Genomic DNA, 72,089 nt, shown 5'->3' on the forward strand with positions numbered 1-72,089 from the left:
AATAAAGTCTAAATAAAACATGATTCTTTTTGTTTCAATAACCTTTTGTTAGTTTATACAATTTTAGGGTTTTAGTGATTTAGGTTTTTTTAGCTTCTGTAACTTTTATTTCATTATTTTTTATCCATTTTATCTCATTCTAATTAGTTTTTAACACCTATGCACGTGAAAATTGACTCTAGAATGTGAGCTTGTACTAGTGAACAGAGGAAAAAATGACAAAAATCTGTCATAAGACTCTTGAGCCGAACGGCTCTTCATGCATAGCTGATCGGCTAATCAAGCTGGAAACTTCATTTTTTTTGTATTTTTGGCGTATTTCGATGTATTATTGGCCTCTGTATAGTTTTAGGTCTTTCAGTTTTGCAATCGTAGTAGTAGGCAGGTTGTAATAGTTAGGGTATTTCTTTCTGCTCTGTTTTCTTTATTTTTGTTTATTATGTTAACCCAATACATGATTAAGTGATTGATTAATAAAAATAGGCCACACGAACTTAGGGCTAAAAACTCATCCAACATGAATTTGATAGTCTAATAGGCTAATCCACTTTAATTGAGCCTAAACCCTAAAAATCCAACTAGACTAGCGGACTTTGGCATGTTTAGTTAGGGTTTGAACTTAGTTAGGGTTGAGATCACAATAATGGGCCTTTTCATAACAAGTAGTCCAACAGGCTTAAAGGCTGGAATCCAAAGAGCATAACATGTAATTGGATTAGAATGGGTGGGTCTTATACATAATTAGTTAGTAAGTTAAATGAATAACTTAAATATGGGCTAGGCTTGGATAAAATAGGCTAGACATAGGGGCATTGTATGTTGTTTTTGGTATGCATGTGTAAAAAATACTTGCATTTATAGGGAATATTTTGTTAAACAATAAATTTAAAGACTAATATACACAAATAAGGAAGTTGGCTTTCGGATCCATCTTTGGACATTAGGGCATGAGCTTCTTTATGGAATTTGAGAAACGTCACTAATCAGTAAAAGTGGCCCGGTGATTATTTGGGTGGCGACTCCCATCTCAGCGCTAATCTCGATGACTAGTTAGCATGTTCTCGATTAGGTTAAAAAACTTTACAGTGTTGTAGTCGCTAAAGACACTTGGGTGCGCGCCTGAAACCTCCGCCCACACTGGCGACTCTACTAGGGATAAGAGAAGCTAATTCTAGTGTATATTTTTCTTTAAATTTATTATTTAATAGATTGTTCTCGCATTACTACAGTTTCACACACTATACACATTGGTTCCTATAACCTTGATGGCATCGGCTAGCGGTTCTTTAGTTCTACTCGATCTTAGAATTACGACACTAGCTACCATCACTCACAAGTAATGAGTGAATGTCCTTCGATGCATGGACCCTTGAATGAGGAGACAAGCCAAGGAAGAATACTTTTTGCTTGTGGGAGCCTTTTATCCTTACCCAAGAGTCAGATCATGGTAATGACCATAGCAATCACCCTTAGGTACCTTGTTACTTGCTATATGAGATGTTTTTCCTTGTAAGTGTTTCGAGCCCAAATATTGAAAGGCCTTGCCTAAATTTGGAACCAACTCCCAGACCCAAAATATGCAGGTTTTTATGCTTACACTAGGAAACATCACCTTGTTTGATTTAAATCTGCTTTAAGAGATTATGGCATGCGCCTCGGGCCTACTATCCCCTATTGATAGAAAGTCCAAGCTAAAAATTCTAGGAAATAAAGACTCACCACGAACCGTGTACAGGAGTAATAAGGTTGGAAGGATGAATTATAAACTATTGTGTATGTGCTAACCTTTTTTCTTTTTTCCTTATGCATAGTATATGCATCATGCATCGCGTGCGTCATACTAACCTTTTCTTTTTTAACCATATAGACTCTCCTGTGGGTTGAAAGAGGCAAGATAGTGGGAGGTTGAAAAGAGTGCCTATTTCCTTGAGAATTAGAGCTGTGTTAGAGCATTTAGAAAGACTAAAACGCCAAGAAGAGATGGCCAAGGCTTAAAGATGTTGATTTGGATGGGCTTGATGACGAAGGCAATAAGAAAGAATCAAGAAAGGATCCATTTTTCACAAGGTTCAATTACAAGGTCAAGAGAAGCTTCAAAAGTCCTTAAATGCCTATATGCAAGAGTAGGCTAACAATAGAAGTCCAATAGAATTCGACCTAAATGAAATTCATAAAGAATGAACTTTGTTTAATGTTCTTAAAATCTAAGTTTATGAAGGCTAAATGGACTTTGTTTAATGTTCTTCAAAATCAAGTTTACGATGGCTTTGTTTAACTCTAATATCCTATTTGGTTAGATGTTAGAGCTTCTTATGCTTGTAAGGAAACTCATATTAGATCATATTAGTTAAGTAAGAGTTCTATTCTTCTTAGGACTTTGGATATATCTTTAAAACATGTCAAATTCATATGCCTTTTTCAAATTATGATTAAATAAAGTTTTTACTTTCTTTCAAGCCAAAATTGCTTGTATCTTGTATTCTTGTTTGAATGCAAAACTTACTTATCAAGGAGTTGATCTATCCTTGTGTCGTACTTGGGATTGGGGTTTAAGGGACTTAGGTTTTCTTAGGTTTTAATTCTTGATCATCTTACAATTTGATTAGAGAATCCTAGGGTTTGATTTCAAGTTATTCTTTGGGTTTTCAAGTTAGTGATTCACGAGTTTATAAAGATTAGAGTTTGTGGGTTCTATTCTTGGAGGTTCTTAAACATTTGGTATCAGAGCTTTTAGCTCTTGAATTAGATAACTTATCCTTCTTTAATGTTATTTTATTGTGTTCTTTAGGTTTCCAAATGATTTAATTCGTTTCTTGATAACAATCTTGACTATTCTTGTTTAGTTTGTTCTGAGATTCGAAAAGAAAATAATGAAAATAGAAAAAAGAAAGAAAAGAAAGAAAAAGAAAGACATAAAGAAAGTAAAAAAAAAATCAAATCTTGAAAGAATTCGATCTCTAAGTGTGATTCTTGAAGAATCTTGATTTTGATAAGGTTATTGACTTTGTCTTGAATTCAGTTGGTGTTTTAATGAAACCCTATTGCTAATTTCATATTTCATGATGATATTAGAATTGTTATGAGTCATAACATTGTATAATGACCAATATAAATTGGAGAGAGAAAGGAGTAAGGCTGAAAGTAGCAAAATTGAGGGAGAAAAATCAAGGAGTGTTAAAAATACAAAAGAGAGTGAGGTTCGGCCTAGAGAGAAAAATAAGAGAAAGGGAGAGTTTTTTTGCTAGCAAAAGTAAGGTAAGACATGCATTTCACTCAAGTAAGTTGTCTAGAGTTACTTATAAAGATATTTACTTGAACACTACTGAAATTGGTCTTTCCTTACCTAATGCATTTGCTAACCTTTTGTAGGAATTTGCTGATATCTTTCCCAAGGAGATGCTAAGTGGTTTACCACCTCAAAGAGGGATTAAGCATCAAATAGACCTCACTCCAGAGGATGTCATACCAAATAGACTAGCCTATAGAAGTAATCTAGAGGAGACAAAGGAGCTTCAAAGGTAAGTTGATGAATTGATGTCTAAAAAGCTTAAGTCCTTGTTCTGTTCCGATCATTTTGGTTCCAAAGAAGGATAACACTTGGAGAATTTGTATTGACTGTCGTGCAATTAATAAAATAACGGTAAAGTATCATCATCCTATCCTTAGGTTAGAAGATATGCTTGATGAGATGCTTGATGAGTTGCATGGTGCATGTTACTTTACTAAGATTGATTTGCGTTCAGGATATTATCAAATTCGCATGAAAGTTGGGGATGAGTGCAAAATAGCATTTAAGACTAAGTATGGTCTTTATGAGTGGCTTGTAATACCATTTGGGCTTAGTAATGCACCTAGCACATTCATGAGGTTGATGAACCATGTATTGTGTGAATTTTTTGGCAAATTTGTAGTTGTATATTTTGATGATATTCTAATATATTCTAAGTCTTTTGATGATCATATTATGCATGTGTGTAGGGTCTTTGATGTTCTTAGGAAAGAAAAATTGTTTGGTAATCTAAAGAAGTGTAGTTTTTGCATGGATAGAGTCATATTTTTAGGTTTTGTTATTAGTTCTAAAGATATAGAGGTTGATGAGGAAAAGGTGAAAGCAATTAAGGAATGGCCGACACCTATCAACATTAGTCAAGTTAGGAGTTTTCATGGTCTTGTTAATTTTTATAGAAGGTTCATTAGGGACTTTAGTAGTATTGTCATACCTTTGAATGAGATTGTCAAGAAGAATTTTGGGTTTAATTGGGGTGATGCATAAGAAAATGCTTTTAATTTGCTTAAAGATAGATTGTGTAATGCTCATTTACTGATTTTACCTAACTTTGACAAAATCTTTGAGATTGAATGTGATACTAGTGGCATTAGTGTTGGGGGTATTTTGATGCAAGAACAAAGGCCAATTTTTTATTTTAGTGAAAAGCTAAATGAGGCAGCACTTCGGTACCCAACATATGGCAAAGAACTCTATGCTTTGGTTCATGCTTTGCAAACATTACAACACTAAATTTGGCCTAAGGAGTTTGTCATACATACAGATCATGAGAGTTTGAAGCATCTCAAAAGGCAAGAAAAATTGAACCGAAGACATGCAAAGTGGATGGAGTTCATTGAGACATTCCCATATGTGATCAAGTATAAGAAAGGTAAGGAGAATGTGGTTGCTGATGCATTATCTCGAAGGTATTCCTTACCTAATACTCTTAATTCTAAGTTGTTGGGTTTTGAATTTATTAAAGAGTTGTATTTCAATTATAGCAACTTTGGTATGATCAGATCTCTTTTATATTTAACCGCCTCTAGACCTGATATTATGTATAGTGTTTGTTTATGTGCTAGATTTCAATCTTGTCCTAAAGAGTCTCACTTGAATGCCGTCAAAAGAATTTTAAAATATTTGGATGGTACTATGCATCTAGGTCTTTAGTATCCTAGAGAAACATCTTTTGACATTATAGGTTATTAGGATGCCAATTTTACGGGAAGTCTCTTAGATAGAAAGAACACTTTCAAAACTTGTCACTTATTAGGTGAATGTTTAATGTCGTGGTTTAGCAAGAAACAAGTTTCAGTGGCTCTCTCCACCGTAGAAGCCGAGTATGTGGCGGTGAATTATTGTTGCACATAAATTCTTTAGATGAAGCAACAATTAAGAGATTATGGGAGAGAGGTTGATCAAGTTCCTATAAGGTGTGACAACATTAGTGCAATAAATCTCTCTAAGAATCTCATTCAACACTCTAGGAGTAAATATATAGACATTAGGCATCATTTTTTAAGAGATCATGTGCAAAACGACAATGTCATTTTAAATTTTTTTGATACAACCAACCAATTGGCCAACATCTTTATAAAACCCTTTAATGAGGAGAGATTGTGTTATATCAAAAGAGAATTAAGAATGATTGATAGAAGCACTTTAGGTTAGTCTTTTTGAGAAATTTCTATTCATGATGTGCTTTAGAAATTACTTATGAGAAACAATCTCTTTTGCATCTCTATTTTGAATTTTGAGTATTAAAATTTTATTTTGCATATGAAGTGCTCTCTTATTCACTATGCATTTTAATACTCTCAAAGAAAAAGCACGATCAACTCCAATTTTGTATGAAATTTTTCTTAATTAATTAATTTTGCCCTTGTGTTTTGAAAAGCATGCTCGCGCTTTACAGGTCCTCATGAAGCTAAAAACTGACCTTTAAAGCGTGCTCGCATTTCCAAAGTGTGACCGAAGTTTCTAAAAAATATAGCCGTTGTGAATGATTTTTCAAAAGCAGGATCGCGCTTCTCCTTGTTTTCTACAAAAATTAGTCGTTAGAGAAGTTTCTCAAATTACCTTTAAAGTCAAATTTAGCCATTTCTAGACGTTTTCTATTCATTTTTATGGCTATATAAGACATATTCTTTAAGGCTTCATTATTTTTGCACATATTAGCATTCAAATCTTTAAAATCTTTTTCTTTCTCCTCTTCAAATTCTTCAAAAACCTTCTTCCTATCCCTCAATATCAATCATGGGATTAAGAAAAGCTATTGGGAGAGGTTCTTCTTCCTCTGAATCTATTATAAAGAGAATGAAAGGTGTTAATGATGAAGCTATGATCAAGTTCATGACCATAAAAAGGAAGGAGACTCAAGCTAACCGATCTTTCGATGAGGAAGTACTTATTAAGTTTGGCATTTCTGAAGAGGTACATTCTCTCCTAGAAAATGTAGGCTTAGAAGAATTCTTCCTACCCCAATTCTTAGAGTTAGGATATGAAAATCTTTCTAAGGAATTTCTCTCTACTCTAGTGATCAATAAAAAGGGGATGGGGATGAGTCTTATGGGATAGAATTTAGACTATTTGGGGAAAAAAAGACCTCTTCTAGACCCCAACTCTCATCCATCTTTGGATTGCAAGAGAGAGGTCATCTATCCATTATTGAAAATTTTGTTGAAATGCCTCTCTCTCCTTCACAGTTTTGGAGGCAAATATCCACAAAAGACACTCACTCAAAAAATTCTCTATCAAAAGACCTAAAGTCTTTAACTCATTGGATATGTATAGAATGATCACTACCAACATCCATGCAAGAGACAATGGAGTGGAAAAAGTGCCTCAAAAAGATCTTCTCTTCCTCTATGCAATGATCAATGGTAAGTGAATTCTCACTTCAAAATTCTTTCTTGATCATCTTCTTCATCTTTGCAACACTCACAAAGGTGCCATTCTTGTCTCTTCTCACATCACTAAGATTGCCAAGTACTTTCAGGTCCTTTCACCTCTCAATAAAACCTTCTTTACCACTCATATTTCACTTATCTTTTTAGGTCTAGCCTTGCTTAAGCATGCAAAAGTCACAAGACTTAGGCCTAAATGGAAAGTTAATGGAGAGTTCTTCCTTCTAATTGGGGAATATATTGATGATATGAAGAAGAGAAAAAAGGATCATAGAGTGCCAAGTGAGCCCATTCCCTCCACTTTTCATGGTCAATCATCTCTCTCCTTAAAAAGAAGTTCTCAAGCAAATAGAAAGGACTTGGAACTATCTTCATTACTTGCATGCAGATTTTGTGAAAATTTAAAAAATCCACAAAATCTATCATAGCCATGTTGAGGATTAGAAAGAAGAAGAAGAAGAAAATCTTCAAATTCCCCCTCCTCCAGCTAATACAAGTGGAGAAGTCAAAGGAAATGAGCTTATGGTTATTGAAGAAGAAGAAGAAGAAGAAGAAGAAGAAGAAGAAGAAGACGAAGAGGATTGATCTCATTTTTACTTTTTTCTATTCTTTTCATTTTGTCTTTTCAAAATTGTGTTATCTCATGCATTGGTATATCATGTTGATTATACAAGCAATTTAATCATTGTTGCCCTAGTTTCTCTTATTGTCAATTATCTCTGTATGTTCTTTTAGTTACTCTTTTTAATTTTGCCAAAGGGGGAGAGGTATAATTGTCTAAGAAAATTAGTTAAAAGAGTATAAAAATTAAGGAGGAGAAAAGCAATGCCATTTTGAGGGAGAGCAAACTCAGATTTATTTGTTATATAACCAATTGCACTTATACATGACCAATTTTGTATCTTTAATCAATTTGGTTGTCAAAATCAAAAAGGGGAAGATTATTAACCTAGAAGTCAATTGATCTCTATTTTGATCTTAACAACCAAATTAAATATTGCTAACATCATGTTTAAGTGTCTATATGGCAGTATTTTAAAAGATCTCAAATTAGCCAAAGCTTCCTTGAAGTTTTAAAAAAGTCTTGTAAAAAGACCCAAAAAGTGTGAGACTGCTTCCAGAATGTGGGAGCACTTTTCATATGACCAAAATCATACAAGTCATTGAAAAGTCCATCTAACATCTTACCAATAACAAAACGACACATTGCAATCAAAGAGTCAAAGCATTAAGAACTGCGAGGGCGCTCAATCTTGGAGCTTAAGACAAAAAATGGTAGTTGATACCGTGATGAGAAGTGCAAGGACACTTTTGAGCGCATACAAGATAGGTGCGAGGGCAGTTTTTGCAATTAATGCAATGTCAGTGATCGTTGAGATATCAACCAACAAATCAGAGCCACGTGTCTAGAGCAGTTGGAGCCCCAACGTCTCTTTTTAAAAAGCACGAAGGCGCTTGAATTTACATTTAATGAGTCTTAGACTAATTACATGTCTTTAAAAGGTAGGTATGAGTATAAATACCCCTGATAAAGACTTAAGAAGGGTGTGTGTGATTGTGTCTTGCCCAAACTCTTGCAAATTCATTTCTCAACTTTCTACACTTAATTTCTTTCTTTGTAAAGTGTATTAAGTTGAATCTCATTGTTCAACTAAAACTCTAAAGGCTTAGTTGAATCTCATTGTTCAACTAAAACCTATGCATGTTACATGAATTTTGAATTATTTCAAATGGATGTAAAAAGTGCATTTTTAAATGGTTTCATTGAGGATGAAGTTTATACTAAGCAACCTCCTAATGTTGAAAGTCACAAATTTCGTAATCATGTTTTCAAAATTACTAAAGCCTAATTCAGTTTGAAACAAGCTCTTAGAGCTTAGTATGAAAGGCTTAGTTCTTTTTAATTGAAAATGGATTTTCAAAAGGAAAGATTGACACTACATTATTTGTAAAAAAGCACAAGCATGATACTCTAATTGTTGAAAGTTATGTTGATAACATTATATTTGGAGCTACTAATGAATTGCTTTGTAAGGATTTTGCTAAGTGTATCACTAGAAAATTTGATATGAGCATGATGGGAGAGCTCAAGTTCTTTCTTAGTCTCCAAATCAAGGAAAACAAGTATGGAATATTCATCAACTAATCCAAGTACACAAAAGAACTCTTAAAGAAATTTGAGATGGATGATTGTAGAGTAGCAAAGACTCACATAAATGTCACAATAAAATTGGACAAAGATGAGAAGGGTAAATGTGTAAATGAAAAGCTCTATAGAGGTATGATTAGTTCTATCTTATATTTAACTACCTCTAAACCCAAAATTATGTGTAATATTTGTCTATATGCTATATTTCAATCTTGTCCTAAAGAGTCTCACTTGAATGTTGTCAAAAGAATTTTAAAATATTTGCATGGAACCTTGCATTTAGGACTTTAGTATCCTAGAGAATCATCTTTTGATATAATAGGCTATTTGAATGCCGACTATGCAGGAAGTCTTTTAGATAGAAAGAGTACTTCTGGAACTTATCATTTCTTAGGTGAATGTTTAGTATCTTGGTTTAGCAAAAAACAACTTTCGGTTGCTCTCTCCATTGTGAAAGTCGAATATGTGGCAAGATGTTGTTGCACTCAAATCCTTTGGATGAAGCAACGATTAAGAGTTTATGGGAGAGAGATTGATCACATTCCTATAAAGTGTAGCAACACAAGTACTATGAATCTCTCTAAGAACCTTATTCAAAACTCTAGGAGTAAGCATATAGATATTAGGCATCATTTTTTAAGAAATCATATGCAAAATGGTGATATTGTCTTAGAATTTGTTGATACAACTAACCAACGTGTCGATATTTTCACCAAACCTCATAATAAGGAGAGATTAAGTTACATTAAAAGAGAATTAGGAATGATTGATGGAAGTACTCTAGGTTAATCCTTTTGTATAAGTTTTATAATTCCTTAATTCTTGAAATATTTGGTGAATTCTTGATGTGATATTCTTGTGAGAATATAGTTTGTTTATATCTCTATTTTGTGAAAGTTGAGTACTAAAATTTTATTTGGCATATAAGATTTATTTTAACTCATTATACATTTTGATACTCTCAAAGAAAAAAGAATATGACCAAGCATAACATTGCATAAATTTCAAATTTCTATTTTCTTAAAGAACACGCTCACGATTTAGAAGGGCGTTCGTGCTTTATGGGTCTCCATGAAACTAGAAAATTACCTATAAAGTGCCCTTGCAATTCTAAAGCACAACCTTGGTTTAGCAAAATTATAATTGTTGTGGCTACTTTTTCAATTGCATGATCGTGCTTGACAAGCGTGCTCGTGCTCCTCCTCGATTTCTGTAAAAAAAAAACTAGTCGTTACAGTATTTTTTTTAAATATTTTTAATGCATATCTAGCTTGTTTTACCGTTTTTACCTCCCCTAAGGCTATTAAAGTCCACTTGATGGACATTCATCACTTTTCAAAAGATTTCTAAATTCAAAACTTCAAAATACTCCTCCTCTCCACTTTCATCTTCAATAATCTTCTTCAACTTCTTCCATTTACAACCATGAGATTAAGACAATCCGCTGGGATAGGTCGTTCTTCTTCTCAAACTATTCAAGGAAGGATAAAGGGCATTGATGATGAGGTAAGGATAAATTTTATGACATAGAGAGGAAAGAGGTTCAAGCCAATCGCTTTTTTGATGAAGAATCTCTTACCAAACTTGGAGTGTCTCAAAAGGTACATACTTTATTGGATAATGTAGGTTTAAGAGACTTCTTTCTACCCCCAATCTTTAGACATAGGGTATAAGAACCTCACCAAAGAATTTCTCTCCTCTTTGATGATTAATAAAAAGGGTGATGGGGTAGAATTTAGGTTGTTTCGAGAGAAAAAGAACTTTTCTATAACCTAATTCTCCTCCATTTTTTGATTTCAAGAGAGAGGCTCTATGAGAATAATAGAAATTTTTATTGAAATGCTTCCCAATTTTGAAGATAAATTTCCACCAAATGCTGACTCTCTAAAGACCTCAAGTCTCTCTCACATTGGGTAGTGCATAGGTTGATTGCCTCCAACATCCATGTAAGGAATAATGGGATGGAGAAAGTATCTCAAAAGGATCTTCTCTTTCTTTATGCCATGATTCACAGTAAGAGGATCCTAACCTCAAAATTCTTTCTTGACCATCTCTTTCACCTTGAGAATACTCAAAAAGGGGTTATTCTTGTGTCCTCCCACATCACAAAAATAGCAAAACACCTTCAACTCCTTACCTTTATTAACAAAACCTATCTCATTCCTCTAATAGCCCCCATCTCCATAGGTCTACCTTTCTTTAAGCATACTAAGGTAATTCGTCTTGGGCCTAAGTGGGAAATGGATGGTGAGTTCTTCTTACTTGTTAGAGAATATGTAGATGATAGGAAGAAGAGAAAAAAGGATCATTGAATCCTAAGTGAGCCTACCTTTTCTACTTTTGAAGCCCAACCCTCTCTCTCTTTTGAAGACAAGGTTCTCAAAAGAATGAAGAGGACTTGAAACTATCTCCATTATTTGCATGCATACTTAATAAAAATTCAAAAAATCCACAAGATCCCTCATTGTCGTATTGAAGATTGGGAAGAAGAGGCACTAGTTCCCCTACTCATGCTAGTTCAAGTAGTAAAGGCAAAGGAAAGGAGCTTATGGTTCAAGAGGAAGAAGAGGATGAAGAAGAAGAAGATTAACCATCCCTTCTTTTTTAAACATATCTTTTTCATGCATTAGCTTTTACTTGATCGCACATTTTAGTTGTATTTTTTATTTTATTAATGCAATTCTCGCTCCCTTATTTGTCCCCTTATATTTATGCTCTCTATTGTATCTTATTATCTATCTTTTTACTTCTGCCAAAGGGGGAGAGTGTGACACACTTGATTATTTAAAAAATAAAATAAGGACAATAATTAAGTGAGACAAATAAAGATAAAAAGGAATATCACATTATGGGGGAGCAATTTAGTCTAAGTAAATATGACTTTCCTTGCTATCTTGATATAGAACTCAAAGAAATTTCTTTTTGACTTTTAAATCCTATTCATTACCGATCTAATTGTACTTAAAACTCAATTTTATCTTTCTTATCAATTTGGTTATCAAAATCAAAAAGGAGGAGATTGTTGACCTAGGATCAATTAATCTTTATTTTGATCTTAACATCCAAATTGAATTTGGCTAATATCATATTTGAGTTTCTATTTGACAATACATTAAAGGTTCATTCATAAGGCAAGGTTTTCTTAAGCTCTTAAGTAAAGTTTGCAAAAAGACTTGAAAAGTGCGATGGCGCTTTTCATATGGTTAAAGTTGACCAACCTCAAGGGAAGACCTTCTAAAAAACCTCCAATGATGGAGAGACACCTGGCAGTCAATGAGTCAACTCCTTCATAAGTGCAAGGGTGATTTAATTAGAGATAAAAGCTCAAACATGGTAGGCATTTACGCGACAAGAAGTGCGAGGGCGCTTCTGAATATGCCCATGTCAAGCGCAAGTGCAACATTTTGGCGCGAGGACGGTTTTCACATTTAATATGATGTCAGTGACCGTTGCAACTTTAGCCACTAAGTAAGAGCCACATGTCTAGAGACAATGGAGTCTCAATGACTCTTTTCAGAAAGAACGAAGGCGTTTTTCATAACTGCAAGCAACTTTTTGCCAAGTCATCCAATTTGCATTAATGAGTTTTAGGAGCATTATAACATCTCTAAGAGGTTGGTAAGTGTATAAATACCCCTCATAAAGAGTCAAGCTATATTTGTGTGAATTTATTATACCCAAACTTTTATAAATTTGTTTCTCATCTTATTACACTTAATTTTATTCTTTGGAAAGTGTATTAAGTTGAATTTCTATATTCAACTATTCTAAAGAGTTATTGTGTGAGCTTAGGTATTAAAAATACGAGGAATTAGTTGTTGAGTAACCACTTAATACTCAAGGTTTAAGGGACTTAGTGAGGGATTAATTCACTAAAGGAAGAGGTTTAGTGTTAGCTTTGTAAAACACCAAAGTTGTTGGGTGAGTTTGCAAAATCCAAAGGTTATATTCTTGAAAACTATAGTGGAATTCTCCAGTATGGTCTTGAGGAGTGGATGTAAGGACGATTGCTCCCGAACCACTATAAACCTTTGTGTGAATTTCTCTAATCCTAACTCTCTTTCAAATTTCTATATCCTTCTTAAAGTCCTTATGTGTTTCTTATCTCAAATTATTTCTGCGATTTGAGGTCACTAATTCAACCCTCCCCCCCCTCCTTCTTGGCTTCAAGAGACAACACTTAACGTGTTAAACATAAGAAAAATATGCAATCATGTTACCTGACATGTTAATCTACTCATATAATTCCTCGGATCTGAAATCTAGGAACATGGAAGTTATCCGATTTAAAACCCAACAAGCATGCATATTATAAAATCAAATAAATCATGCCAAAAACTATTCCTAAACATTCCTAGTATTTAAAAAAAAGATTTCCAAACATAGTAGATCATGTTTTTCCTAATATGTTTCTAATAATCGAAATAGTAAAACTATAAGAAATCAGAAAAGAAGAAATAATAATGATATGAGTTTTAGAACCCTCAGGTTGTCACCATATTATGCAGATCCTTGAGTCTCAATAATAGAGGATGAAGTTAATCCAAAGATGGAGTAGGGATCTAGAGTGTTTAATGGGTTTCATGTTTACTTTTAGAAATCATAGTACTTATGCCAAAATCTTACTAATCGTTCTGTACTCAGTTGCCACTCCTAAGCCTACGGCTTCCTCTTCTATTTATAGCGGAAAGATTTAAGAAAACGCTAGAGACTTTGATATACATTATGATTTGTTTGATAAATATCTATAATTAACAAAACTTATTTTTTAGACTTATTAAAATATTTAATGATAATTATCGATAAATATTGAAAATATTATAAAAACTATTAAAAATTTAAATAATTATCAATAAAATATTGTAGAAGATGTGTTTTTATTTATTTTGGTATTTTAAAGTGAAAAATAGTAAGAAAAAGACGCAAAAATCCAATTTTTAGGCCAACTGGAACTGCACAGAACCAACCAGCATATGTAGAGCCGATCGGCACTGCATAGAGTCAATCTGGCTATATGTTAAGCTGATTGGCTTAGGGGGTGAAATGTTTAGAAATTTTTTACAGTTTAGTCCCTAAACTTGTAAAAACTATCATTTCAGCCCCCAAACTTAATTTTTTCTGCAAATTATATCCAAATCATAATTCCTTCAATATCTAAATCCGAAAAATGGATGCTGACACATTCGCAGTATGAGGGATGGTTATCCTAGGACCCTTCCCTTTAGCATTAGGGCAAAGGAAGTTTGTAATTTTTGCGATAGATCATTTTACTAAATGGGTGGAAGTCAAATCGGTGGTACAATTAATGAGAAGATTCTTTAAGAAAGCGATGATCTATCGCTTAGGATCCCTCATTATCCTTATAACGGATAATAGGAAACAATTTGATTATGAAAGATTCAAAGTCTATGAAAAGATTTGGGGATTCAGCCAAAATTCACTTATGTGGCATATCCATAAACTAATGGACTCACAAAAGTCATGAACAGAACTATCTTGTAGAGATTGAAGAAAGACTGGATCAATTAAAGGGACATTGTGCAAAGGAACTCCCAAATGTTATCTAGGCTTAAAGGACATGTCCAAGGAGAGCGGTCAAGTTAGCCTATAGGATGGAGGTTGTAATCCCAATTAAAATCGGGATACCTATAACAAGGGTCAAATATGTGGATCATGCTGACAATAACAACTAGATCATGACAATTATTGATTTATTTGAAGAAATTAGATATCAAGTATCCATATGGAAGGCTACTTATAAGTAAAGGATAACCAAGTATCATGACGCGTAAATAAAACCTTGCTCTTTTCAGGTTGGTGATCTAATCCTAAGGAAAGCAAATGTGGGCAAAGGAGACTCAGGGGTAGGAAAATCAGGGATAAATTGGGAAGTCCCTATCGAATTCTAAAAGCAACTAAAAATTGGAGCCTTTCAATCTGTGTCCCAAGTTATTGGAATGTTGATCATCTAAGGTAATTCTATCAATAAATGTCAAATCCTAACCCCTAAATATAATTTTTCCTAGGTATAGTTTTAATCCTTGAGGTTTTACATACTTAGGTTTTTAATGAGGTATTCAAGATGGGAATATGTTGTAATATAAAAGAGTAATAAAAGACTCTTCTAAAAATTTCTTTTATGATTAAATATTTTAAGAGAAAAATAGACCTCTATAAATAAAAGGCAACAAACACTTCATAGACTTGGAGTGACAAAAAGACCTCTTCAAATAAGAGGCAACACACACTTCAAAGACTTGGGGTGACAAAAGACCTCTACAAATAAGAGGCAACATAACACTTCATAGATTGAAGGTGTCAAAAGACCTCACCATGATGAGGCAACATTAAGAATTTCAAGATATTGAAGTCTTAAAACGAACCCTTAAGTATTTCATATAAAGACCTCACTATAATGAGCAAACATAAAACTTCAAAATATTTAAGTACTGAGATGAATCCTTAAAGATTCAATATAAAGACCTCACCATGATGAGGCAAATATGAAAACTTTAAGATATTGAAATCCTGAAATAACTCCTTAAGGATTCGGTATAAGGACCTTACCATGATAGGGCAACATTAAAAGCTTCAAGATATTGAAGTCTTGAAACGAATCCTTAAAGATTCAGTATAAAGACCTCACCATAGTGAGGCAAACATAAAACCTCAAGATAATGAAGTTTTGAGATGAATCCTTAAAGACCAAGTATAAAGACCTCACCATGATAAGGCAAACATGAAAACTTTGAGATATTGAAGTGCTGAAACAACTCCTTAAGGATTCAGCATAAAGACCTCACCATGACGGGATAACATTAAGAACTTTAAGATATTGAAGTCTAAAAACAAATCCTTAAAGATTCCGTATAAAGACCTCACCATGATGAGGCAAACATAAAACTTTAAGATTTTTAATATAAAGACCTCACTATGATGAGGCAAACATGAAAACTTCAAGATATTAAAGTCTTGAAACAACTCCTTAAGGATTCGGTATAAGGACGTCTCCATGATGAGGAAAAGATGAAAACTTCAATATATTGAAGTCTTGAAACAAATCCTCAAGAATTTGGTGTAAAAGACCTCTCCATAATGAGGCAAACATAAAAACTCAAAACAAAGGCAATAAGTTTTATCACAAAACATCCTAAAGGATGAAAAGGTTATTGCAAATGATGAGGTAAGATATATAAGGCAAAAAGAAATATTATAAAAGTACCCAAGGGAAACCATACTTATAAAGGAGGAAACCATGCCCCAAAACCAAAATAAAAACTATTATATGAAAAGTAAGATTGTTCAAAAATTACAAGAAAGTTATGGCAGATCTTTGCCATCATCAGGGAGGACAATCACGTCCTCTAGGTTAACAGTGTTAGAGGTATGCTCTTCCTCATATTCGATTGCCTCTTCCACTAGTTCAGAATGATGGGCATTATGGTTTGCTAGAACAAGAGTTTATAAATCTTTAAGATTTATTTCATCCACAATTGTGAGATTGGCATCTGGATTTTAAGACTGAACAACTTCAATTACCGCTTGATGATAGTGGGAGATCATGGCAGAACACAAAGCTTGAAGCTTCATGGCTTCCACTTGGAATTTCTCCTCAATGGTCATCTTGGCAGACTCAACCTCTTTAAATTGTTCTTTCATTCTACAAATTGAGAGGTTAGCTTCTCAATCTTTGAAGATAGTTGTCTCCCTTTGGTAAAAGCTTCTTTAGTCCTATCTAGTAACCTTTGGGCCTTTTCGAAAGTAATCTAAAATCCAAAAGCATTGGAGTGAGCTTCAACACAAGACACCTTGAGCTTCTTCAGAATCTCTTCTAGCTTGAAGGATCCCTGCATAACGGCTAAATTATTATAGGAAATATGGGAAATAACCTCATCCATTTCATACTTCTCCTATTTATTAAGATCATGGGGAAGTCTTGCATTCTGCCACCAAGTCACACACGTTAGAGTTGGTGATAGTAGCCATGGTAAAACTCTCAGACAACCATCCTATTGGACTAGGAAAGCTGGACTAGGACTTCTTTAAAAGGGAAGAGCCTTCCCAAGACTTATTCTTTTCAAAGTGGCTCTATAGAATGAAGATGAGGCTTAGTCTTCTTTCCTCTACCTTTCGAGGAAGAAACTTTGAAGCCATAAGATTTATCATTGGCTGTTGAGGCAGGAACTGTTGAAGATTGAGATAAAGAAATGGAAGCTTTCTTCTTCAAACTCAAACCTTTCAGAAACAAGCTAGGGTCCATATCTGCAAAAAAGAAACAAGGTAAATAAAAAGTGCATATGATCAAAATGCATCAGGAGCAATGAAATGATTAATACCTTAAGGTGCCTCAGGATGGCTAGTGGTCATATCCGGACCCTCATCTTTGTGATCTGAATGTACATCCTCATCAGATCAGAAAAGGCAAGACTATAAATTGCTTAAGGAATAGTAACTAAGAGAGAGGAGAAGTTTTGAATATATAGTCCTTAACTAGAGAACTTTTAGACTAGCACTTTGCCAGTAACCTCTCTAGGAATAAAGAATTTTCTCTCACAAGGGGCCCTTTTTATTTTTTCCTAATAAGAGGAGCCCAAGAGGAAGGAAAATCTACAAAGGCAGAATCATGATGGATGAAGAAAAAGAATTTTCTCCAACTTTTGACAAAGGAAGGAAGGTTATACACAAGAGTACAGTTTACTAGAAACAAAGAAGAGTTGGTGGAAATCATCTAAAAAGGGGATTAGACCCTTTATCCTAAAAATTTCTGAAAGACAACAAATAAGACAAATAGCATTAGGATGCAGTTGCCCAAGGGAAATTCGATGAAGTTTTAAAAAATCTAATAGGAGATACGAGAGAGGGAAACAAAGACCAGCATCAAATTGTTCCCTAAAAACTACTGAGGAGATGGAATGGGAGGGTGTTCTTCCCGAAAAGAGGAATTGCATAAAGAAAAGGTATAACTCGAAGGAATCACATAATCTTAAAAGCATCAAGATCCTTCTAGAAAACCCTAGGGGCAAAATCCTCAGCTGATTTCCTAGCAGGGGTATGAGGGCATGTAGAGCCACTCCTTGTAATTCTCCTATTACTAGCTATAAAAGATTTAAAAAAAGAAAAAGACAGAAAGAGTTACCTAGGAAGATAGTACTTGAACAAAAGTAGGAGGGCAAAATAGTAAAAAAATGGTGAATGAAGAAAATGACTAAGCAAGGAAGAAAAGTAGAGATATTCTAATGGAGAATCCGGTATATATCACAAATAAAAGACTAAAATAAGGAATGGGAAGCTGGGGAAGCTATGAAAATGATAGGAACATTTTAGTAAAAGTAAGGTAAACGTGTGAGGCATGATTTCTTTTAAAGGAAAATTAATGCCACGAATTAAAAAATAGCGATAACGGTCATAAGAACCTGACACATGTTTTCCTAATGTGTCTTAGACTTTCTAGGGCTAACGGTGACACCTCATTTTAGCGAATCCCAAATATGTGAAGATAAAGGATAAGGAATAAGCTTGGAGGATCCTCAAAGATTTGAACATCTAAAGAAACCTTTCAAATATATGGCGGTTACTAAATGATTTTTGTACAAGTATAACGTATGGGAATTACACTTAGAAATTATTAACTGTTTGGTAATAATGAAGAGGCTCAAGCACACCAAGATATAATTATTTTCATACTATATATACAACAATCGAATTATTAAGCAAGATATGACTTTATACACTTTTTACTATAACTAGCTTTCTCTCTGTCTAAGTTCATATTACATTATCATTGCTGACTTAAGTATTGGAGGATCCTTAGACACTAACTCTGGGTCCTTTAAGGCTACTTTTCTGTCTTTGCAGGGGATTCGACAACTTGAGGATCTATCTCTTCGGCGTCGTTATTTTTGGACATCATCAGATACCATTGAAGAGCTTAGGAGACTTATGAATTTTTCCTTAATGAAAGCGGAAATGGAATCAACAAATTGTCAATTGATAATCCGGTCAAAAATGAAATCACGATTCGTAAATCATTCACAATTGTTTAGAGAAATCAAAAAAGAATTTTCTTTTATTTTATATTTCTTTTTAAAGCATATTAAAAAGTGATTCTATTCATTTTATTTAATTATTGTTATATATGAAGAATTTTTTTTTATAATTTCTCTTAGGAAGTTATATAATAGTTATCTATTTCTTTAACTTAGATCCGGATTTATCCACTCATTATAGATGAATCCGAATTCAAAATTTAACAACAATGAAAAAGAGATATAAAGGATTTTTTTATTAATTTTTTAATATTACAAGAGATCATGTTTTCTCTACAAAACATGTACCCATTTAATTTACTCATTTAATATATATATATATATATATTGATGAAATCAAAAGATAACAATTAAATTAGTTAAAAAATCTATTATAATGAAAGGAAAATACTAATTAAGTAAATAAAAAAATTATAAAATCTAAAATAATTAAATAAAAGATAAAAATATTAGTAAGAAATTAATATTAACGGTACTAACTATACTAGATACAAAATTCAAGCCTTATCCGAAGTCATTATAGATAGCAAAAATTAAATTCAAATCGGCTCAAGTTTGGTTACATACTTTCGAAATTCCTTAGGTCGGATATTAAAACTAGAGAACATTTTAGAAATATTCTAAAATCAACAAAAAATATCATTTATATGGTTTAAATTCTTTTTCAAAAGTACTATTTTCTTAATTTTTTTAAAAAAAATATGATGTGGTCGTTTAAACAACTAAAACCGTATTTTTAGAAAAAAAGAAGTTAAAATACCATATTTTTGAAAAAAAAAGTTAAAAAACTGTATTTTTAATATTTTTACAGAGTAAAAATGAAAAAATATTTAACACTATAAATTTGATAAGGAATAAAAAATATAAATATTTTTATTACCTTTCGTTAAAAATATTTGACTTAGTACCATCTAGAAGGGAGTTTTGTCGCTCAATTAATCTACTAGCTATAAGGGATTAGTTGTTGACAACTTGCTGTGCTTTCAAAAAGTACAGGGGCATTATTTGACCAGAAAGAACATTAAGTACTAATAAGAGATTTTGCCAAAACACTAAGGGCAAAATTGCACCTGTCACCAAAAAGAAAATAATATTATGTATTAGCTCGATACGCATTCGTGGAATCTACGCAAGAATTGTAGGATTAGGGATTGGAGTCGGTGGACAGATTAGAGACAGAGAAAGATGTCGTACCTGCTTCCACACTTGCACTCAGGATGGGCCGTCGATCAGGCCATCTTGGCCGAGGAAGAGCGTCTTGTTGTCATCCGATTCGGCCACGACTGGGACGAGACCTGCATGCAGGTCTCTATCTATTCCCCTAATTTCTTTTTATTTTTTTTATGTCTTTTAGATCAACTGTTATGGCTTTTGTGGAGTATATCATTTGCATGAATTCAATGTCTTGCACAATCATGTCAATTAACTAAAGAAAATTCAGTTGAATTGAACTCTTTTAGACTTTCCAAACAGACTCTTATTTCCTGTAATCTCAACAGCCAACCAACAGTCTTTTGTTTGTCTTGAAATGGAATTGAAATTTCTTACATGCTTAACTGTTCATAAGTTACCTAATTAGTCTATTGATGTGATTAATCTTCGATTTTGAATTCTTTTGGAGTGTAGAATTGCTTATGGTCCTGAGATTTTGTTTCTCTATTTGATGTTTCGCAATCATGTGATGAAAAATATTTTAATTCTTAATCCTTAAAATTATGTATATTACTTACTGATAGCGATTGGAAAGTGGGCAGTCCCATTTAAAAAGTATTTCTTCTGAAATTGCTTTATTTGTCCATTTTTCTTTAGATGGATGAAGTTTTGGCCTCAGTTGCTGAGACAATAAAGAACTTTGCTGTCATATACCTTGTGGACATCACAGAGGTGCCTGATTTTAACACAATGTATGAGCTTTATGATCCATCCACGGTCATGTTCTTCTTTAGGAACAAGCACATTATGATTGATCTTGGTACTGGAAATAACAACAAAATCAATTGGGCTCTCAAGGACAAGCAGGAGTTTATTGACATTGTTGAGACTGTGTACCGTGGGGCAAGAAAGGGCCGTGGTTTGGTTATTGCTCCTAAAGATTACTCCACCAAGTATCGCTACTAAGTTTTAAGGGAAGTTATTAATTTGACCTTGCAAGAACTTGTACTGAAAACTATATGTTTGTGTAGAATTCGAAAATTTTAATAGATGTGCAATGTTCTGGTTAATTAGTTTCTAGTAGTAATGCTACTTCTGTTCCAGTTTTACACGTTAATGCATAGACAATGCATTTAAATTTGACATAATGACATTTATCTTGAGTTAAATACTTAAATTCATGCAATTTTCACCTTGATCTTTATGTTTTTGGTTAGTGGAGTCTTGTACAAAATAGAGCTTCAGTAGGTCCCAAATATCCTGAGAAGTACATATGCTATTCAGACACAGGCAATGGACCTGGTATGAAGATTATTTTAGGAAACCAAGAAGAGTCAAAGAATGATAGCTTAAATTAAGACAAATTATGAGCTTCATCTCTGGGTTCCAGACTTTGATGGATGAGGATATTTCAGCTTTGGTTGTAGCAGGGAGCATGATTAGGACTAAACCTGTTAATTTTGGGGGATGGTGTTTGCTCAGGCCTGATTGACCGTCCACCCCTACACTAAATGAATTATTAGTATATTGGGTTAGTCGGTAGGCTAGGTGGGGTAGTGGTAGAAAGAAATTCTAAGTTTAGCCCCCCTTGAAAATAGGTTCCACAAGGCCGAGGCTGGAGACGGCTTCTCGGCCAATTCAATTTTCTTTTTTCATGGACGCAGTTAACTGACCTGAAGCCATGTGAACAGGTCTATTTAGGAGTAATATATGAAAATATTTTGTTTGTTCCACGACAATGATGTTTAGGTATTTTTTTACCTCTTTATTACTTAATGTATGAGATTAGACTCAGAAGCAGATTGACAGCTGTCTTATGACCATTTTAGTGTGACTAAGATTGTAAACGAACCAAGCCCCTTATAAGCTACTCGGAGCTTGACTCTATAAAAGCTCGTCCGAGCTTATTAATAGAGATTCATTAGTATAACAGACTAAGCTCAAATTTGTCAATACTCAGCTTGTTAGCTCGCAAGCTAGCTTGTTTATAAATTTATGATCTTCTTTGTGAGCTAACTCATTTATAGATTTTTTTACGCTCGTAAAAATGTAAAAGATTTTTTATTTTAATATCTTATTTTACATATATATAAATATTTATCAATTTATATAAATTAATTTGTAAAAATATATTTTTATTATATAGTATAATTAACTTCTATTAAATATTTAATGTTTAAAATCAATCTATTCAACAGGATGAAATAAATTATATTATTAAATAAATCAATCAAATTAAAAAAAAATTAAGTTAAAATTGATAAATAAGTTTTGAATAAATTTTAATAAGTCAAGCTCGAAATAAATTCGAGTTCGACTCGAATTTATAATTATTGAATTCGAACTCGGTTCGAGTTCATGCAAAGTAGTAATGAATCAAACTCAAACTTATTAAAATTCGGCTCGGCTCGGTTCATTTCATTTACAGCCCTAAGCATGAACGATATGCTTTTCTTTTTTCTTTTTCTTTTTTTTTTTTAATAAAAGGCAGCATTTTTTATGTAGATGTTGCCATGCTAGCTGCAGTTCTTGCTTCATATTACTTATTGACTGTAATACAAAAAATTTGTTCTTTAAGCACTACTGCCGGCAAGCTGGATCAATGGGGCTGAGGGATTGCTTTAGAATCTTTAGATCCTTGCCACTCCTTTGCTAGATGGTGGTGGATGTTGAGGTACTCAATTGTTCTTAGACTGCAGATAGCTACTGGGGAGTATCTATTGGAGAGGGAGTGTTGCATGTGTTCAGATCTAGGCAAAGTATGTCTAATTTTTTCATTAATCTATTACATATTGTTAAATGCTAGTATAATACCTTGAATATTTATTTACAAATTAACAAGGATTTAAATAAAAAATTTACTGATTCAGAATTTCTTTTTGATGGAAAGTTGAAGAACCTGAGTTTTTATAATAGGTTTTAATTAAATAGTTCATTAGAGGTCAGCAGGAAACAATCAACTTTAGAATTCAGTGTTTTTCTGAATCCTTTGCAACTCTCTATTATGTTTTCACACATAAGAAAATTATATAATAATTGAGATAGATTATTTGGTACCAACTTAGAAAAACATTATGCTGAAAGATATGAAATAAATTAAATTTCTTGATAGTTTAGATTATTCTGTAATGAAACTTCTATGCAACTCTACTGATTATTACTATGAGATATTTATTCTTAATTTTGGGAATGATAATATGCGGGGCAATATGATTATTATTTGAGTAATGCTATTGTGAATTAGACCAATTTTTGATTTGTTGCTACGAGATAAATACTAAATCAGTATATGAGACTTATAGTTTGCTGTGATGAACTAATTTCATCTGTGTTACATATTTTCTGTTTTAAGGAAGCAAATGAGAGTCTTATGCATACTTAGAATTGTATTTGGCTTTTAAGCTTATGAAAAGTATATGAAAAATATGTAAAATCATTTCAAGTATGTAAGATGTAGAATCAAAGTACTTTTTTGATATTGTGGATCATATGAGTTTGATGGCCTTGATGTACTTTTGTATCTTTATACGATGCAAGGAATATGAGACAAGGGAAAGAGATATATTAATGATATATATACTGTAGATGGATGAGTAGATGAGACTCTCTATTGTATTTTTGTTATATGTTTTCTAGCAGTAGGATAGGCTACAATGCCTCCAGATCTAGATATTAAGCGTATCCGAGTCTATAGCCTGTATTCATTGGAGTCTAATGATAATTTCACCGAGCTTTTTCCCAAAAGCTCATACAGCCTACTCACCAGTGTTTGCAGGATGTGCAGAATGTGTTTGAGAGGTATACATAATTTAGATTAAAGATTGATGAGGAGTAGACTAGAGTTGGTAAAAGTTTCATGTTGCTTGACTCTAAGCTCCAGGGAAAAGGAAGATGGGTTAGAAGTGTATAATCGTTTATGCAGGTTGCCCCAATATTTTGTAGTTAAAACTTTAGTTATATTTGGATTTGAAGTATACGGCTTACTATGAGCTTTGATGGCCTTAAGCCTATATAAGTTCTAGTGCCGGTCAAATCCTCGGAATTGGGTTGCGATAACTAGGTTTTTTCTTTATTTATATATACAATCTACATTAAGTATCATATCAGTATAATAAGTCATCTGCATCTATTCCTGTCCTAAAACCTTTTCCGAATTGCTTCTACTAGTTGTATAGTTGCCACGCCAAATAAGTACCATGTAATCCCTGCTAATGTCACTTGTAACCAAGAACTATTAACAACCTCCAATGCCAAAGCACCGCCTACATGTCCATTCAATCCGCCAACTGCATGTTGGCTTACCTGTGAGTGTACTATAACTGCTGCAATTATTCCAGTCGACATTGGGATGCGCCATTCTAAGGGATCTCTCTGGTTCTCTCTTGTCCTGAAATCTTCCTCATTCAGATGTTTTGGGTCTTTAGCATGTAGAGCCTCTGGGGTGGCTCTAATTGCAGAATTATTGGTTGAGGCAGGAAGTGCTGCAGTTGATGGAATCCAGTACTCATCATGATATATGATGTTTGCTATGGGGCTTGTGCTCTGGTTTGCTTGCTTTCTGGCTGCAGCCGCCTGCCGGAGCTTGTCGATGTTTGGTTCAGTTGATTTCTGCGCAATCTGTGGAAGGTTTTGGAGAGATTGTCTCTTGGATTCACTTGCTTTTGGCGACTGCCAGTATAACCAATTTGAGATTGATCTGATTGCTTGAATAGCTGATATTCTAACTTCTCTTTGTAGGTCTGTTTCCTGAATCAATGGGAGATTTCATGGTAACATGTTACTCATAACTGAAACATAAATAATATTTTTGTTTCATGCACCTTATTATATTTGAAGGAAATCTAAGTATAATCAGATTGGTCATTGAATGAATGCAGTAAAAATATGGAAGTATTCCTTCTCCCGTTGGCTAGTGAAATGAAATCATGGGCAGTTTGCCATTAGATGATTGACCTAATGAACAAATATTTGTCTGGTTATTTAAAATGTTAGGAGTTTAAATCTTTAAATTAACACTTGAAAACATAAACAAATAAATCTACTGGAAAAAACAGTTAAAATACATATTTGTTAGTATTGATTGATCGAGGTATATGTTAATTATCTAACCCTTAAGTATAAGATACTCTAGCTATTTATAACTTACGTATTTGTATAGTGTATAAATTTTGCGAAAGTAAATCTTATTATTGAGCAAAAACACTGGTTAAACTGAAATCTGAAACCACTGGTTAAACTGAGATCTAAACTGAAACTGATAATTATCGAAATCGAATCAAGTTTATTAGTTAACCAAATTGATGGTTAAAGTTTAGGTTTTAATTTTTTTAAAGTTTAGTTTTTTTTTTCGGTTTTGATTTCTTAATTAAAAAATTATAATTTTTTATTAGCTGACTGAAAGTATCTTTTTAATTATTATTATTATTATTATTATAATTTTATCTACTTAATTGGCTTCCAAAACTATTAGTTAACTATTTTCAACCATCAACAAACTGGTTATTATTATGGGTTTACCGATTAATTAATTAATAATTTGATTTTTTTATTTTATATATTTTTTGTTTTTCTTATTAACCTAAGGCTGATTATTATTTAATTTATTTTTGGTTTATTGAGTTAATAGTTTTTTTTGGTGAACGTTTTACTATTTACGATAGAATATAACTAGTCGCCATTATTATTGTTTTGATTATAAAAGACACGGCTGTTGTTATTATTTTGATTATAAAATCAAATTTATAGATAAATTTTAATAGAATTTTTAATGTTTAATTAAAAAATAATAAAAAATTAAATACATTTAAATATTATTGAATTTTATAATATTATAAAAATTTATTAGTGAAGTAATATAAAAATTATTTAAAAATATCTCTTAATTAATTTTAATATTATATAAATTAATACATATTATTATTATTTCTTTAGGATTAGAAATTATTATATAATCAAAAATTAAAATTTAGTGAATATAATATTAAATATATAATTCAAAGTATTATCTTTCATTATCTAATTAGTAGTTAATATAATATTAAAATATAGTTAATATATAATTTTTTAGAATAGAATTAGAACTATTATCTATTTAAAATTAATTTATTAGTAATATAATATTAAAATATAAATAATATACTATTTCTTAAGACTAAAATTATTGGTTAATTAAGAATATAATTTATTTATTAATAAATTAATAAAAAAATTATAATATTATATATAAACTTGAATTCTATATGTTAAAAATAAAAAATTTATATATCAAAATATAATTACACACATCTCAAAATTAATATACATAGATAATAAGTTTACAATAATTTAGTTTATTATGGTTTAGTTAACCATCCTCAAGTATTATCATAATACAAAAGCAGCAAGTGTTATGCAAAACACTATTATCATATTAAGGCAGAGTGTTAGATGTATAGAACTAACCTTGGAGCTTTCAGAATTTGCTTTATTCATGGCATCAACAAATCTGGTTTGGAACTTTTTCACATCGACAAATATATTTGAGACACGTGCACCCCCTGTGTGGCTTGCACCGACTCGCACGTTGCCACGTGGCTGCTTGGACATCAGGAACTCTAGTGCTGATAAGTCTGATCTTTCCACCATGCTACGTTTGGTTTAGAAAAAAAAAGAATAAAGATAAAAGAAAAACATTAAATGAAACGTTTATACAACCCCAAAAGAAAGTATAAAATGTGCAAGAATTTGAAGGGCATCAACACAATCAAATAATTGATCCTGGATTCTATTTGTACTTTAATTAAAATTTCATATGATTATCTAAAATTAGATCTCATTTTACTTTTTCTATATCAACATTCAATTTGATACAGTTTTTTCATTTCAGAAATTTTGATCTAAACTTGTTATATACACTATAACTAATAAGAAAGTAATATATATATATAAATTTTGTACATTTTGATATAAATGATTAACACATATTCCACCATTTAAAACTAATGAATATATGTCACTCATCTATTAATTTAATATACAATTGATGATTTTTTCTAAATTAAATTTTTTAAAGTTTTTAATTTAATTTAATTTATTTTTTATTAGAAAACCAGCTTTTGGGAATTACTAGAAAATCTAATTTCTTGCAAAAGTTACTTTTAGAATCACAAAACAATTTTTTTTTAAGAAAAAAAGTAAACATAACCTCTACTTGAAAAAGCTGTATCAAAGCTGGGGGTTAAGTGATCATATACTAAATGAAGAAAGAAGAGGGAGAGATACTTAACGAGATACAATCAACTGGACAAGCATCAATGGCTGCTTGAATTTTGTGCTCAGGATCAGCCCATTGAGCAACAACTCTTGCCCTTCCATAAACTGATTCAATAGCAAAGGTTTTGTCTGCAAATAAGGCACATTTTAAGCAACCAACACACTTCACCTCATCCACAAAAACTGCTCTCTCTTCACTTTCTGACCCAATCCATACCGAGTATATTGGCTTCCCAGTGTAGCCACGCAGTTCTGCAATTTTTGATTGCTCCTGCAACCACATTCATTTACAGCAATAATAATAATAATAATATAAGATTTATACCAATAAATTATCACCAGCTAGAGACAACTTCACAATTGCGCCAGATTCAAATCTTACTGATTTCTGATCCAATGCTAAAATCGGTTTTACTATTTTTACTCAATTTTAATAAGTCATCTTTTTTTATCTGTTAAAAAATATAGATTGTTTTTTTTCTTTTTAATTATTAGTTTAATAATTAAATATCTAAAATATCTTTTATTAATTACCATACATATCAATACCTATAATTAATTCTTATTTTCTTAATTTTAAAATTGTAAACTGATATACAAAATATTTTTTGATTTCCAATTTGCAAAATTTCTTTTATTTGAATCTCTAACATTATAAATAAATTCGCAAGTCCATCAATATTTAAAGTATTGGGCAATGTATTAGAAAGATTATTAAGAATATTTTAGTAAAGAAGTAGTTAAAAATAATAATATCAATTGAAAAAAATAGCATTCTTAATACTTACGTAAATTAAAGATAACTTATAAAAGTTGGATGCAGTTAGATTTGATTTTCAATCACTTTTCTTGGATTTTATATTATTTATCGTCCAAATTATATAATTATTCTTAATATATTTTAGAATTTTAATGATATATTTTGTATATATAATATAGTAAAAATAAATATTTATACCTCACTTGAACTTAATTGTCTATTTTCGGATAATATCAGTCAAGAGAGAAAAATATGGCAAAAAATACTAAAAAATAAGCTTAAGTAGGACTACTGTTGTCGAAAACCCAAGATCAAGACGTATGGACTTATTTGCTAGGCTAGCCAAGAATCACTATTTACCTAAAGAATATTTTAGTCATTTTGTATTATTATTAAGATTTATATTAAATTTATTATGGGATAATATTTGGTGGAGATAATAATATCTGTAGTCTTATCTATTAGATAGAATTATCTTAGGTATAATTATTTTGGTGGAAGACTTTTCTTTATATTTATCTTTGCAAATCTAGTTTTAGAAGAGGGAGAAGAGGTCCCTCCTATTTGCTCTCTGATACATTCACAGGTTGCATCTATATATTATTCATTTCTCTGCAATTCTCTACAGATCATCTTCCACAGACATTGAATTCTTAGTTTTTATTGTTCTTTAAAGATCTAAGAAGCTGTTCAAGAAATTAAGAGTAAGGATCAACTATCTTTCCACTTAAAGGATTCTGGATTTCAAGAACGCTTTTATTTTTTTTGTTTTGTTACATGTCTTTCTATTTAATTACAATGATTATTAGATTAAAATTTTATAAGTATTTAGTTTAGTTTTTTTACTTATATATGAATCTTGTTTTCTTTTTATTTAATGAGTGATTTTTTTGCCTTCATATCTTTATTAATTTCAGTTATTATTGTTGGTTGACCATCATATCAATTTAGTAATAATAATTATTATGAAAATATTTAGGTTGAATGTATTAGAAAATACCATCTTTGCTTCAATCTATATTGGTATAAGAACCTTTAGTTACATCATTAGCTTGAGTAATTAAATAAAAAAGAATATCACCATCTCATTCATTAGATCTAAGCTTAAGGTTAAAACAAAGGGATTACTAAGTAACTGGCTAGGCTAAATACTATTTTCATTATATAGTTCTAAATTATAAGATTTCCATTACATATTTATTTATTATTTAGTTACTTTATGAATATTATTCTCTCAAAATACTAGTTTACAGTATTTAAATTTAGTTTTATTATTTTGTGTTGATAATTAGTTAGTTTATATAATAAGTGGCCTTATAATTATTTTAGAGATCGACCTCGTAATATTTATTACTTTTAATATAGAAACGGTTCGTACACTTGCAAGTACTAACTTAAAACATCATAAGTATAATCAAAATGCTATTAACTAATGCTTCTTTATACTTACTTTAGCGTAGTGGTATATTGAAGTCAGTACTCATAAAACTATGAGATTACATAATTCACTTTGGCACAGCAGTGACTGTCAGATTTCAAATTCGAATCCAATCATCTCAATCTCTTCTTCCAATCTAAAATAAGGAGTAATGACTATATATTCCTATATTTCTTTATATTACATCACTTATCCTTTAAATATTCTAAAATTAATATTTTTTATTTTTTTATTTTATAATTTTATACTAGAAGTCTCTTCCATCAAAATTTTCGTTAAACAATGTTAACAAGATTTAGTTTTATACTATTTACCCATAATTGCTAGTATAATATATAAATTGCTCCTTATATTTTATTTATTGTACTAAAATTGCTTTACTTTTTAAAAGGCAATGCAATTAAAAAATTATATTGATAAAATAAAATAATTTGATTTTCAAACTTCTTATCAAGTTATAATTCTAGTGTAACAAGATTAGTAATAAGAATGATATCTATTTTATTTTGATAATTTAAATTAAATTATATGAATTTTCAATATTTTTATAACAATAAATACTCTTAAGATATTTAAATTTTACTATGATTTAATTATACTTGAAATTAAAATAAGTAAAAGAATACTAGTTAATTATTTTTATACAGACTCTAAAATTATTTTTTTCTAAAAATAGTATTTTACTTTAACTTGATTTAAAAACAAGCTTAGAAGAGTCTTATACAAATAACAAATTTAAAAAATTACATAGAATTATTTTGTCAATTTAGTCTTTTGATTGTCTTGACTTTGAATCAAAGAGGTAATAGTTAGTTTAATTAAAGTATAATAAATAAATTATAAGGAGCAATTTGTATATTATACAAAAAATGAGGGAGCAAATAGTATAAAACCAAAGCTAGTTAATGATTGTTTAATAGAAATTATGACGGAAGAATTTTTATGTAAAGTTACAAAATAGAATGATGAAGAAATATAATATAAAAATATTAAGAGATAATATGAAAAAATATAGAGGATAAATAATAAATATCTCCTAAATAAATGTCACTTTTAGAAAATTTTCCTTAATTCCAAATTAAGTGTCATTTTAAAAAGAGGTAATTACTATATATCCCTGTATTTTCTATGTTACACTACTTATACCTTAACATTTTAAAATTATATCTTTTATCTGTCTAATTTTGTAATTTTATACTAAAACTTTATCATGTTATAAATTCTGTTATATAATTGTTAACTAGGTTTTATGTTATAATATTTGTCCCTTACTTTTTGGTGTAATGTACAAATTGTTATTTATATTTTATTTATTGCAATAACATCTCCTTGTGGTTTGAAAGCCAATACAATTAAAGAACTATATTAATTAAAAATATAATTTAATCCATAAAATTCTTATCAAAGTAACAATTATAGTGCAACAAAATTAATAATAAGAATAATATTTATTTTATTTTAATAGTTTAGAGTCAAATTATAATATTAATTTTTGATATTTTGATAAATATAAATACTTTTAAGATTTTTAAATTTTACTAGAATTTAATTATGCTAGAAATTAGAATAATTAAAGAACACTAGTTAATTATTTTGGTATAGCACTAAAGTTGATTTTTGCAAAGAAATTAGACAAGGGAGTTTTAATATAATAAATAAACTATAAGGAACAATTTACACTAAAAATCAGGAGACAAATAGTATAAAATGGAAACTAGCTAATCATTGTTTAATAAATATTCTAACGAAAGAGATTTTTAGTGTAAAATTACAAAATAGAATAATAAAAATATATAATTTTTAAATATTTAGAATATAACTAATAAAAAATAAAAAATACAAGAACCAAATAATAATTACCTCTTTTAAAAATAGAATGCTGCTATTTAACTCAAGATATAATAATTATATCTCAAGCCAATATAAATATGTAATTTAATTTAACAATGACCCATTTGTCACTCAAAATTTTAACAGAAAAGGCTCTAAATTAATCGCATTAATTACTGTGAATATTTTCGATTATAAATTTTATAATATTTTTCACTAGAGTTTAGTTTATCTTTAATACTTTAAATTTTTATTAAGAGTTATTTTAACATATTTTTTTAGTTAAATTTATATATTACACCACTATGGACATCCATTATTTGTGTCTCTATTTGGGCCAAATAGTATTGTTTAGAAAAAAATCAATGAAGGATGGATAACCCTTTTCCAACTCTACCTTATTACAAGTAAAAGTATTAATAGAGTAAGAGGGAGATACAATTAATAGTAATTTTGAATATATTTATAAAAGGATATTTTAATCATATTAAATTATTTTTTACTAATATTAAGGCTATCCTAGTGCAAAAAGCTTAAAGGATAGATATTTTGAAAAGGAAGGAGTATTTTATTTAGATAAAAAAAACAACAATAATTATGCATGATTATTGCGGTAGATTATCAAAAAAGAGTAATTTCAAGAAAAGAAAAGGGGAAAAAGGCTGACCTTATCATAAGCCAAGCGGGAACTAGGATCAGAGAGAAGAGAATAAACTTGATTAAGTATGATAGCCATGTCATGACCAGTAGGACCAGCAATATCCGGATGACATCTTTTCTGGAGTGTCCTATAAGCCAATTTAATCTGTGATTGATCAGAGGAGCTATCTATTCCAAGAAGATCATACAGGTCAAAATCTGTTATTGAAGAAGAAGAAGAAGAAGAAGAAGAAGAAGAGGCTCTGCACGTTACTTTCCTGGAAAGTGAAGGAAAGGAAATCAGTGTTTTTGATTTCAAGGATTTTGTTATGGTTGAAGCAGTTAGTGTGTATGAGGGAATACATGCAGATGCAGATGCAGCTGACATTTTTATTTTTTTTCAATTCAGTTTCCTCCTCAAGCTGAAGATGAAGATGATGAGAATTGAGAAATATTTGTAGTGTTGAGACATTACATATTTTAGTTATCGAAATTAACATAAAGACTAAAAAAATAAGAGAAAGAAAAACCCTTTTTGTCTTTTTTGGGCAAAGATATTTATTTGAAAAGATATTTTATTTTGGGAATGATGTGCAACAATCTCTGTCGTCGATTACGTTGTGTTTGTGCGAGTAACTCATTAAGTTATGGTGGAATTTATTTCTATTTCTTATTCTATATTTAGTATGTTCGATATTAAAAAATTAAGTAATTATAAAATTAAATTTTAAATATTAAAACAAAAGATAGATATTTTTAATTAGAATATACAGATTTATCAAGCGTATATTTATATATGAAAATTTTATAAAATTTGATAAAAATTAATTTATATATTATAAATGATTTTATTATATAATATTTCTCTACCAATTGTAATGATAAATTATTATTATAGTATAAACAATCAACTGACTAATAAATAAATTTAAAATATCTATATATTTAAATTTTATATTATCATTATTTTAGAAATATTTAATTTGATATGTAGTTTTATTTTTGATATATAAAATTTATAATTTTTTATTAATAAATTATATTACTAATTAATAAATTATTCTCATTCTAAAAAGTAATATTTTTAATATTATATTAACTAATAATTAATTTTCTAATTAGATAATAATTTAAATTTTATAATATTATAATTAATAGATTAATTTTAAATTATGTAATAACTTTTAATGTTAAAATATAATAATATCAGTTATTTTTATAATTTATTTTTTATATGAGATACTATTTTGAGTATTTTTGTTTGTCATATATTATTATTTTAAGAATTTTTATTTTAATACATATATTTATCTTTTACACATAAAACTTAAATTTATATTTAATTTATAATTTTTTATTAATTTATTAATTAATAAGTTATGTTTCTAATTAAATAATAATAATTATTCTGAAAAATAGTATTCTAATTATATTTTTAATATAATATTTATTAATAAATTAATTCTCTCTTTATTTAATAATTTTATAAAATAATAATTTTAATTAATACTATATTAAAAAATAAGTTAATTTCTGAGTTATATAATAATTTTTATCATCAATTTTATTTTTAATAGTAACTTATATAACACTAAAACTTATAATAAGTTTTCTTAATTTTTATAGCACTAATAAAATCTAAAATATTAAAGCTTTTAAAAAGAATAAAAATACAATTTATTATTTCTTGAAATATTATATATTAAAATTTCTATTAGATTTTATAAAGTGACCTGAATAAATAATTAGTATTAATTAATGTCTAATTATGCGCAATAGACTACCACGCTGTATATATATCAAGTATTTCAAGAAAAGCTGTTTTATCCCATTTTCTTAGAGTGAAAGATTTTGCTTGGGTTTATAATTAAGTTTTTTTATTGGCCTGTAAGATGTCTAATAGGGTGTTGGATTTGCACGTATAAGAATTGGATCAAAAGTTGAATCCCGCTAATGTTGTAAAATTGTGGATTCCTCTGATATGCGCAAAATGAATTTGAGCCCAATTGAAATCTATTTTTTATTACAATAAATTATGGACTCTTTTACCAGTAACTTATTATTTTATACTATAATGTTCAACTAGTATATATATATATATATATATATATTGAAAAATCATTATTTATCAACACAACTAATTATTCTATTTTCACATTAAGATTTAAAATAATTTTTCTTTGAAAAATCAAAATTTAGTTTTTAAATTCTTTATTCTATTTTGTATTTTAAAAAAATTTAAAAACATACAAAATTATACTTTATGGTTAGGCTTCTTTACACTTAAAGGACTATAGTTTAATTCGTAACAGAAAAGTAGTTTATGTTTTATTTTTCTTGCATTTTAATACGCTACTACCTAGTATCAGTATTATCTTATAATAAAAATAAAATATTAGGTTTCAATAATAAATTGTTTATAGGTGATTTACCATCAAATTAATTATAAAAATATTCTTAAAAATATTATAATTTTATTTTAAAATTAATTTTATTTTTATCCTAATGAAATTAAAATATATATATCAATTTTAGAAAAAATTTCAATAAACTATCTTATGGCTTAATGTATTTTCACTTTACTGTATGTTGTTTGTCTTTTGTTATTTTGGTACCTGTGAATATAATCTTTAACAAATAACGACCAAATTGTATAACATTGGAAGTTGGAAGAACAATGATTATTGTGTACCACAATAGAATCTCTAAACATGATTGTGTAATTTGGTCATTATTTGCTAATGGTCATATTCATAGAATACTAAAGTGAAAAAAGAAGAAGCAAATTATGGAACCTAAAGTGAAAACACGTTAAACCACAATGTAGTTTAATGAAGATTTCACTTGATTTTATTTACCATGACTCCAGTTGTAGTTAGTTGTATACTAAATCACTTAATAAGTATTTTATTATTGAATATTAACTATTATATTAATAATAAATTATAAAAATATAAAAATATTAATTTGTAAGGTAATAAAAATGTAAGAAAACTAAATAAAATGGTACTTCTTTTTCATGACATTTATTTTCTTAAAAAAAAATATTAATTTAGCTATCCTACTTATGTTAGTCAATAACTAAAACGGTTTTACAAGTTTTAGATTTGAGAAATATTATTTTTAACCTCTTTTGTCAATTTATTTCTTATATTATCTTCTTAAGATATAAATAAAAAATGACTATAATTAAGTTTTTGTAATACTCTGATTTTTTTTAATAATAAAAATATTAGTAATAATTAATAAATGAGTTTTTATTTAAATTTATTTTACTTTATTTTTATTTAATTTAATTGGAATGATTTAAATAGAATTTTAATGCTATACAACATAAGGGAGTTATTTTGTATATCTAATTTATTTGATTTTTAAGAAATTAATTTATGTAAATTCTTTGAAAAATGGATCATATTTTCAGTCATTTAATTTTTTCCGATATGAATGTAAAAATTAATTTATATATTTGAAAGTTATGAAAGAATTAGTAAAGAATATTTAATAAAGGAATTATTGGAGAAATGGCATTTTAATTAATTAATGTTGTTAATTTTAATTGAAACTTTTTTAGCAAATTGATTAATTAAATTAATTTTGTGTTAGGATTAAATTAAAAATTTATCTTGGAATAAGGATTTAAAATATAATCTTATTAAAATATGGGGTTTTAATGAAAATTTATATGTTTGGTATTTTTGTAATTAAATATGTCGGTAATGGTATTTTGGTAATTTTACATTTAAAAGCAAGGGTAAATAAGTAATTATATGTTTTCAATAATTGTAATCTGACCCAAATTAAATAGTTAGGAGCTTAATTGAAAAGCTAAAGAAAAGTCTAAGGATTAATCGAAAATTTTTTGTAGAGCGAAATTGTTGTAATTTAAGAAGTTGAGGGACTAAACGATAAAGAAAAAAAGCTCAGGGACCAAAAGTCAATATGGAGAGGAAAAGGAAAGAAAAGAAAGAAGGAAGAAAGGAAGGAAGAAAAAGAGAAATCAGGGAAGGAGGAGAAGAAGAAGGAGAGGGAGGATCGTCCGTGGTCGGGCCGAGCGGTACCGTCGGCGAGCAAAGGCAAGAACGATGGCGGTGTCGGTGGAAAATAAGAAGAGAGAGAGAGGCATCGATTGTCCACGTCGTACGTGGCGTTTCCGGCAGCTTTGGCGGCCGAGTAGGGTGGCGATCGACTCCCCTCGGCCTGAGCTTTATTTTGGCGGTGGTGGTATCGCAAATATGGTGGCCGGAGTTGGAAGTTCGTGACGAAGAGAGAAAATGGGGGGCAGTCGAAGTTTTTGCCTTTTCCAGCGAGTTTCGGCTAGGGATGACCGATCAGAGGACATATTCGGACTCTCCTCAGCTCAAGCTTTCCAATGGCACCAGTTTCGTGGCGATCGGACTCCGTTTGGAAACCGATCGCTGAGATCATCCGTAAATCTCTCTAGATGATTAGTGGTCGAGTCGAAAGATCGGAAGCTGGGATCATCATCAGCGCGTTGTCTCGAGTCCATAGGCATGTTCGGACTCCGGCGGCTGGAGGCGAGTCGATCAAGCGATCAAGCGTCTCGGTAATTCTCTAGCCGATGATTTTAGAGTTCATTGATAAAATTTATGTGTTTATTTAATTGAATTGAGTATTAGAAATATATATATGGTGAAGTTTAATTGTCGAAATAAATAATTGTCAGAGCGTCTCCCAATAGTCGTGTTTGTATTATGTTACGGAGTCGGGAAAATTAATGCAGTTTTGGTGGCCCGATTCCCGTTAATTTATTGCTGTATTTTTGAAGTATTTTCTGGCAGGTCCTAGACCCGTTATACAGGGGGTAAATATCAGTAATTTGGGGAAGATTCTATCGGATTTTCAGTAGAATTTACCTGAGTCGAAAATTTTTAGACAGTTAGTCCTAGAAGTCTAAGCCTAGGTTTAATTGTTAAATATTTTACTTTTTCTGATTAAATTGTTTCTGTGATTAGATAAATCTGTCAGTTCGGCTCGCTCCACCCGATGATGTTACGTAATAGCTCTGATTAAATGTTTAATATTTTAATTAATTATTTATTTACTGTTTATATATGTTTCATTTCTGTATTATGGCTATTGTGATTGCATGTTGACTCGAGATGAGACGACAGTAGAACATGCCACCTGATGGGTTGCATCAGGACTGCATGTGCACCGATATGAATTTTAAATCAGGTAATAGAAGAATGGCTTAGAGTTTGCCCTAGTCAAGTTTAACTCTCTAGGCTGAGTAGAGTAAGTTGCCAGATTAAAGGTCCCTAGTCGAGCATTGCTCTCTGGGCGCCGGCTTAGTTGAAAAGTTAAGTGACCAAACTAGATTTAAGGACCCTAGTCGAGCTTCGCTCTCTGGGCGCCAGTCCTGATGGAATGACAGAGTTGAAAAGCTGAGACTGTTTAGTAATGGGGATTAGGGTTCTACTGAATTACTCAGTCCCGTAGTATGTGAAATTTATTTTTATATAAGCATAGCATGAGACGTATATTTTTACGTAACTTAATGTTTATTTTAAATTAATTAAATGTGTTATTGAAGTATTTGTAATTGTTTTTAGATATATGATTTTAACTCACTCCCAAGACTGACAGTCTCAATTTAAAGGTTTTTCATGTGTGGTTAGCTTTTTCGCAGTGTTTTTCATCTAGCAGCCTGATTCCTTCATCTGCGGGTTAATGTAATTAATATTTTATTGGTATATGTTGGCTCTTATAATTTTAGAATATCTGCAGTAGGAATTCCAGATTTATCCTTTTGTAATTTTCATGTAAATTTTGATCTTGCTTATTTATGTTGGTAGTCCACATTCTAAATATGTAGAATCTGATGGTTAAGGTTAATTGTGGTTCAGTGCTATTGGATTGATATTTGATTAAGTTAGTGAATGGTCAGACTTATTACGGGATTCAGTGGTCTTACGCCTACCCATTCCCTAGTGCCCGTCATGGGCCTACAGATCGAGTCGTGACAGTTTTAATTTCAAGTTTTCTACAAATTATATAATAAGAATTAATTTTCTTTGAAATGTATTATTTAGTTTAACATTAAATCTTTATTTTTTATATTATCTTTTAAGATATAAATAAGAAATGACTATAAGTTTTAATTTATGATTTTCAATAAATTATATAAGAAAAGGTAACTTCTATTGAAATGCATTATTTAATTTAATCTTAAATCTCAAATGTTTTCAATAACAGTTAAAAGTACTATCTATTTTACAAAGTATACAAAAGAAATAAATTTTATGAATTCAGGCTAAAAATATTATATGTTAATTTTTGGAGACATGTCATCTTATTTTATAACTTTTTAAATACATAGTCATTCAAAATAAATAAATAAATATTCTTAATTTTATTTTTAAATCCAAATTTATTGACAAAATATCTAAATAATAAATTTTTGAAAGATTTCAATTTTTTTTTTTGCAGTATCCAAACAAAGGATTTTAAATTGATATATTTCAAATTCTGAATTTGAAATATAAAATTTGAAATTCAAATCCATGCATCCAAACACACTCTAAGAATATATTGACCGCATGAAATATTTCACTTGGAATAATTGTAATGAAGTATTATAATAATAATAAATATATATATTAATTTATCAATAAAATAAAATTAAAGGTATCATATTTTTTCTGATTTCTTATCTTTAACTTTTATAAAAATTTGTATTGAATTATTTGAATTCAATTATAAATAGATACAGTGTGATTATAGAATAGCTACTTCCTATAGCTTTTTCAGTAAGTATAAATAATTTTAAATGATAGTTAATGGTAATTATTAACATTTAAAAACAATTTATCTATTATTTTTAGTTTTTGGGTGGTTATCATTAAAAATCTTTTTAATTATATCATGTGTTATTTTTATTTAAATAAATATTTATCAAGAAAATGAGTTTTTAGGGATTTTAGCTCTATAAATAGAAGAGAAATTATTATATAGAGGGATTTTTAGAAAGAAAATTTTTAGAGAAACTTTAATTGTTTATAAATTTTAAAAAATATATATTATAAACCTTTTTCTAAAGATAATTTGGAAGACTCAAATTCTATTGTTAAGCCAAGCAGTCTTGAGATATCATTACACGATGAAAATCTGAGGGTTGTTACTACACTCCACACATTATTTTTTATCTTTTAGCTTTATTTTTCTTTGTATTTTCTTCTTTTTCTTTATTTTATTTTACTTATCATATTGCTAATCACTTCTCTTTGTCCTTTTCTTATTTTTTATATATTTCTTGGATCAGACCATTTTCTATATGTTTATTATATCACACCTTTTTATCACGAGGTGAAAAGCCGCGCAACTTTATGTAAAGCTGCGTGGCATTGAAGTAAAGGCGTGTTGCTTTGCATATAATAGCACAGCTATATACCTTGCAGCAATTCTGTAATTGAACTATAGTGAAATACCTTTATTTGTTTGTTTCTTAATCTAAAATTAATTCACATAGATATTGGGTATTATTAATTACTTATTGCATGAAATAGTAAGTTAATTAGACAAGACTGATAAAATAAAAATGAATTAAAATAAAGTAGATCTGGATAATTTAATGGCCTATTCTTTTATAATTGTTTTTTTGGTAGGATTGTAATTGCATAATAACTCCTTTATAAAAATAAATTATTAAATAATAAAATTAAAGACAAAAAAATAATTAAAGAGGTTGGTTTTCAAATTTAAGGGTAATTGATTTCTCTAGAAAATCCAACTTGCCACAAAAATTAGAAAAAGTTTTTTAATGATTACCCAGGTGATGACTACATTCTCACATTAGTGCTGGTGATTGGTTAGCATATTTCCATTATATTAAAAGTCTTACAGTATTATAGCTAAAGGTATTTGGGCGCGCATATGATCTTGCCACCTATACTTACATATCCAAAACCCACCTATATTTACATATCTAAAACCTTCACCACCATGCTCAATTTCTTGTATATTATCTTTACCATTTGTCCTTCTAACTTGCAAGTTGATGTTGCTCCTTAAATTATCATTAACCTCATTAATAAACACATAATTCATATACTTCACCCTATTCTGTTTTGTTTTACTGTCTTCTTCGTTATCTAAGAGTTCATTGCCTCTAAGGCCGTCAGTGTCACTATCATTAATTGGTTAATAACTAGGATCTTCATATATCTCAGCAATATCCTCATTTTGCTCATGAACTTCCTCTTCAATAATAACATCAATCACATTTTTAACATTATCATCATCTCCAATGTCAATTGTTAGGTCCATTTTAATTAATCTCACCCAATTTAAGATTTTCAGTGATATTACTAGTGGAATGTTGTCTGGTATATGCCTAGAAGCCTGGTGAATTTATTTGAACACTGGAAATCCTTTACTCATGGAAAGTTTCAGCAAAAGGTATGGCTCACTTTTCTTTTCTATGTTGTGGTCTATCTAGATTGAAAGGAAAAACATTAATTTTAATAATGCAACATTGAATTGTGGCAAGGTTTTTGATCTTATACTAGTCAAAGTAGCCTTTTGAATCTCTACAATAGATCCTTCTTTAACTTAGCTGCAATCCCTAAAATCATTTAATTAGAAAACCTTATTACAAAAATTAAATTATTCACAATCATAAATTGAAAATTTATTTATGTATAGCCCCACAAAAATTATTAACAGTGTAGTGAACCCAAAAGCATTGTTCACACACTTATTAATGGTAGTGGAGTTCGAAGAATCGGGACCGCACAAATAGCAACTTGCGTAGGACTGTACAACTCAACTTTCACCAACCTCCAAAAGACCACAAGAGATACTGCAACGACTTTGATTTCAGTCAGGATTTTACTACAAAAATTAAAGATGTAAGAAAGAATTTTTATACTATATCATGTTTTCACTCTCAAGCAACTTCCTCTGTATCATACTTAGTTTGTTTTAGAGTAAAACTTTAAAGCAACGCAAAAACGATATCATGTAGTTAGTTTTCTCTAAGTTACATGACTAAAATGGTACGTTTATGAGATATATAAACAATGGGTTTCATGTATTTAACTCACCTTAGCTCCACTTTCCACGCAGGGTTAATTTCATCATATTCCAATTTCATGTATCAAATTGTAAAAAAAAAAAAACTTGTATGACATTACTACAATTAGAAAGACGTAATTAAATTAAAAAAGATAATTAAAAAAACTACCTTTTAGTTTAACTAATTAGCAAAACCGGGCCTTTGGTTTATTTTATGATAAAAGGCTACCTTGTGGGTTACGATATTTTGTTAACAAATTAGTATTAAATATGTGATACAATCAAGGATGCATCTAAGTCAACTAGCATGGATCCACTAGCCTATGGAGGACCAATGACACGAGCAAGGAGTAAAAAGTTCAAGCAAGCCTTAAATTCTTACTTCGAGCATGTTTTGAAGATGGCTAATGATGGTGCTTTTAATGAAGATAACAACGCCTTGAAGATAGTGACATTAATTGCTATTAATGAAGCTTAAACTTCTGGTCATGGAACAAGGTCAAGGTCAAAGATCAATTATCAAAGTCAATATGTTTTCCTAGGGTTTCTAGAAGCATTGGGCCGCACATTAGGGTTTCTAGAAGTATTGAAGGTCTCACCTAACCCTAGGGCAGCCACCACTTATGCTTAGAGAAGGAGGCAGCCGCACATTAGAAGTCTTTTAGGATTTGATTCTTTATTGCTTATCTCTTAGTCCTTTTTAGGGTTAGAATCATTTCAAGACTCTATAAATAGAGCTATATATTTCGGCTAAAGCACATAAGATCAATATACATTTCTGAATGAAGTTTTATTTGAGTTGTTAACTCTTATTCCTTAAGGTGTTCCTTAATGAATTTCTTGAGATTAAATTAACTTGTTTGATTTAGTTTCACATCTACATGTTTGATCAATCAATTAACTTTTTATTAGTTTCTTGAGTTGTTTGAACATTCTTCATCTATTTATAACTAAAGGGCTTAGTAGTTCTATTGCTAAGTTTGTTAGTTCCATAATCAATTGCAAACTTTCAAGTTAGATTTTGGGGCGAAAAATTCGAACTTATTGGTAAGGGTGCTTCCTCTTAAATAGGGAGAGCGTTTATCAGTTTGATTTTCTCACCATTACTTATCTTGGTGTTTGAACGTATCCGGTTCTAGTTCGTATCATTTGGTATCAAAGCCAAACTTGTAAGTTGGTTTACCTTCTTTTCAATTAAGAGTTTGTCTTCTATTTTATCTCAATTTCTATTCGCATCATCATAAAAAAAAAATACTAATTTCATTGCTGCCCGCATACCAAGGCAAATTTTAAAAAAAAAAAAAGAAAAAAAGAAAGGAACGGAAAACTAACCCTAACCATTAGTGTTGGGAAGTTCTTGAAGAATTGATTCTTGATTGATTCATTCCGCAATTCTTTTAATTGATTGGAGTTGTTCGTCATTCTTAAAATTCTGATTTGGGTAATTTTGTTTGTTTTCTCCTAAAAAGCTTTTCTTTTGGATTAATTGAGTCTTGTTCGATTAGTTGTAAGCTTATTTTGTTCACATGCTTATAATTCATTTTATTGATTCATGAGTGTTCTATTGAATTTTAGAATTAATAAACGTTAAGAGGTTGTGAAAAAATTGTTCTTGTGATTACTAGAATAATTTGATTTAATTTCTACAAGGAATTCAATTCTTTGTGAGTGAAACACGTGAGGGAGTGATCTTTTCTTGTTTTGCCTTTGACTATAAGAAGCCTCCAGAGTATAACACTTGATCACATTTTTGTTTTGTTTTCTTTCCTAGTCTTTTGGTTTAACCATGTCATCTGAACCATCATTGACTTTGAAAAATTTAGCTTATACATTGAGAGATGTAGTAGAACATATGACAAAACAATTTCAAAAACAAGATGACAAATTAACTAGGTTATTAAATGATATGCCTAAAACGTCTAAAGGGGATGGTTCTGATAATGACCAAGAAAGTGAGTCTAAAGGGTCTAGACATAATTTCTAACCCAAAATTGACACTAATTTGGGTAGCATTAAGATGAAAATACCATCTTTTCATGGTAAGAGTGACCCTGAAGTTTATTTGGAGTGGGAAAAGAGGTTGAAAGGGTTTTTGAATGTCATAACTATAGTGAGTCTAAAAAGGTTAAACTTGTTGTTGTTGAATTTTGTGATTATGCTGCCATTTGGTGGGATCAATTGGTGAGTGGTCGTAGATGTTATGGGGAACACGAAGTTGGTTCATGGGATGAGGTTAAACGCATTATGCATAAAAGGTTTGTGCCATCGCACTACCAAAGGGATTTGTACAACAAGTTACAAAATTTAGTAGAAGGTAGTAAGAGTGTTGAGGAGTATTGGCAATCTATGGAGATAGCTATGATTAGAGCCAATATAGATGAGGATAGGGAAGCCACAATGGCAAGATTTCTGCATGGTTTGAATCGTGATATTGCTAACATAATTGAATTGCAGCATTATGTAGAGATGAAGGACATGTTGCACATGGCCATAAAGGTGGAAAAGCAATTTAAAACCAAGAGTAGAAGTGTTGCCCCTAGCTCAAAATGGAGTAACGCATGGAAAGGGAGCAACCAGCCCCCTAACAAGGGTCGTGAGGCATCAAAGGACATCAAGCCAGCCCCTAAATTTGATATTAACACTAAACCAATGACGCAAAGTGACCTCAAATCAAAGAAAGTGCAATGCTTCAAGTGTTTGGGGTATGGGCATATATCTTCCCAATGTCCAAACAAGCGAACCATGGCAATTCAAGGTGGTGAAGTGGTCTTTGAGAGTGATGAAGAATCCGAACCAGGTGAGGAGGATTATCTAGACATGCCTAAGTTGGAAGATTGTGATGATGTGCAATTGGGTGAGGTTAGTAATGTACTTATAACTTTTAGAGCTCTTAATTTACAACCTATTGATGATGATGCTCAAAGGGAAAACATATTCCATACTACATATAAAGTACAAAACCATGATGCTAATTGTAGTTTAATCATTGATGGGGGTAGTTGTACTAATGTAGCCAGTGCTATGATGGTTAATAAACTTAGACTTCCAACTATTAAGCATCTGAAGCCATACACCTTGCAATGGCTTAATGATCAAAGTGGGATTAGAGTTACTATGCAAGTACGGATTGCATTTAGTGTAAAGAAGTATAATGATGAGGTATTATGTGATGTTGTTCCCATGCAAACATGTCATATGTTGCTAGGTAGACCATGGTTATATGATAGATCTGTAATTCATAATGGTCGAACCAATGCATATTCTCTTGTAATGGATGGAAAACTATATGTTTTGGCACCATTAAGTCCTAAAGAAGTTTGTGAATTATAAAAAGTTGTAAAGGACCGAATGGAAGCATATGAGAAAGAAAAAAGAAAGTGTGAGAGTGCACATGAAAAAGAAAAGGTGCACAAGCAAAATGGGAGTTGTGTGGAAAATAATGAGGGGCGAGAGCAACGAGTGGTAAAAGGAGAGTTTAGCTAGGGTTTGCGCAAGAATGTGAGCAAAAGAATGAGTAAGGCGCAAGAAAAAGGGGAGGCAAGCGAGAAAAAAGTGAGTTTCTTAGTTAGAGAGCGAGACATGAGAAAGGCTTTGAGTGAAAATAGGCAAGTACTTGTACTTATGTACAAAGAGACTTTATTTAACACTAATAATCTTAACTCTTCTCTTCTTAGTGTGTTTGTAAGTGTTTTGCAGGAATATGACGATGTGTTTCCCGAGGAGTTACCTAGTGGGTTGCCACCACTAAGGGGGATAGAGCACCAAATTGACTTTGTGCCGGGGTCATCCATTCCAAATAGACCAGCCTATAGAGTCAATCCCGAGGAGACCAAAGAGCTGCAACGCCAAGTTTAGGAACTACTAAGTAAAGGTTATGTTAGGGAAAGTCTTAGCCCATGTGTTGTTCCTGTTTTGTTAGTCCCTAAGAAAGATGGGTCTTGGCGTATGTGTGTTGATTGTCGTGCAATTAACAAGATTACCATTAAATATCGTCATCCTATTCCTAGGTTAGATGATATGTTAGATGAATTGCATGGAAGTGTTATCTTTACTAAAATTGATTTGAGAAGTGGCTATCACCAAATTAGAATGAATATAGGTGATGAGTGGAAAACAACATTCAAAACTAAATTTGGTTTGTATGAGTGGTTGGTCATGCCTTTTGGCTTAACTAACGCACCAAGTACTTTTATCAGACTAATGAACCATGTTTTGCATGCGTATATTGGTAAATTTATGGTAGTATACTTTGATGATATTCTGATTTATAGTAAGAGCTTTAGTGAGCATGTTGAACATGTTCGGATGGTGTTGATGGTTTTGCGTGAGAATTCTTTACATGCTAACCTTGCCAAGTGTGATTTTTGCACAAACAAACTTATGTTTCTTGGTTTTGTTGTTAGTGAAAATGGAATTCAGTTCGATGAAGATAAGGTAAAAGCAATTAAGGAGTGGCCAACACCAAAGAATGTTAATGATGTGAAGAGCTTTCATGGGCTTGCAAGCTTCTATAGGAGGTTTGTCAAGGACTTCAGTACCCTTGCCGCACCACTTAACGAGCTTGTAAAGAAGAACGTGAAGTTTCATTGGGGAGAACAACAAGAAAACACATTTAATATGCTAAAGGACAAACTTACTTCATCTCCCATTCTTTCACTTTCGGATTTTTCCAAAACTTTTAAAATTGATTGTGATGCTTCTGGTGTAGGTATTGGAGCTGTTTTAATGCAAGATGGGAAGCCAATAGCCTATTTTAGTGAAAAGTTGAATGGAGCTAGCTTGAAGTATCCAACTTATGACAAGGAATTGTATGCTCTTGTGCATGCACTCAATGTTTGTCAGCATTATTTGCTACCTAAGGAGTTTGTGATTCACACGGATCATGAAGCATTAAAGCACTTGAAGGGACATAACAAGTTGAATAAGCGCCATGCTAAATGGAGTGAATTCATTGAAGCATTTCCCTATGTCATTAAGTACAAGCAAGGTAAAGAAAATGTAGTTGCCGATGCACTATCTAGAAGGTATGCTTTACTTGCTTCTCTAGAAACAAAATTGCTTGGTTTTGAGTATATCAAAGACTTGTATGTTGATGACCACGATTTTGGTTCTATTTTTCATGCTTGTGAACATGGTGCTATTGATAAATTTTATAGACATGATGGATTTTTATTCAAAGAAAAACGTCTATGCATTCCTATGTGTTCTATGCGTGAATTGCTTGTGAGAGAATCACATGAAGGTGGTTTGATAGGACACTTTGGTGTTCAAAAGACTTTAGATGTTTTGCATGATCATTTTTATTAGCCTAAAATGAAATCTGATGTGAATAGATTATGTGCTAACTGTATTGTATGCAAGCAAGCTAAGTCTAAATCACAACCTAATGGGTTATACATGCCTTTGCCTATACCTAATTCTCCTTGGATTGACATATCTATGGATTTTGTGCTTGGATTATCTAGGTCTAAGTATGGGCATGATAGTATTTTTATTGTGGTGGATAGGTTTTCAAAGATGTCACACTTTATTGCATTTAGGAAAACCGATGATGCACAACATGTTGTTGAATTGTTCTTTAGAAAAATTGTACGTTTACATGGTATGCCTAGAACTATTCTCAGTGATAGGGACACCAAGTTTTTGAGCTATTTTTGGAAGACCTTATAGGGTAAATTAGGAACTAAATTACCTTTTTCTACTACATGTCATCCCCAAACCGATGGTCAAACTAAGGTAGTAAATAGAACTTTGTCACAATTACTTAGGACCATGGTTAAACGAAACTTGAGAACATGGGAAGATTATTTGCCGCATGTTGAATTTGCATATAATCGTAGTATGCATTCTTCTAATCAATTTTGCCCATTTGAGATTGTTTATGGCTTTATTCCTTTGAGTCCTTTAGATTTGATTGCTTTACCTTTGAGTGAACAAGTGAATTTGGATGGTGCAAAGAAGGCTGAATTTGTGTTGAAGTTGCATGAGCAAGTTCGTGCAAATTTGGAAAGACGCAATGAACAAATCACCTAACAACGCAATAAGGGCCGCAAAAGGATGGTATTTGAAGTTGGTGGTTGGGTTTGGGTTCACTTCAGGAAGGAAAGGTTTCCCAATCAAAGAAAATCAAAGTTGATGCCACGTGGTGATGGTCCATTTGAAGTAATAGAGCGCATCAACGATAATGCATACAAAGTTGACTTACCTGGTGAGTATAATGTTAGTGCTACTTTTAATGTTGCTGATTTGTCTCCTTTTGATTTTGATGAAGGTGTTGATTCGAGGTCGAATCCTTTCAAAGAGGGGGGAATGATGCAACCAAGGATGCATCTAAGTCAACTAGCATGGATCCACTAGCCTATGGAGGACCAATGACACGAGCAAGGAGTAAAAAGTTCAAGCAAGCCTTAAATTCTTACTTCGAGCATGTTTTGAAGATGGCTAATGATGGTGCTTTTAATGAAGATAACAACGCCTTGAAGAGAGTGACATTAATTGCTATTAATGAAGCTTAAACTTCTGGTCATGGAACAAGGTCAAGGTCAAAGATTAAGGATCAAAGTCAACAGGTTTTCCTAGGGTTTCTAGAAGCATTGGGCCGCACATTAGGGTTTCTAGAAGCATTGGAGGTCTCACCTAACCCTAGGGCAGCCACCACTTATGCTTAGAGAAGGAGGCAAATGACATTAGAAGTCTTTTAGGGTTTGATTCTTTATTGCTTATCTCTTAGTCCTTTTTAGGGTTAGAATCATTTCAAGACTCTATAAATAGAGCTATGTATTTCGGCTAAAGCACATAAGATCAATATACATTTTTGAATGAAGTTTTATTTGAGTTGTTAACTCTTATTCCTTAAGGTGTTCCTTATTGAATTTCTTAAGATTAAATTAACTTGTTTGATTTAGTTTCACATCTACATGTTTGATCAATCAGTTAACTTTTTATTAGTTTCTTGAGTTGTTTGAACATTCTTCATCTATTTATAGCTAAAGGGCTTAGTAGTTCTATTGCTAAGTTTGTTAGTTCCATAATCAATTGCAAACTTTCAAGTTAGATTTTGGGGCGACATATTTGAACTTATTGGTAAGGATGCTTCCTCTTAAATAGGGAGAGCGTTTATCAGTTTAATTTTCTCACCATTACTTATCTTGGTGTTTGAACGTATCCGGTTCGAGTTCGTATCAATATGCCAACATCGTTTATTGGCTCTAATATGGTTTCATATTTTTACAATTTCATACCTTATAATTTTTCTTTGTAATGTTTTTATACCTCATATTTTATTTCATTTGCCTCTTACATATCTCAATCAACTTAGAATTAGTATTTATAGTTTGATACTAATATAACATGAACCATCAGTAATATATAGTTTTATAATAGGCCTAATTGCATATTAAATCTTGACCTTTTGCATGTTTTTGTTATGTAACACATCTTTTTAATTTTGGCAATTAAAACACTAACATTTTCAATTTTGACAAAACGAATCACATGTCTACTTTTTTTTATGATAAATTACCTACTTTTTAGGAGGCGCAAAATGAAGTAGTAACACGTATCTTAATTAAAAGACAAGTCAATATAATTCTAAAACGCACTGTTTAGGATTCTTTTTCAAAAATTGCCTACGTGGGCCATTCTCTGCATAACATCCCCTATAGGAGAAGCATTTTGTTTGATTTGCTTCAACAAGTCATTCATACTTCACTAACCATCTGCTGCCATAGCTTGTGCATAAAGAGTCAAAAGAGTTCTCAAATCCATCATGTTCCTCTTTGTTAGCCTAAGAGTCAATTAATCTCTATTTTGATCTTAACAACCAAATTAAATGTTGCTAACATTATGTTTAGTATCCATATAATAGTAAATTAAAAGATTTCAGATTGCCCAAAGTTCTTTTGAAGTTGTAAGAAAGTCTTGTAAAAAGGCCCAAAAAGCGTGAGGGCACTTCTAGAGCGCAGGGGTGCTTTTCACATGACCAAAATCATACAAGTCGTTGCAAAGTCCTTTTGACATCTAACCAATTATAAAGCGACATCTGACAGTCAAATAGTCAAAGCTTCAAGAAGCACGAGGGCAATTGATCTTGGAGCTTAAGACTGAAAATGGCAGTTGATATCGCAATCAGAAGCACGATGGCAATTTTCACAATTAATGCAATATCAATAACCGTTGAGATATCAACCACTAAGTCAAAGCCACATGTATGGAGCCGTTGGAGTCCCAACGTCTCTTTTTAGAAAGTGTGAGGGCGCTTGGAAAATGCAGGGGCGCTTTTCATGTCTTTAGACAATTTTTTTATCTGTCATCAAATTTGCATTTAATGAGTCTTGGACCAATTGTAATGTCTCTAAGAGGTAGGTATGAGTCTAAATACCCTTCATAAAGACTTAAGAAGTTAGTGTGTGATTGTGTCTTGTCCAAACTCTTGCAAATTTATTTCTTAACTTTCTACACTCAATTTCTTTCTTTGTAAAGTGTATTAAGTTGAATCTCATTGTTCAACTAAAACCTTAAAAAGTTGTTGTGTGCGCTAGGCATTAAAAACACAAAGAATTGGTTGTTGAGTAACGAAAGGACTATCCCTACAAAAAAATAGGTGAAAAATGGATGGAAGGCTTCCATCGAGGTGAAAAATGGTAAAGAAAGGACTATCCCTACAAAAAAATAGGTGGATGCTCACAAGAAACATAATTACAAGAATAAGCAAGCAATGATCATTCTTGTGAGTTGCCTCTCTAAAGAAGAGTATGGAAGAGTGCAACATTTCACTATGACTCATTAGATTTTGATTACCTTGGAGAACTATCACGAAAGAACTAAGCAAGTTAAGTCAAGAAAGATCCAAATGTTCGTCATTGAATATGAGATGTTCAAGATGAAGCCAAAAGAATCTGTTACTGACATGACAAATAGGCTTCTTACCATCATCAACAACATGAGAAAACTTGGAAAGCATTATGAGCTAGTGGATGTCAATAATAAGATCCTTAGGAGTCTTCTTTTGGATAAATGGTGATAGAGTGGCTAGTATTGAAGAAGCAAATAAGGACCTTGAGAAGATTTCTACAATGTTCTCACAGGTAAACTTCTAACCTATAAGATGTCTCTTGTCAAGGATGAGTTCGGTAGAGATGGTAGAAAGAAGAAGGCACTGGCACTCAAGGCTAGCATAAAAGCTCAAGATGCAAATGGTGTCCCAAGCGATGATGTGGCTCTCATCACCAAACATGTAAAAAGAATTATTGAGGCCAAAAGGAGAAGAAGCAATAAGCTTTCATAAGTAACAAACCCTTCTTCAAACAATATCAAGCAAGGACAAGAAAGATAAAGTCACTTGCTATGAGTGTGGGAAGTAGGGGCATATCAAGCCGGATTGTCCCAAGAATTTGAAGAGGAAGAAGGGAGACAAAAAAGAAAAAGAAAAAGGGCTTAAAAGCTACTTAGAAGGATGCTTCCTCATCCTCTAATAATGAAAGTGAAAGAGAAGAAGAGGCCAATCTTTGCTTTATGGCCAACATAGAGGATTCCCATGAGGTGTGTCTTAAATCCACAAGTACAAATCTTTAGCATATTGATAGTAGATGCTCAAGGCACATGTCGGGTGACAAAAGCCTCTTTGTAAATATCAAGAATTATGATGGAGGCAAAGTCACATTTGAAAAGCCAAAGGTAAAGTAATTGGCATTGGCTCCATTGGTAAGGATGGTAAATCTCTAATTTATGATGTTTTTCTAATTGATGGGTTAAAGCACAATTTGTTAAGTGTGAGTAAATTATGTAGTAAAGGTAATATAGTCACTTTTGACTCCAATAGATGTCATGTCAATACCCTAGTGGATGACAATATGATATTCAAAAGAGAAAGAAGTGGCAATACCTATACAAAGTTACTAGTTAATCTTTCAAGTGTCTTGTCTTTATTAGTGATGAATCTTGGCTATGGCATAGAAGACATGGTCATGCAAGTATGAAGCTTCTACATAGATTGGCAAAAGATGAACTAGTGAATGAACTTCCCAAAGTAAATTTGATCAAGAACAAGCCTTATGAACCATGTCAAATAGGAAAACAACATTTATCATCCTTTACGCCTAAAACTATTGTAAGTACTTCTAGACTACTTCAACTACTTCATATGGACTTGTTTGGACCTACAAGAGTAGCTAGTTTGGATGGAAAGTCATATGCATTTATAATTGTGGATGATTACTTTATATTTACTTGTAATTTTCTTTAAGAATGAAGCTTTTAACATTTTCAAATCATTTGCAAAACGTGTTCAAAATGAAAAGGTATATTTGATCTCATCAATAAGAAGTGATCATGGAAACAAATTTGAAAATGAACTTTTTGAAAACCTTTGCAAAGAATTTGGTATTTCATATAATTTTTCATCTCCTAGGACACCACAACAAAATAGAGTTGCGGAAAGAAAAAATAGAACACTAGTGGAAATGGCTAAAACTATGCTCAATGAATATAAACTTCCTTCCTACTTTTGGGCAGAAGTCGTTAACACTAGTTGTTATATTGCAAATAGAATTTTCAAAAGACCTTTCTTAAATAAAACCTCTTATAAGCTTTGGAATGGAAGAAAGCCTAAGGTCTCATATTTTAGAATATTTGGTTGCGAATGCTACATTTTGAATACCAAGAAAAATCTTGAGAAATTTGACTCTAAAACTGATATTGGAATCTTTCTAGGCAACTCCACCTCTAGAAAAACTTATAGAATCTTTAATAAACGTACTTTAGTAGTTGAAGAGTCTATAAATGTTGTTTTTGATGAATCTAGAAAGCTTGATTTTAGGAAATGTACTTGTGTGAATGATCTTGTAGGTGCATTAATGTGCATAGTTTTACACATATTTGCTTGCATATTATTGTGTATTTTCTTAGCAATTATTGTGTTTTTATTCCAAGATCACTCGTGTTTTGTGTCCTTTTGTATTCTAGGAGATGTTATAAGTTCATCATCAGTGTTTGAGCAATTCTAGATCAATTCCGGCCAAAAGCAGACGTAATCAGAGGCGTTTCATTTTGAGTTGACTTTTTAGAAACACAACAAGGCATGTATTGGAGCCCGTGCAAAAATTCCAGGCCATGTAGTTTAAGCACTTTAAAGCAGCACGTTTTTCGAGAGTACCACACCTTAGAGCATGGCTCGTGTTGGTTAACACGGGCTAGAACACAGCGTCCAACACGGCAAGAACACGACCATGGTCGATTTAGCTCATTCTTCTAACTAGAGTCCAACACGGCCCGGACTCGGGCTGTGTTGAGGGACATGGGCTGGTACACGCCCGTATTTGCGGGATGAATAAAAGGAATGAGCCAAAAAGAGAAAGAGAGAGTTCCAGATTGACGATTTTGGCTTTTAATTTTCCGTTGTAATTTTCCTAGATGTGTTGTCAGGCATTTGAGGGGGCTTCCAGGAAACGGATTCCACCTTGGAATGTCAGATTTGTGATCTAGGTTTTGGATTGAAGATTGAGGAAGAGTTTTGGAGCAAATCAAGGAGCAATTTTAGAGATCAAGCGCAAAGATAGATCCCGGCGTTTGAAATTTCATCCAATTCTAGGAAAAAGGTGTATATGTTTCGATTTCTTTGTTCTTTCACTGTAATTGAATTCCTATTTTCTTTAGACATAAATATGTGTAGCTAGATTGGTTGAACCCATTGGGGTTCTTTACTATGTTGGCTTAGTACTGAATTGTTAGGATTGTTTGAATTCCTTTTTGCAATTAATAATTAAATCCAGTTTTCTTTACGTTGAATGTGTTGATTACTGTTCATAGAATTCTTTTAGCAATTGAGAAATTCTAATTTAGTTTGGAATTTAATTGCAAGATCAGGTTAATTTTTACTTAGAGATAAGGTTAATTAATTTGTCAGAATTAAGAATTAATAAAGCTTAATAGAAGCGGATTAAAACTTAAGGCTAACTTAATAATTAATCATTAGGAAGAGATTCCAACTTTAGGTTCTTAGATTTAGGAATTCGGTTGTCTCGAGAGGAAAACCGAATTCAGTTAAGAGTTCGTCCACGGGTAGCTTAATCGGACTCAACAATCTGTTATCTTTTATTTGATTTCCAACTAGTCTAAGTCCCTTTTGGGTTTGCTTTCTTGTCTTAATTGTTCTATTTACTTAATCATTCTCGCATTCCATTTAGAACTTAGCTTTCAGTCATTAGTAAATCTAGAAATCATTTGTCATTAATTTTAGTCTATATAACAAAGAACGAAGTAGTAACTCTAGGATTTCACATTCCTGAGGGATACGATATTTTAATACTTGTCGTTGTGCTAGGCTACATCGATAGGTTCACTGCCTTAGTTGTAGCTGCATATGCAGCTCGTCAAGTTTTTGGTACCGTTGCCGGGGAACACTTATTTGAAAATTAGAGTGAAATTTGCTATTTGTTACTTTAGTCATTTTTCTTTTATGTTTGTGTTATTGCTTTTTATTTAGATATTCTTCTAATTAGTTGTTTGGGTTGTTGCTGTCTTGTTCAATTCAGGTAGTTTATGACTAGGAGTTCTAATCCTGCACCAGTAGACCCTCTACCCGAACCAGAGCGATTCCTCAGGCAGCTGAGAAAGCGGTTAGACGTGGAGGAGGAGCAGTAGATAGAAATTCCTGTCCATACACCAGTAGACATGGGAGACAGTAACAAAATGTCGCTGAAGTAAACAAGACAATGTACAAGTTTGCTAGACCTTCCCTAGAGGGGACGCACACTAGTATAATGAGGCCAGCTGTTGCAACGAATAACTTTGAAATTAAGCCAAATGTCATTCAGATGGTGCAGCAGAGTGTACAGTTTGGGGGCTTATCCAATGAAGATCCTAATGCCCACATCGCAAATTTCTTGGAGATTTGTGATACCTTCAAGATAAATGGGACTAGCGATGATGCCATTTGGCTTAGAATGTTCCCATTTTCCTTGAAGGATAGAGCAAAGAGATGGCTACAGTCCCTGCCAGCTAACACTATCATCACCTGCACTTCTTTGGTTGAGAAATTTCTTTATAAGTACTTTTCTCCTGCTAAGACTGCAAAGATGCGTAATGATATTTCTTCTTTTGTGCAGTTTGATGATAAGAGGATGTATGATGCGTGAGAGAGGTACAAGGACTTGCTGAGATGTTGCCCATACCATGGTTTGCCATTATGGATGCATGCTCAGACTTTTTACAATGGTTTGAAATCAGCCACGAGGCAGATGGTAGATGTAGCTGTAGGTGGGGCCATCAACAGTAAGATGCTAGAGTAGACCAATAATTTAATTGAGGAGATGGTTATGAACACATATCAGTGGCAGTGAAAGAGCGTATTATTGGCGAAAGGGAGCCCTCCCAGAGATATATACTTGATTACGGCGTAGTAAAAAGGAACCCGAGGAGTCGGTTGAGCTATGGAACGATTCTGTTGTCTTCTAGAAGTAGGCCAGGACGGCAAAGAGTGGTGAACTAGGTGGATTCTACATCAGCCTTGGCAGCTCAGGTGGAGCTTTTAGCCAAGAAGATCGACTAGCTCCAGATGCCAGTCCAAGCAGCACAACTTGACTGCGAGTTTTGTGGTGGTCTGCACTATAGTGCAAACTGTAATGCGGGAGGTATGTTTGTTTCTTCATCATCTTCTTCTTTTGCTAACCATGAGCAGGTTGATTATATGGGAAATGCGCCCAGGCAACACAATAAACCGTACAACAACACATACAACCCAAGGTGGAGATACTGTCCCAACTTCAGATGGCGAAATAACAATACCCAAGGTCCACCAGGATTTCAACAGTTGCACTAGCAAATTGTTCTCCCTCAACTACATCAGAGCCAGGAGAAGAAGCCCAATTTAGAGGAGTTGATGGTGAAGTTTTTGTCCACTTCTGAGAATAGGTTTCAGCAAACGGACACAGCTCTTAGAAATTAGTAGGCCTCTATATAGAATTTGGAGAATAAAATAGGCTAGATTTCTAAGATGTTGGCTGAGAGATAGCCAGGGATGCTCCCCAGCACCATAGAGTCAAACCCGAGGGAGCATGTCAAGGCTGTCACCTTGACATCAGGTAAGTAGTTAGCTCTTTACCTATAGCTGATGATGATATTGTTGTGCATGATGAGCCAGCCAGGGAGGAGCCAGAAACTAAGGTGACAGAGCTTGCGTGAACTGAGGGTAAGAAGAAGAGTCTTGTGAGAGAATACCAGCCGCCAATTCCATATCCTACCAGGTTGAAGCAAGTAAAGGTTGATCAGCAGTTTGGTAAGCTTTTGGATTTATATAAGTAGCGAGATTCTTGAAGGAGATTTTAAGCAACAAAAGGAAGCTAGAGGACATGGGGCTAGTGACACTAAATGAGGAGTGCTCAGCCATTCTTCAAAATAATCTGCCAGTAAAGAGGTGTGATCCAAGGAGTTTTATTGTTTCCTATATTATTGGTGATTTGCAATTTAGTAATGCTTTAGCTGACTTAGGAGCTAGCATCAATTTAATAGCTAGTAGTTTGTTTAAAAACTTAGGTTTGAGTGAGCCGAAACCTAATAAGATGAGTGTACAATTAGCGGATAGGACTGTGAGATTTCCTAAAGAGATAGTTGAGGATGTACTTATTAAGATAGACAAGTTTATATTTCTTGTTGATTTTGTTGTTATGGATATGGAGGGTGATAGTAGCATACCTTTAATCCTAGGTAGATCTTTCCTTGCAACATCTAAGGCTGTTATAGATGTATGTGATGGGAAGTTACAGCTTAGAGTAGGTGATGAGACTGTTACCTTTAACCTTAGTGCTTCTAAAAGTTGAGAAAATGGCTAACGATCAAAGAAAAGTAGCAGCTGAAAAGGCAAATGGATATAAAGGATTGTGCTCGGCCTATAATTAGTACTATTTCATACATAGTTCTAGGTGATGTATCTAGGAATTATGAACTTAAGAACATTCATTTTAATATGCTTTCTTAATTCTATGGTATGCTTAGTGAAGATGCATTAACATTTATTAGGAATTTTTATGCTATAGTTCATACATTTCTCATTATCTGGATTTAATGAGGACCAATTAAGGATGAGACTTTTTCCATATTCATTAAAGGAAAAAGCAAAGGCTTGGTTAATGACCTTGCCTCCTAATTGTTTGAGAACTTGGGATGAAGTTTACCAAAAATTTATGAGTAAATTTTACTCACATCAAAAGACCAAAGAATTAAGGATGAAATCTCTAACTTTTATCAAAAGGATACCGAGTCTTTTTATGAAGCATGAGATCGTTTTAGATCACTTTTATTAGAATTTGCACACTATAGATCTCACTTCCTATAACTAACCAATTATTTTATGATGGGTTAACACAATAATATCAAATGTATAGTTGATAATATAGCTGGGGGTGCTATGTTAGAAAAAAATGTTGATGAGGTTTATGATATCTTTGAGATGTTAGCAGCCAATTCATAACAAAAGAGTGTGAGAATAAAAAGAGTAGGAGTAAATCAAGTTGTTTCTAATAATGAGATGGCTATGCAAATAGCTGAATTAACTAAACATGTTAAAATACTTGCTTCAACTAAGAATGTACCAAGCAATGAGTTTTATGGTATATGTGGTGTTTATGGTCATGGTACTAATGTTTGCTCATCTTATAAAAATTATATAGGAAATGATTATGAACAGGTTAATTTGATGAAATCTTATCAGCCTAGGCAACCTAGAATTAACCCATATTCCAACACCTATAATCCAGGTTGGAGAAACCATCCAAATTTTTCATGGAGAAATAATAACCAAAACCCACCATAATTATTAAGGAACCAAAATCAACCCTAATACCAAAACTAAGAGCTTTAATACCCGAGGAATAAAAATTCTCCATTCCAAAATCAAAGACAAGCCCCTCAAAGAAAACCAAGTTGGGAGAAAACACTCCAATCTTTTATGACAGCTACCCATGATAGAATGGAGAGGAATGCGAAGAAAATTGATTCCATTGAAGCTTCAATAAAGTGATTGGAAACTCAAATTGGATAAATTGTTGAAGTTGTACAAGAAAAATTGCCAAGTCAATCTGAGCGAGCCAAAACCATTACCATTCTAAAGATAGTGAGCTATTTTAAAATAATATTGAAACCTTAATTGAAAAAGATTCTTCTTATGTAGATACATCAGAAGAAGATGGATTAGTTGATATGGAAATAACTGAAGGAGGTGTATAAAAAGAAGAAAAAGTAGAGCTCAATCTTGGACAAAAGAAGAAAGAGAAGGAGACATTTTCAAGACCTAAATTCTATAAGATAGCTGAGCATTATAAACCTACTATTCTATTTCATAGTAGATCGAAAAAAAGCAAACAGGATAAGTAATTTTCTAAATTTACTGATATACTTTCTAAAGTTAACATTAACCTGCCTTTATTGGATGTAATCATAAGTATGCTAGCTTATGCTAAGTTCTTCATGGAACTTAATTCCAACAAAAAAAAAGATATGGGAATAATGAAAAAGTTATGGTTTCTAAAACATTTGTTGTCCCTTGGGACCAAAAAGGGAAATTCAATTGGTGACCTTAAATTGTGGAAGTTGATAGTTTTAGGTAAACCACAAGAATTTAAGAAAGATTAAGGAAAATTTGAAAAGAGTAAGTGTTAGAGAAGATGACACAAAGGTTTGTAGTGGTTCTGGAACTTCCTACATCCACTCCTCAAGATCATATTTGAGTATTCCACTATAATCTCTAGGATTACGACCTTTGGGTTTTACAAGTTCACCTAACAACTTAATGTTTTCAAGGCTCACACTAAACCTCTTCCCTTAGTGAATAAATCTCTCACTAAATGTCTTAACCCTTGAGTATTAATGGTTACTCAATAACCAACTCCTTATGTTTTTAATACCTAAGCTCACACAACAAACCTTTAAATTTTAGTTGAACAAAGAGTTTCAACTTAATACACTATACAAAGAAAGAAATTGAGTGTAGAAAGTTAAGAAATGAATTTGCAAGATTTTAGGTATACCTAATCACACACTTGCTTGTAGAGTCTTTAAGAGGGGTATTTATATACATACCAACCTCTTGGAGACATTACAATGGGTCTAAAACTCAGTAATTGCAAGATTGATGACTTGGCAAAAAATTACCTAAAATCCTGAAAAGCGCCCTTGCGCTTTCCAAGCACGCTTGCACTTTCTGAAAAGAGACGTGGGGGCTCCAACTGCTCTAGCCACGCGACACTGATGGGATAGTTGATATCTCAATGGCTACTGGCATCACATTAATTGAGAAAACCACTCCCCATGCCACAATAATGCCCTCTCGCCTACCTTGTCCGCGCCCTCGCGTTATCTTCTAACATTTTTAGTCTCAAGCTCTAATATGAAGCACCCTCACGCTTCTTGAAACTTTGACACTTTGACTGCCAAATGTTACGCTGTAATTGACAAGATGTCAGGTGGACTTTTCAATGCCTTGTAAGATTTTAATCATATGAAAAGCGCCCTTATGCTCTAGAAGCGCCCTCGCACTTTTTGGGTCTATTTACAAGACTTCCTTGAAAGCTTAAGGATGTTTAGTCTTTGCTTGGTTCCTTTGGTGCTCTCTCATATAGCCACTCAGATATGAGATTAGCAATATTCAATTTGGGTGTTAAGATAAAAATAGAGATCAATTGTACTTTAGGTCAACAACATAAAGTGGTGTTTTTCAGCAACAACTACCCCCCAAGTTGAAAGATCTTGGGAGCTTTACCATTGATATTACAATGGGGGATAAAAAAGTTTCAAAAGCCATGTTAAATTTGGGAGCAAACATCAACTTGACGCATTACTCAATTTATGCGCAACTTAAAACAAACCACTATGTCTCTATAACTTGCTGACAAGTTATTTAAGTATCCAAGAGGCATAGTAGATGATTTTCTGATTCAAGTAGGTAAATTGATAATCCCTACTAACTTTGTGGTTCTTGACATGGAAAATACACCAGCAAAGGATAAGGAGAAAACTTACTCCTTGGTATATCTTTCATGACAACTACCAACACAGTTATTGATGTGCACAATAGGAAGCTGACCATGACAGTCTTGGGAGAGACTGTAGAATCTAAAGTGTTTGACTCTCTAACTCTATCTCATAGTACTTCAATTGATGAATTTTCATATATTGATTATTTGGATTATCTTGTGTATTAGACATACTTATAGGATAGGCTATGATAAGTTAGAGGTTGTTTTAACACTGTAAAAAGTAGAGGAGAACCTAGATGAGGAAGTCCTAGACTATCATGATTAATTAGATGAAACTATTCCAAAGTCACTAGGTGAAAGGATTGATGAACCTTTAGATGTTTCCATTGAAAATGAAATAGAAATTACCCATGAACCACTTAAAATTGAACTTAAAGAATTGTATACAATAGTTAAGTATGTCTTTTTAGGAGAGGGAGATACATATCCAATAATTGTAGCATTTGATATTTTTCCTCCTGAAGAAGAGGCAATCATTAGAGAATTAAGAAGACTTTAGATAGCTATTGGGTGGGGGATTTCTAATATTTAGGGTATTAGTCCAACAATATGCATGCACAAAATTATCTTAAAGGATAATGCTAAAGATGTTAGAGATACCCAAATAAGGCTTAATCCTAATATAAAAGAGGTGGTGAAAAAGGAAGTTAAAAAATTATTGGATGAGGAAATAATATATCCAATAGCTAATAGTAATTGGGTAAGCCTTTATACCAGTGCTTAAAAAGTCAGGTATTACAATTGTCAAGAATGAAAAGGGAGAGCTAGTTCCCACTAGAATGACTACATGATGGAGAATATGTATTGTTTATAGAAAGTTAAATATTGCAATAAAGAAGGATCATGTTCCCATTCCTTTTATTGATCAAATTTTAAAGCGTTTAGCAAGACATGAATTTTACTATTTTCTTGATGGTCTTTCAGGGTATTATCATGTACCCATTGCACTTGAAGATCAAGAAAGACAACATGCACATGTCCCTTTAGAACTTTTCCATTTAGAAGAATTTCATTTGGCTTTTGCAATGCACCTTCAATATTTTAGAGATGTATGCTTTCTATTTTCTCTGATATGTTAGAAGACTGTATTAAGGTATTTATGGATGATTTTTCAGTTTTTGGTTCTTCATTTGATGCATGTCTTATTAATTTAACTTGTGTTCTTGAAAGATACATTGAATGTAATTTAACTTAGAGTTGGAAAAAGAGACACTTTATGGTTAAACATGGTATTATGTTAGGACATGTGGTTTCTAGTAAAGGTATTGAAGTTGATAAGGCAAAAATTGATTTAATTGTTAAGTTGCCTCCACCTACTTAGGTGAAGGGCATTAGAAGTTTTCTTGGTCATATAGGATTTTGTAGGCTTTTTATAAAAGATTTTTCTAAAATTGCTCGTCCTTTAACTAAATTGCTGGCTAAGGAAGTGAACTTTATTTTTGATGATGCATGCCTTTTTGCTAAATACTTTGAAAGAGAAGTTAACTAGTGCACCTGTTATTGTGGTACCTGATTAATCTTTATAGGAGCAGTTTTAGGACAAAGAGTTTATAAACTTTACATGTTATATATTATGCTAGTAAAACTCTTGATGATATCCAAATATATTATTTTACCATAGAAAAAGAATTTTTGGCTGTTATATTTCATTAGATAAATTTAAATCTTACTTGGTGGGATTTGAAGTTATTGTGCATTTAGATCATACAGCCTTGAGATATCTTTTGACTAAACCAAATGCTAAACCACAGCTTATTAGATGGGTACTCCTATTATAAGAATTTGATCTAGAAATTAAAGATAAAAAGGTAGTGAAAATGTGATTATTGACCACCTTTCTAAACTTATTTCTAACTTTGATAATCTTGGTTCTAAGAAAGTAATAAATGAAACCTTTTCAGATGAACAATTATTTACTATGGATTATGAGGCTTGGTATGTTGATATTGTTAATTACTTGGTTGTGGTATTATGAGAGTTGAATTAACATGGCAAGAAAAGAAAAGGTTTTTATATATTTATAGGCATTATTATTGGGATGACCATATTTGTTTAAATATTATTCTAATCAAATGATTAGAAGATGTATTCCTGAGAATGAGCAACAAAGTATCTTACTTTTTGCCATGAGATGCATTACGAAGGTCATTTTAGTGGTAAAAAGATAGTTTACAAAGTTCTTCAATCAAGTTTCTTTTGGCCTTCTTTATTTAAAGATGCTCATTTATTTAATGTAAAATGTGATAGATGCCAAAGAAATAGAAACATTGGAAAAAGAAACGAAATGCCTCAAACTTTAATCTTGTGGTTGAATTGTTTGATGTTGGGACATTGATTTTATATGACCTTTTTCACCTTCTCATGGCTTCGAGTATATACTTATTGCTGTAGATTATGTGCCTAAATGGGTAGAAGTAATTGCTACTTGAACTAATGATGCTAATGTAGTATGTAAATCTATCAAGAACAATAATTTTTAGCAAGTTTGGAACACCTAGAACAATCATTAGTAATAGGGGGAACCCATTTTTGCAACAAGGCATTTAGTACTTTAATTAAAAAATATAGAGTAACTTATAGAGTTGCAACTCCCTATCACCCATACACAATAGGACAAGTGGAGGTAAGCAATAGGCAAATTAAGTCAGTGCTTGAGAAATCAGTTCGACCATCGATAAAGGATTAGGCAATTCACTTAAACAATGCTCTTTGGGCATATCGCATGGCTTATAAGGCACCCATTGGAATGAGTCTTTATAGACTAGTTTATGGCAAACTTTTCCATTTGGAAGTTGAATTAGAGTGTAAACCTTATTGGGCTATTAAAGAGCTTAATATGGACTTAATCAAAGCAGGAGAAGAGCTTGAAGAAATGCATAGTGAGATGTTTGCCCTTATGAACCAAGAAGAGGAGGTTGAATTGGTGAATGGAGAAGGATGGGAGATAAAAAAACATTTGGTTTGAGAAAAGGTTGAAAAAGTAGAGAGGAAGAAACACAAAGAGTTCTAGTGATTCGGGGTTAACAAATCCTACGTCCACTCCCCAATTCACAATTGGGTATTCACTATCTTATCAATTTCTACAAAGTGGAGTTTTTCAAGTTCACTCCCAACTTAGTATTTTATGGCTCACACTAAACCTTACACTTTCTGTTTTAGTGACTAATACACAACCCTTACAAGAATTTTCCTAAGCTAACCCTTAAACCTTATCTCAAGTGTTTTGGCTAACACTCAAATCTCACAAGTGTATTCAAGCTCTTACAAAAAGAATAAGAAATTAATTGTAAGACATAGAGAAATTGAATGCACAATAGTATGGACTTTTAGAGGTCGTTAATCAACTATAAATGACCATTTGATGTGGTTTTTATAGCTTAAAAATTTCAAACCCGTTATTCAAATAACCCAAAAGATTCACCATAATTTGCTTTAAGACAGTGCATTACATGCACTTATCATAATGTAGAATTGCGGTCAAGGTTCTTGCTTTATGGTCGCAATTCTTGAACTACTACTAACGGCTACCTGACATGGCGGTATGGCATTAGTGGCTTTCAAATGTTATCGTTGGCGATTCCTAACAGTTATTTAAAACTTCAGGTTTTGCGGTCGTGCCCACTTGAGGTGCAGTCACGAATCTGAGCTTTCCAAACCATTTCCTTCTGCCTTGAAATTTCTACTTTTCACGGTCACGCCCATCCCGGTGTGATCGTGATTTTTAAACTTTTGTGTACTCGAAGATTCTACCATGAAAGTGTTGCTTTTCGTGGTCATGCTCTCTTGTTGTGGACGCGATTCTTGAAGCAACCTTTCTTGAACTAATGCTATAACATCAGTACTTAAAGAATCATTAGAGTAACAAATTCAATTTATTTGTTAAGATCAAAATAAGGGATGACAAGGAACTTAGACTAACAATGTCCTCATTTTTTATTTTGACAAACAAATTGATTAAAAAAGATAAAAATTTAGAAAGATTTATTTTTAAAGTGAGTAAGTGTGTGCTCAAGTTTAATGTTTGTAGTCTAACTCCCCCTAAGATGTTGCTCCCCCTTACTTTATTCATATTAATTATGAATTATGAAATAAATTATGTAAGCTTTTCCCCTATTGTCAAATTCAAAAAGGAAAAACATTAGAGTAACTTATAAAAGCATAAAGAAGAGAAATAAAAAAAGTAATAAGGAGGAAAAGTAATCACAACAATAATCATTAATATTGAGAACGATATAGAATTACAAAAAGAAATGAGACATAAGATCAAAAGCAAATAAAACAAACAAAAAGATTGAAAACATGAATGTAAGTGAGATGAATGAAGAATGGCGTCTAAAAATCCTTTGACCCTCTTGATTCCTCTTCATTCTCATCCTCCTTCTCACTAGATTCATCATCAAATAGGTGCCGAGAATCTGGATGACAAGGAGGGATCCCATAGTGCTTTTGCATCTCTATAAGATCTTCATGGACATGTTTGAGAAGTCTATAAAACTTCTCAATCCTCTTAGCTTGCCTAGTCATGAAGATTATCATCTTGTCCCTGAGGGTGATCCTTCCTTGAGGGACACCCGTCTCTTGTTCAGCCATTTCTTCTTTACTCTTAGTCTCTTCTACATCTTCATTCTGTTCCTCTTCACCCTCTTCCAAACATAATCTAGCCTTCTTCTTTTCCCTAGCTTATTCCATAGAAGAAAAGGCAGTTGCACCTAATATGACTTCCAAAGAATCATCATTCCTTTTCTTGAGAACTTTAAAGCGAAGAAAGTATTAGATGGTGATATAGTTTGTGCTCATGGGTAAAGGGTGTTTTAAGAAGGCAAGGTGGGTTGGGGTTAGGAGTTTAAAGTAGTTTGCAATCATGGAGACATAGGATGAAACCACGACACAATCACGAGAGGATTTGGAGAGATGGACAAGATGGTCAATGAGAAAGTAGGTGAGTTGGATTGGCTTATTGCGTACCATGCAATAGAGAATGCATAGGTCATTTTGGGTGATCTTCTCATTACCATCACACCTTCCATGAATGGTTAGTGTGATGATCCTGTGAAGAGTCCAATAAAGAAGGGATTTGAGGTTCTTAGCATTAGAATTTTGTCTAGTTGGGTTTCAATTAAGATTTCTTTCCAAAAAAGACTAGATTTACTTAAAGGTCTCCTAGAGCAGTGATGCCATACTCTTGAAAGTTGAAGATTCCTCCAGTTCACTTCTTGTGAGTGAGAATCTTTGTCCAAAGACATTGAATGTGATGCCATAGTACCCAAGGTCTCCTCCTTGTCTCTTATTGACTTATAAGAAACTCAAAAACTCCAAGGTGAGTTCCTTGTATCTATCTAAACTTGAATATATTATCTTTTCCATTTGCATATTATTGATGTGCTTTAAGACATCATCATAGAGACCAAGTTTTCTTAAGTCCATGTTGAGAAGGGTTCTTGATGCTTCAAATTTCTTCTTCACAAGGATCTTATACTTGTTCCTTGCTTTTTGACTTGTTTCCTTCATTTTTGTGGGTATATCTAGGGAAGAGGCAAGAACTTCTTCATCTTGGGCTTTACCTTTGCCCTTGTTGCCTTGAGAGATGATCTTCTTATGAGCAATTGAGGAAGGGATGAGAAAATGATGATGTATGTACTGAGGGTTTTGAAAACGACTTTGATAGAATGCTTAGAAGAAGAGAATATTTGCACTTGAAAGGAATAGAGTGAATAAAGTTTGTGTAAAGGGAGGACATTTATACACAAATAACAGTAAAAGAAGAGTGAAAATGCGTTGAAGAGGTGTAACTCCTCAAAAATTATCCAACTATAAAATTTTCAAAATCGTGCAATTCGTGATCATGATCATGAGTGCGACCGCGAATTTCAAATTCCTGTAAGAACAGCTAGTTTGACTAGCTTCATGACCGCGATTGCTAAGGTCGTGACGAAAATGGACATAAATCACAAAATCGAGGCTTCAATTTTCTTCCAATTTCACGACCGAGCATATGCATCGCGACCGCAATTTTTGAAATTTTGAGAAACTTGAAAAATTTTAAAACACAATTACTTTCACCTTTAGTCCTATATCATATGCAATCCATATTTATGTATGAATGGATGAATTAATAATAAAATCATGACATTGATCCATGTTGCAATCCATTTAACAATTTTCAAAATCAAACAATCAAATACAGCACAATCAATCTAGAAATTTCCATCAAATATTTCTAGTTCCCTTTTGATGAAATCTATCTTCACTAAGAGGTTTGGTAAATATGTCAGTAAGTTGATTATTTATATCAATAAATTCTAACACTACATCACTACTTTGGACAATGATCTCTTAAAAAGTGATGTTTAATATATTTATGCTTACTCCTAGAGTGTTGAATGAGATTCTTAGATAAGATTATAGCACTAGTATTATTGCATTTAATTGGAATGTGACTAAGCACTTGGCCATAATCCTTGAGTTGTTGCTTAATCCATAGAATTTGGGTACAATAAATACCTACCGCAACATATTCTGCTTCAGCAATGGATAAGGAGACCGAGACTTGCTTCTTACTAAACCACAACACTAAGCACTCACCTAAGAAATGACATGTACCATAAGTGCTCTTTCTATTTAAAAGACTACCTGCATAGTCGGCATCGTAGAAGTCAACTATGTCAAATGAAGTATCCTTGGGATACCAAAGACCTAGATGCATGGTTCCTTGCAAGTATTTTAGAACTCTCTTAACAGCATGCAAACGTGACTCTCTAAGACTACATTGAAAGTGAGCATACAAATAAACACTAAACATAATATTAGGTCTAAAACCCATAAGATAGAGTAGAGATCGGATCATACCTCTATATTTATTCTCATCAATAAGCTTACCCTTTCCATCTTTGTCCAATATTATTGATGTACTCATTAGTGTCTTGACAATCTTATGTCCTTATATTCTAAATTTCTTAAGAAGTTTCCTCGTGTATTTGGATTGATTGATGAAGATTACATCATTGCATTACTTGATTTGCAATCCTTTGAAGAACTTGAGCTCATCGATCATGCTCATCTTAAATTCCTTAGTCATGCACATAGAGAATTCCTAACACAAGGATTCATTAGTAGCATCAAGTACTATATCATCCACATAAATTTGAACAACTAGAATATCATGATTATGTGTTCTTACAAAGAGTGTTGTGTCAACCTTCCCTTTTGTAAAACCATTTTGCAACAAAAAGGAACTAAGTCTTTCATACCAAGCTCTAGGAGCTTGTTTTAATCCCTTTATTGCCTTAGCTAATCTAAATACATGGTTTAGAAGTTCATGATGTTCAAAATCAGGAGGTTGTTCAATATACACTTCTTCTTCTATAAAACCATTTAAAAATACACTTTTAACATCCATTTGAAAGAGTATAAAATTCATGTGACATGCATAAGCTAGCAATATTCTAATGGCTTCTAATCTTGCTACGGGAGCAAAAATTTCATCATAGTCAATGCCCTCCTCTTGGTTATAGTCTTTGGCAATCAATCGGGCTTTGTTTCTAATGATGGAACCTTGCTCATCTAACTTGTTTCCTATACACCCATTTATAACCTATGATAGGATGATCCTTGGGTCTAGAGACAAGTTTCCAAACTTAGTTTTCTTAAATTGGTTGAGTTCCTCTTGCATGGCAATCACCCAACATTCATCATTAAGAGCCTACTAATGGTCCTTGGCTCAATTTAAGAAACAAAGGCAAGATTATTATTTAAATTTCTAAAATGAGATGTACGTACTCCTTTGGTTATATCACCTATGATGAGTTGTTTTGGATGCCCCTTTAGTACCCTCCATTCTCTAGGAAACTCTTGTTGAGCTTCCTCTTGAGGAGGTGGAGAGGGTTCATCTAGATGAGGTTGAGTTTGAGAAGACTCTCCTCTTTGATTCATATCATCATTGATCTCAATTTTCTCAAAGTCATCTACAAAATTGTCAAAAGAATATTTCACAAGATCAAGTGTACTAGACTCATTAAAAATAATATTCATAGACTCCTCAACTACCATAGACTTTTTGTTAAATATCCTATAGGCTTTGCTATAGGAGGGATATCCTAAAAACATACCTTCATCTGTTTTGGATGAGAATTTTTCATGATTTTTCTTAGTATTTAAAATGTAATGTTTACATCCAAATACTTTTAGACATGAAATATGGGCTTCCTTCCATTCTATAGCTCATAAGATGTTTTATTTAAAATAGGTCTTTTAAAAACTCTATTTATTAAATAGTATGATGTGTTGACGGCTTCGGCCCAAGAGTAAGGTAAACTATACTCATTGAGCATTGTTCTAGCCATCTCTATAAGAGTTCTATTTTTTATTTATACAAAACCATTTTATTGTGGTATTCTAGGGCAAGAGAGGTCATGAGAAATGCCATTTTCATTACGAAATGATTCAAACAAAATATTTTCAAATTCCTTTCCATGATCATTTCTTAGTTTGGAAATACAAAACCTGTTTTCATTTTGCACTCCTTTTGCATAACTTTTAAAAGTCTTAAAAGCATCATTCTTAATGAGCCAAGAAACTGACCAATGTGAATCTAGAGTAATCATCAACAAGGACATATGCATAATGTTTTTCTCCTAAGCTAGCAACTCTAGTAGGGCCAAATAAATCCATATGGATTAATTGAAGAGTTCTAGAAGTACTTACTACATTCTTTGCTTTGAAGGATGCTTTGTGTTATTTTTCCATTTGGCAAGGTTCACGTGTCTTGTCCTTTGTGAATTTCACCTTGGGCAATCCAATCACTAACTCATCCTTCTTTAGGCTATGAAGGAGCTTAATGCTTGCATGTCCAAGCCTTTTATGCCAAAGCCAAGAATCTTCACTAACACAAGACACTTAAAGGACTCATTAGCAACTTTGTGTTAGTTGATTGTGTAGGTATTGCCAAACCTTTCTCCTCTAAGGATTTCCTTGTCATTCCCTAAGGAAGTGACTTGGTAACCTTTAGAATCAAAGGTGACTTTGTTATCCTTGTCACACAATTGACTTACACTCATTCAATTATGCTTCAAACCATCAACAAGAAGAACATCATCAATTAAAGGAAAATCTTTCTTACTAATGGATCCAATACCTACAATTTTACATTTGGCATTATTCCCCAAAAGTTACATTCCCTCCATCAATCTTCTTCAGGTGAGAGAATAGGTTGGCATTCCCCGTCATATGCCTAGAGCAACCACTATCCACATGTCAATCTCCTTCTTTCAAAGTTGACTTGAAGCATACCTCATTTGATTCATCTTCTTGTACCATGAAGTATAGGTTGGTCACTTCCTCATCTTCGTCTTCACTTGATGAAGTATCATCCTAAGTAGCTTTGAATGCCTTTTTCTTCTCCTTTTTCTTCTCAAACTTCTTCTTGTTTTTACTCTTGAAGCAATCAGACTTGATATGCCCTTGCTTTCCACATCCATAGCAAGTGAGATCACTTTTTTTCTCCTTACCCTTTTTGAATTTTGAGTTGTTGTTGGAGCTTGAGAATGATTCTTAAAGGACCTCTTTTCTTTTCTTCTATTCCTTATGATCTTCTTGACCCTTTTGAAAAGCATTGTAAGTTCTTCATCCCCATTTTCACTTGATTCGAATCCACTAGAGCTCTCACTCTCTTGAGTTTTAATGGAGCTTTTGAGAGCCAAGGGTTCTCTTCTTGTCTCACCCTCCTTTTCTTGCTCTTCCTCCTTCCTAAGAGCCATCTCATGAGTGAGAAGCTTTCTAATGAGTTCATTCTTAGACACCTTCCCCAAGTCCTCATTGGCTTCTTCTGTACTTGCTACTCTTGAACCATAGTCCTTAAGTGGAAGCCTTAAGGTTCTTATTGTTAATGCTTGCCCAACTTTCAAAGATTGTTGATGATGGTGAGAAGTCGGTTGGTCATGTCGGTGATGCTATCATTTAACTTCATTTTGAAGAGTTCATACTCCATCACAAGTAGTTAGATTCTCTTGGATTTTGCTTGTCTTGTACCTTCATGGTAGTTCTCCAAGATCTTCCATATCTTATAGGCGGTTGGAAGGTGTTGAACCCTTTCACATTCCTCTCTTGAGAGTGAGCTAAGGAGGATGATCATGGCTATTTTATTCTTCCCATTTGCCTTTCTATGAGCATCCAGCCACTCATCTCTATCAAAGGGGATGTCTATGCCATCTTCTTGTTTGGTTGGGGGTTTCCACTCCTTTCCCGCACAATCCCATACATCCACTGTATCGCTATCCATGTAGATCTCCATCTTGTACTTCCAATGGGCATAATCGGACCTATCAAAATATGGTCTAAGATGATGGATACCTTCATTAGCCATCTTGATTTTTGAGTCTTGCACTTAAGCTTGATGAAGAGTACCTTGCTCTGATACCACTTATTTGGCCTTATGAACTAAGAAAGGAAGGCTGAATTGGTGAATGGAAAAGGATAGGAGATTAAAAAATTTGGTTTGAGAAAAGGTTGAAAAAGTAGAGAGAAAGAAACACAAAGAGTTATAGTGGTTCGGATGTTAACAAACCCTGCGTCCACTCCTCAATTTATAGTTGGGTATTCACTACCTTATCAATTTTTACAAAATGGAGTTTTTCAAGCTCACTCCCAACTTGGTGTTTTATTGCTCACATTAAACCTTACACTTTGTGTTTTAGAGGCTAACACACAACCCTTACAAGAGTTTTTCTAGGTTAACCTTAAACCTTATCCTAATTGTTTTGGCTAACACTCACACCTTACAAGAGCATTCAAGCTCTTACAACAATAAAAAAATAATATATTAATTACAAGAAAGAGAGAAATTGAATGCACAATAGTATAGACTTTTGGAGGTTGTTGATCAACCATAAATGACCATTTAGTGTAGCGTTTATAGCCTAAAAGCTCTAAAGAGCCGTTACTCATATAACCCAAAAGATTCACCATAGTTTGCTTTAAGATTCACCATACTCATTAAATGCACTTGTCAGAATGCAAAATCATTATCGCAAATCTTCAACTACCACCAATGCCTATCAAACGTGGCAGTATGGCATTGACGGCTTTTTCAAATGCTACCGTTGGCGGTTCGGTTACTTCAAACTTCAAGTTCTGAAGTCACGCCCACTTGAGGTATGGTCGTGAATCTGACCTTTCTTCCTTATGCTTTTGAAACTTTTGCTTTTTGCGGTCACGCCCATCCTGGTGCAGTTGCAATTTTTAAACTTTTGTATATTCGAAGTTTCTGCCATGAAAATGTTGCTTTTACGGTCGTGCTCTCCTAAAGCGGTCGCGATTCTTGAGGCAACCTTTTTTGAACTAATGCTACAACATCAACAACTGAAGAACCATTAGAGTAACACTTCAATTTGTTTATTAAGATCAAAATAAGGAATGACAAGGCACTTAGGCTAATATGAGGCAAGAAAGAACCAAAAGACAACACGATAAGAAACTATTTTGTAAGTCTTTTGTCTGTGGAATGAAAGGTTTATTATTTAAATCGCGTTTTAAACTTTTCCAAAAGATCTTAAGTCTAGGTGGAATGGACCTTTCGAAGTAGTAACAGTATTTCCCTATGGTGCGGTGGAATTGCAAAACAATAAGATGCAAGAGCAATTCAAAGTGAATGGCCATTGTTTCAAGTCATATTATGAAAAAATAGCCTATGAAAATGAAGTGGAATGCATTGATGCACTACCAACTTGAGCTTAATTCGGCAAATGTCTAGCTATAGACAATAAACTTAGCATTTGTATATTTAAATTTTTAGTACTTTTATTATTTATGTTATTTTTTATTTTAATTAAAAAAGTGCTTTTAATTTTATTTTTAGGGATTTGCAAGTGATTCTAGCATCCTAACCTCTAAATGGATCTCCAAGTGCAAAAAAGTTCTTCATGTCATAACACTAAATTTTATTGCTCAATATTATTCTTAAAATGATAGTTGAATTTTGTATATTACATGAGAACTTAATTATTTTATTATATGCTTAATAATAATTAATTATGTGGCATATAATAATATAGAGTTATTTAAAACTAGAACTTTAGTTTTCTTATAGGATTAGGACGAGCAATTAAGAAAGGATTAGGAGTTCTAATTAATAAAGACTAGATATAATTATATTCTAATCAAACTAGGATTGATGAAACCTCTATATATAAGCACCTACCCTCCTCATTAAGAGCTATTTAAAAATTTCTCTTCTTCTCAAAACTTTTAAATCACCATGAATCCTAGGCAAGGAAGTGTCAAGGAGGAGGTAAGTTCTCCACCACCTTCACCATCACCACATCACCCTACACTACAATCTAAGTCATTAAATTCAAGGAAAGCCTTTAGGAAATCTGAAAAAATTAGAAGGAGATCACCCACACCATTCCCTTCACCATCAATTCCACCTAGTTCAAGAAGAGCTTCAAGGCATATGGAAAGAACTAGAAGAAAGTCACCCATACAATTCCCTCCACATGGATTTCCTAAACGTTGGCGCCCAAAGAGAAGGCTTAGGATGAAATATAACTTTAGGCTCAAAGAGTTTACTGCTTTTTATGCCTATCGTAGACCTTACCGAAGACCCATGGAGAGACCCCTCACTTTTAAAAAAATTATGAAAATTGAACGTTCTGAAAGGAAATATCAAGAAAGGTATCTCATTCATGAAACCTCTACGAAGGAAGAAGAAAATTCAGAGATAAATAATGAGAGTGAGTTTGAAAGCGAAGGTGAAATAACTATCTATCCAAAAATGAGTCGTGTGTGTCCAAAGAAGTACAAATACATCATACCCGAGCCAATCACATCTAAGAGAGGTCGTGGACGCCCAAGAAGGATGCCACAACACCAAAGGCTAAGAGAGGGAGAGAACGCCCAAGAAAATACAACTAGTTTAGAACTTAGTAATTTTTCTTAGTTTTCTTGTTATTAGTTAGGAAATTAGCAAATTTTGTTTAGTTATCTTAGTTAGACTTTAGATTTTTCATTTTTGTTAGTTAAATTTTTTTTATTAAGTTATTAATAAAATTTTAAAAGAAATTAGTTCAAGTTTGCCAAGTTCATTACTTTTTAA

General features: G+C 32.2%; 3 protein-coding genes, 1 long non-coding RNA gene and 2 other non-coding genes across 6 annotated transcripts; 2 read left to right on the plus strand and 4 right to left on the minus strand.

The window, feature by feature from the left end:
* Positions 1–16,080: 16,080 nt before the first annotated feature.
* LOC125370551 lies at positions 16,081–18,159 on the minus strand. Its single transcript, XR_007216599.1, has 2 exons — positions 17,161–18,159; positions 16,081–17,086 (listed from the first exon to the last, which is right to left on the minus strand). It is a non-coding gene; the product is annotated as an uncharacterized LOC125370551 (long non-coding RNA).
* A 1,810-nt stretch (positions 18,160–19,969) lies between these two features.
* On the plus strand, positions 19,970–21,092 carry LOC8264263 (thioredoxin-like protein YLS8). The gene is made up of 2 exons (XM_002529678.4): positions 19,970–20,175; positions 20,680–21,092. The coding sequence occupies exons 1-2, from the start codon at positions 20,056–20,058 to the stop codon at positions 20,986–20,988; spliced, it is 429 nt and encodes a 142-aa protein (XP_002529724.1). The 5' UTR covers positions 19,970–20,055; the 3' UTR covers positions 20,989–21,092.
* Positions 21,093–24,069: 2,977 nt separating this feature from the next.
* LOC8264271 (chaperone protein dnaJ C76, chloroplastic) lies at positions 24,070–32,420 on the minus strand. Its single transcript, XM_048377489.1, has 4 exons — positions 31,969–32,420; positions 27,288–27,544; positions 26,464–26,647; positions 24,070–24,768 (listed from the first exon to the last, which is right to left on the minus strand). The coding sequence occupies exons 1-4, from the start codon at positions 32,326–32,328 to the stop codon at positions 24,160–24,162; spliced, it is 1,410 nt and encodes a 469-aa protein (XP_048233446.1). The 5' UTR covers positions 32,329–32,420; the 3' UTR covers positions 24,070–24,159.
* Positions 32,421–54,046: 21,626 nt separating this feature from the next.
* LOC112536094 lies at positions 54,047–54,153 on the minus strand. Its single transcript, XR_003080160.2, has one exon. It is a non-coding gene; the product is annotated as a small nucleolar RNA R71 (small nucleolar RNA).
* Positions 54,154–55,321: 1,168 nt separating this feature from the next.
* On the plus strand, positions 55,322–55,789 carry LOC125370630. The gene has a single exon (XM_048376921.1). It carries the CDS (start codon positions 55,322–55,324, stop codon positions 55,787–55,789), a length of 468 nt encoding a protein of 155 aa, XP_048232878.1.
* A 395-nt stretch (positions 55,790–56,184) lies between these two features.
* On the minus strand, positions 56,185–56,291 carry LOC112536093. The gene has a single exon (XR_003080159.1). It is a non-coding gene; the product is annotated as a small nucleolar RNA R71 (small nucleolar RNA).
* Between the last annotated feature and the right edge of the window lie 15,798 nt (positions 56,292–72,089).

This window comes from Ricinus communis, chromosome 7 (genome assembly GCF_019578655.1).
Source record: "Ricinus communis isolate WT05 ecotype wild-type chromosome 7, ASM1957865v1, whole genome shotgun sequence".
In the NCBI taxonomy this organism is placed as follows: Eukaryota; Viridiplantae; Streptophyta; class Magnoliopsida; order Malpighiales; family Euphorbiaceae; genus Ricinus; species Ricinus communis.

Coding starts and splice junctions, on each gene's coding strand:
- LOC125370630 (XM_048376921.1), top strand. CDS start 55,322: ATGGGGCTAGTGACACTAAATGAGGAGTGCTCAGCCATTCTTCAAAAT.
- LOC8264271 (XM_048377489.1), bottom strand. CDS start 32,328: ATGTCAGCTGCATCTGCATCTGCATGTATTCCCTCATACACACTAACT. Junction 27,545..31,968: donor CCCGCTTGGCTTATGATAAG/GTCAGCCTTTTT, acceptor ATGTGGTTGCAG/GAGCAATCAAAAATTGCAGA. Junction 24,769..26,463: donor CAAATTCTGAAAGCTCCAAG/GTTAGTTCTATA, acceptor CCATTGATTCAG/GAAACAGACCTACAAAGAGA.
- LOC8264263 (XM_002529678.4), top strand. CDS start 20,056: ATGTCGTACCTGCTTCCACACTTGCACTCAGGATGGGCCGTCGATCAG. Junction 20,176..20,679: donor GGGACGAGACCTGCATGCAG/GTCTCTATCTAT, acceptor ATTTTTCTTTAG/ATGGATGAAGTTTTGGCCTC.